Source organism: Loxodonta africana, chromosome 2, assembly GCF_030014295.1.
Source record: "Loxodonta africana isolate mLoxAfr1 chromosome 2, mLoxAfr1.hap2, whole genome shotgun sequence".
Taxonomy (NCBI): domain Eukaryota; kingdom Metazoa; phylum Chordata; class Mammalia; order Proboscidea; family Elephantidae; genus Loxodonta; species Loxodonta africana.
The window spans coordinates 77,070,427-77,142,515 of NC_087343.1; the positions used below are offsets into that span (position 1 = coordinate 77,070,427).

The 72,089-nt window shown below is 43.3% G+C and overlaps 1 protein-coding gene across 1 annotated transcript; it reads left to right on the top strand.

The window, feature by feature from the left end:
• The first annotated feature begins 7,248 nt into the window (after positions 1-7,248).
• On the top strand, positions 7,249-9,720 carry TMEM174 (transmembrane protein 174). Its single transcript, XM_003408095.4, has 2 exons — positions 7,249-8,792; positions 8,948-9,720. The coding sequence occupies exons 1-2, from the start codon at positions 8,164-8,166 to the stop codon at positions 9,051-9,053; spliced, it is 735 nt and encodes a 244-aa protein (XP_003408143.1). The 5' UTR covers positions 7,249-8,163; the 3' UTR covers positions 9,054-9,720.
• Positions 9,721-72,089: the final 62,369 nt, after the last annotated feature.

Consider the following 72,089-nt stretch of genomic DNA (forward strand, 5'->3'; position numbering starts at 1 on the left):
GATGATGGAAAAATTCAGGAACAGTTAATGGTGATGGCTGAACAACATGGTGAATGTTGTCACTGAACCGTATGTGTAAAGAATGTAGAAATGACAAATGTTTTGTTACCTATATATTTACCACAATAAAAATAAATAGAGGAGGCAGGGCCAAGATGGCGGACCAGGTGGACGCTACCGCGGATCCCTCTTGCAACAAAGACTCGGAAAAACAAGTGAATCGATCACGTACATAACAATCTATGAACTCTGAACAACAAACACAGATTTAGAGACAGAGAACGAACAAATACGGGGAGACAGCGATTGTTTTCAGGGCCAGGAGCCAGCGCACCAGGCAGGTGACCTTCGGAGCCCGATTTGGGGAAGAGCCCAGGGGGGCAGACGGCACAGACAAGGGGCCCAGCCCTAGCCCCCGAACTCATCCCAGGAGCAAGCCCAGCCAGTTGGTGCGGGCAGCGTGGCAGCGCAGCCGGTGGGAGAAGTCCCCGGGAGGCAGTGACGGGTCTTGGCGCGGGGAAAGCAGTGTCCCAGCCGGGGAGCCATCCCGCTGGGAGTTTGGCGGGAAGCGGGTGGGGCGTGAGCCCGGGGAACAGCTACATTTCCCTGAATTGACCCTGGGGGGGGGGCAGTCGTTCCTGCGGGAGGCGCCCACCCAGTTCGCTCGAGCGGCACGGTGCGCTGGAGGGAGAAGTCCCCGGGAGGCAGTGGCTGGTCTTGGAGCGGGGAGAGCGGCGTCCCAGCCGGGACACGCAGTCGCACTCGGTTCGCGGGAGCGGTGCGCGACGCGGCTGGAGGGACGGGGAGCCCCCGGGAGGCAGCCATGGATTTTGGAGACGGGAGTGCACCGTCCCAGTAGGGGAGCCTTAACCTTGGGGGTGGGGCTGACAGCGGAGGATCTGACCGTGACGCCAGTGGGCCAGACCCCCTGGGGGGTAATTTCCACACACCCAGTACATATAGACGACGCGCCCCGCGGAAATCTCAGATATAAGAGTCATTCCAAGTAAGACAAACAACTCTGGCTATATTCTGAGGTGCTACACTCCTAGCTCTCTGACCCCTCCCCCACCCTCCCCAGGCGGCTCCATTAACATCCGAAAAGCCTGGGCCAGAGGGAGAACTCTGATAGGGATCTGACTGCATTTTTTTTTTAGTGGATTTTCTGGAAAAACTAGTTTCCCAGTGATGGCTCGGAGACAGCAGTCCATATCAAACCACATAAAGAAGGAGACCATGACAGCTTCTCCAACCCCCCAAACAAAAGAATCAAAATCTTTCCCAAATGAAGATACAATCCTGGAATTATCAGATACAGAATATAAAAAACTAATTTACAGAATGCTTAAAGATATCACAAATGAAATTAGGCTAACTGCAGAAAAAGCCAAGGAACACACTGATAAAACTGTTGAAGAACTCAAAAAGATTATTCAAGAACATAGTGGAAAAATTAATAAGTTGCAAGAATCCATAGAGAGACAGCATGTAGAAATCCAAAAGATTAACAATAAAATTACAAAATTAGACAATGCAATAGGAAGTCAGAGGAGCAGACTCGAGCAATTAGAATGTAGACTGGGACATCTGGAGGACCAGGGAATCAACACCAACACAGCTGGAAAAAAATCAGATAAAAGAATTAAAAAAAATGAAGAAACCCTAAGAATCATGTGGGACTCTATCAAGAAGGATAACTTGCGAGTGATTGGAGTCCCAGAACAGGGAGAGAGGACAGAAAACACAGAGAAAATAGTTGAAGAACTCCTGACAGAAAACTTCCCTGACATCATGAAAGACGAAAGGATATCTATCCAAGATGCTCATCGAACCCCATTTAAGATTGATCCAAAAAGAAAAACACCAAGACATATTATCATCAAACTTGCCAAAACCAAAGACAAACAGAAAATTTTAAAAGCAGCCAGGGAGAAAAGAAAGTTTTCCTTCAAGGGAGAATCAATAAGAATAAGTTCAGACTACTCAGCAGAAACCATGCAGGCAAGAAGGGAATGGGACGACGTATACAGAGCACTGAAGGAGAAAAACTGCCAACCAAGGATCATATATCCAGCAAAACTCTCTCTGAAATATGAAGGAGAAATTAAGATATTTACAGATAAACACAAGTTTAGAGAATTTGTAAAAACTAAACCAAGACTGCAAGAAATGCTAAAGGAGATTGTTTGGCCTGATGACCAATAATATCAGGTACCAGCATAATACAAGGTCACAAAACAGAACATCCTGATATCAACGCAACTCAAATAGGGAAAGCACAAAAACAAACAAATTAAGATTAATTCTAAAAAATAAATAAATAAACAAAATAATACACATAACAGGGAATCATGGAAATCAATAGATAAACGATCACAATAATCAAAAACAGGGACTAAATATAGGAGGCATTGAACTGCCAGAAGGAGAGTGATACAAGGCGATATAGAACGATACAAGTCAGGTTTTTACTTAGAAAAATAGGGGTAAATAATAAGGTAACCACAAAAAGGAATATCAACTCCATAACTCAAGAAAAAAGCCAAGAAAAACGTAACAACTCAACTAACATAAAGTTAAACATTATGAAAATGAGGATCTCACAATCTACTAAGAAAAACGTCTCAGCACAAAAAAGTATGTGGAAAAATGAAATTGTCAACAACACACACGAAAGGCATCAAAATGACAGCACTAAAAACTTATTTATCTATAATTACCCTGAATGTAAATAGACTAAATGCACCAATAAAGAGACAGAGAGTCATGGACTGGATAAAGAAACACGATCCATCTATATGCTGCCTACAAGAGACACACCTTAGACTTAGAGACACAAACAAACTAAAACTCAAAGGATGGAAAAAAATATATCAAGCAAACAATAAGCAAAAAACAAGAGGAGTAGCAATATTAATTTCTGACCAAACAGACTTTAGACTTAAATCCACCACAAAGGATAAAGAAGGACACTATATAATGATAAAAGGGACAATTGATCAGGAAGACATAACCATATTAAATATTTATGCACCCAATGACAGGGCTGCAAGATATATAAATCAAATTTTAACAGAATTGAAAAGTGAGATAGACACCTCCACATTTATAGCAGGAGACTTCAACACACCACTTTCGGAGAAGGACAGGACATCCAGAAAGAAGCTCAATAGAGACACGGAAGACCTACTTACAACAATCAACCAACTTGACCTCATTGACTTATACAGAACTCTCCACCCAGCTGCTGCAAAGTATACTTTTTTTTCTAGCGCACATGGAACATTCTCTAGAATAGACCACATATTAGGTCATAAAACAAATCTTTGCAGAATCCAAAACATCGAAATATTACAAAGCATCTTCTCAGACCACAAGGCAATGAAACTAGAGATCAATAACAGAAAAACTAGGGAAAAGAAATCAAATACTTGGAAAATGAACAATACCCTCCTGAAAAAAGACTGGGTTATAGAAGACATCAAGGAGGGAATAAGGAAATTCATAGAAAGCAACGAGAATGAAAATACTTCCTATCAAAACCTCTGGGACACAGCAAAAGCAGTGCTCAGAGGCCAATTTATATCAATAAATGCACACATACAAAAAGAAGAAAGAGCCAAAATCAGAGAACTGTCCCTACAACTTGAACAAATAGAAAGTGAGCAACAAAAGAACCCATCAGGCACCAGAAGAAAACAAATAATAAAAATTAGAGCTGAACTAAATGAATTAGAGAACAGAAAAACAATTGAAAGAATTAACAAAGCCAAAAGCTGGTTCTTTGAAAAAATTAACAAAATTGATAAACCATTGGCTAGACTGACTAAAGAAAAACAGGAAAGGAAACAAATAACCCGAATAAGAAACGAGAAGGACCACATCACAACAGAGCCAAATGAAATTAAAAGAATCATTTCAGATTACTATGAAAAATTGTACTCTAACAAATTTGAAAACCTAGAAGAAATGGGTAAATTCTTGGAAAAATACTACCTACCTAAACCAACACATTCTGAAGTAGAACAACTAAATAGACCCATAACAAAAAAAGAGATTGAAACGGTAATCAAAAAACTTCCAACAAAAAAAAGTCCTGGCCCGGACGGCTTCACTGCAGAGTTCTACCAAACCTTCAGAGAAGACTTAACACCACTACTACTGAAGGTATTTCAAAGCATAGAAAAAGACAGAATACTACCCAACTCATTCTATGAAGCTACCATCTCCCTGATACCGAAACCAGGTAAAGACATTACAAAAAAAGAAAATTTTAGACCTATATCCCTCATGAACATTGATGCAAAAATCCTCAACAAAATTCTAGCCAATAGAATCCAACAACACATCAAAAAAATAATTCACCCTGATCAAGTGGGATTTATACCAGGTATGCAAGGCTGGTTTAATATCAGAAAAACCATTAATGTAATCCATCACATAAATAAAACAAAAGATAAAAACCACACGATCTTATCAATAGATGCAGAAAAGGCATTTGACAAAGTTCAACACCCATTTATGATAAAAACTCCTACCAAAATAGGAATTGAAGGAAAATTCCTCAACATAATAAAAGGCATCTATGAAAAAAAATGCAAAGACAACAGCCAATATCACTCTAAATGGAGAGAACCTGAAAGCATTTCCCTTGAGAACGGGAACCAGACAAGGATGCCCTTTATCACCGCTCTTATTCAACATCGTACTTGAAGTCCTAGCCAGAGCAATTAAGCTAGACAAAGAAATAAAGGGTATCCAGATTGGCAAGGAGGAAGTAAAGCTATCACTATTTGCAGATGACATGATCGTATACATGGAAAACCCTAAGGAATCCTCCAGAAAACTACTGAAACTAATAGAAGGGTTTGGCAGAGTCTCAGGTTATAAAATAAACATACAAAAATCACTTGGATTCCTCTACATCAACAAAAAGAACACCGAAGAGGAAATAACCAAATCAATACCATTCACAGTAGCCCCCAAGAAGATAAAATACTTAGGAATAAATCTTACCAAGGATGTAAAAGACCTAGACAAAGAAAACTCTAAAACTCTGCTACAAGAAATTCAAAAGGACATACTTAAGTGGAAAAACATACCCTGCTCATGGATAGGAAGACTTAACATAGTAAAAATGTCTATTCTACCAAAAGCCATCTATACATATAATGCACTTCCGATCCAAATTCCAATGTCATATTTTAAGGGGATAGAGAAACAAATCACTAATTTCATATGGAAGGGAAAGAACTCCCGGATAAGCAAAGCATTACTGATAAAGAAGAAGAAAGTGGGAGGCCTCACTCTACCTGATTTCAGAAGCTATTATACAGCCACAGTAGTCAAAACAGCCTGGTACTGGTACAACAACAGGCACATAGACCAATGGAACAGAATTGAGAACCCAGATATAAATCCATCCACGTATGAGCAGCTGATATTTGACAAAGGACCAGTGTCAGTCAATTGGGGAAATGATAGTCTTTTTAACAAATGGTGCTGGCATACCTGGATATCCATTTGCAAAAGAATGAAACAGGACCCATACCTCACACCATGCACAAAAACTAACTCCAAGTGGATCAAAGACCTAAACATAAAGACTAAAACGATAAAGATCATGGAAGAAAAAATAGGGACAACCCTAGGAGCCCTAATACAGGGCATAAACAGAATACAAAACATTACCAAAAATGATGAAGAGAAACCAGATAACTGGGAGCTCCTAAAAAGCAAACACCTATGCTCATCTAAAGACTTCACCAAAAGAGTAAAAAGACCACCTACAGACTGGGAAAGAATTTTCAGCTATGACATCTCCGACCAGCGCCTGATCTCTAAAATCTACATGATTCTGTCAAAACTCAACCACAAAAAGACAAACAACCCAATCAAGAAGTGGGCAAAGGATATGAACACACATTTCACTAAAGAAGATATTCAGGCAGCCAACAGATACAAGAGAAAATGCTCCCGATCATTAGCCATTAGAGAAATGCAAATTAAAACTACGATGAGATTCCATCTCACTCCAACTAGACTGGCATTAATTCAAAAAACACAAAATAATAAATGTTGGAGAGGCTGCGGAGAGATTGGAACTCTCATACACTGCTGGTGGGAATGTAAAATGGTACAACCACTTTGGAAATCCATCTGGCGTTATCTTAAGCAGTTAGAAATAGAACTACCATACAAGCCAGAAATCCCACTCCTAGGAATATACCCTAGAGATACAAGAGCCTTCATACAAACAGATATATGCACACCCATGTTTATTGCAGCTCTGTTTACAATAGCAAAAAGCTGGAAGCAACCAAGATGTCCGTCAATGGATGAATGGGTAAATAAATTGTGGTATATTCACACAATGGAATACTACGCATCGATAAAGAACAGTGACGAATCTCTGAAACATTTCATAACATGGAGGAATCTGGAAGGTATTATGCTGAGCGAAATGAGTCAGAGGCAAAAGGACAAATATTCTATAAGACCACTATTATAAGATCTTGAGAAATAGAAAAAACGGAGAAGAACACATACTTTTGTGGTTACAAAGGGGGGAGGGAGGGAGGGAGGGAGAGGGTTTTTTATCGATCAATCAGTAGATAAGAACTGCTTTGGGTGAAGGGAAAGACAACACTCAATACAAGGAAGGTCAGCCTAATTGGACTGGACTAAAAGCAAAGAGGTATCCGGGATAAAATGAATGCTTCAAAGGTCAGCAGAGCAGGGACTGGGGTCTGGGGAACATGGTTTGAGGGGACTTCTAAGTCAATGGGCAAAATAATTCTATTATGAAAACATTCTGCATCCCACTTTGAAATGTGGCGTCTGGGGTCCTAAATGCCAACAAGCGGCCATCTAAGATACATCAATTGGTCTCAAACCACCTGGAGCAAAGGCAAAGGAAGAACACCAAGGTCACACGACAATAAGAACCCAAGAGACAGAAAGGGCCACATGAACCAGAGACCTACATTATCCTGAGACCAGAAGAACTAGTTGGTGCCCGGTCACAATCGATGTCTGCCCTGTCAGGGAGCACAACAGACAACTGCTGAGGGAGCAGGAGAACAATGGGATACAGACCCCAAATTCTCATAAAAAGACCATACTTAATGGTATGACTGCGACTAGAGGAATCCCGGAGGCAATGCTCCCCAGACCTTCTGATGGCACAGGACGGGACCCGTCCCCGAAGACAACTCATCAGACATGATAAGGACTGGTCAGCGGGGGGGAGAGAGATGCTGATGAAGAGTGAGCTAATTAAATCAGGTGGACACTAGAGAGTGTGTTGGCAACTCTCGACTGGAGGGGGGATGGGAAGATAGAGAGAGAGGGAAGACGGCAAAATTGGCACGAAACGAGAGACTGTAAGGGCTGACTCAATAGGGGGAGAGCAAGTGGGAGAAGGGAGTAAGATGTATGTAAACTTACATGTGACAGACTGATTGGAATGGTAAATGTTCACTTGAAGCTTAATAAAAATTAATTTAAAAAAATTTTTTAAATTAAATAAATAAATAAAGTGGCCCAGGTGATTTTTATCATCAGGAAAATTTGGGAAGCCCTGATTTAGGGCAAAAGAGCAGTTTTTTTCCTGGATCATTCGCTGAATGGCGAAAGGGAACTGATATACTATGCAACCACTAAAGATAAAACCTGACTAGAAAAGGAAGAGGGCTAGAGTTATGATTTTATGGAGGAGGAAATTCTTGGGGGCTGTTTTGAAGTTCTGTAGTTATGATTCACAGGGCTGGATTACCCAGTGAGCAAAGTACTTGTGCGTACATACTAAACGGCAGTGCACCATTTCATGTGTGTGCCTTGCTTATTGGGTAATCCAGCCCTCCTAGTGCTGGTAGCACAAAAGATGGGCTCAATAAATATTTGTGAATCAGAGAGATGGGCTGTCACTGAATTGTGAGACAGATACCTTCAGTTGCTGACAATAAGAAAACTTCAGGCTTCATTTCTCAGACCTTTATTCTTGTAAACAAAGTTCAGCCCTCTGCATGTTATACTCTGTTAACCACAGAAGCCCAAAGTTCTTCTATAACTAATCTGAACTCGGGCTTCCTTTCCTCCGGTGCTTAGCTGCTCTCACAATCCCTTTGCCTTCTAATAAGCAGGGTGGGCTTGTGAGAAACAATGGAGCAGGGCAGCAGCCGCGTGGAAGACTTCCCTCTCAACGTGTTTTCTGTCACCCCTTACACACACAATACTGCTGACATCCAGGTGTCAGACGATGACAAGGCAGGTGCCACCCTGCTCTTCTCAGGTGTGTTCCTGGGACTGGTGGGGATCACGTTCACCGTCATGGGTTGGATCAAATACCAAGGTGTATCTCACTTTGAATGGACCCAGCTCCTCGGGCCCATCCTGCTGTCAGTTGGGGTGACGTTCGTCCTGATTGCTGTGTGCAAGTTCAAAATGCTCTCCTGCCAATTGTGCAAAGAAAGTGAGGAAAGGATCCTGGACTCAGAACAGACACCAGGTGGACAATCATTTGTTTTTACTGGCATCAACCAACCCATCACCTTCCATGGGGCCACTGTGGTACAGTATATCCCTCCTCCTTACGGTTCTCAGGAGCCCATTGGGATGAACACCGCCTACCTGCAGCCAGTGGTGAACCCATGTGGTCTTATACCCTCTGGAGGGGCAGTGGCCGCCATGCCAAGTCCTCCTCAGTACTGCACCATCTACCCTCAGGATAATGCTGCATTTGTTGAGGAGGAGGAGGACTACTCTTCTTACGTGGATGGTGGGAATGACAGGTATGGTGTGTGTGTTGGAGGGTGCTCCCCTTCTAGTTATATCATTCATGGTCTACGGCTGTGTTTGTAAGGAAGGTGGTGGGGTGTGTAAATCTCTGCTGCCCAGGATGGCCCCCTGCGTTGTGATGCATCTGTATATTCTGTTGACATTCCAGGTCAAGTGCTTATGTGGACCAGCTTGAAGAGACACAGCTGGAAGATGAAGACTGTGCCTGCTTCTCTCCTCCCCCATATGAGGAAATATACTCTGTCCCTCGCTAGAGACTACAGTGCTAAGGGAGCAGTCATTTTAGTCATTGTTACCTGACAGCTGAGTGGCTCTATGCTGTGACCTTCAGAAGTTAGACAGCTGAGCCACCCAGGCAGACACCATTCAAGTATTGGGGGTAGGGGTACAATGGAACTGGGAGGTAATGACTCAGTTTAACAAAACTTCCACCGGGATGGGGAAATTCCCTTCCAGTACAGTGTCTAATCCCCTCATGAAACAAATCCCTTGAGTAAAGTTCAGGAGCAGGAAATGTCACCTGTTTATCCACTCACCCCCTTCTCTATAGGAAGGCACTTGTGTCTCAGTGTTAATTAACGTCAACAGCCAAGAGAAAGATCACCTTTCTGAGACCTCAGGAGTTTCCATAGTGGTGAGGGTGCGGGTTGCAGGAAGCTGGGAAGCAAAAATAGGCCCAAATGGAGATTTCCCAGTGCCTGCCCTCAGCCCCAAATGGGACTTGCATATCCCTGAAGACTTGGTTGCCATCTAGTGTCCCTTGAGGACTCTGGGTATCTAAGGGCAGCAATAAATAAATACAAAACAAATTAAATTAAACAAAATAGTATCCTCTATTCAAATAGTATTAGATAGCTGGCTAAATCACCCAAAATAAAAATACTAGGACCATGATGTGAACAAATCCATAAGTGATCCTTGGGGCACAGTGACTCTTGGCTGCTTCTGTTGTCTTCTGCAAGGTTGAAGCTTGACGTGCAATGTACATGGCTGGGCTCTTGATCCACCTCAGGCTGGTATCTGTGCTGGTCATGAATGCACAGGGCCCAGTGGTCCCCCAGCACACAGGCATTTCCCTATGCACCTCTAGATGAGTTCTGTTGAATCAGACAGAGTACAGCTGCCATGTTACCACCAAGGAAGTCAGGAATCATGGAAACAAAGTCGCCACTTCTGAGACCTTGGAGCTTTCCATAGTGGAGAGGGTAGGGATGGGAGTCAAGACTGCCTTCATTAAAAAAAAAAAACTTACTGAGACACCCAACAATGCCCTTAATCTCCCTAAATCTGGACTGTATAATAAACAACCAGAACAGACCTGTAAAACTATAGAAGACATAGTTAAAAATAACAGATTTTTAAAAGAAAATATTAAGCTAAGATGAGGCCAACTCAAGGTGGTTCTCATCCCAAAGGAAGGTAGAGTAGAACTGCCCCATAGGGTTTCCAAGGAGCGGCTGGTGGATTCGAACTGCCGACCTTTTTTTTTTTTTTAATTTTTATTGTGCTTTAAGTGAAAGTTTACAAATACAAGTTAGTCTCTCATACAAAAACTTATATACACCTTGCTATATACTCCTAGTTGTTCTCCCTCTAATGAGACAGCACACTCCTTCCCTCCACTCTCTCTTTGCGAGTCTATTCAGCTAGCTTCTGACCCCCTCTGCCCTCTCATCTCTTCTCCAGATAGGAGATGCCAATATAGTCTCATGTGTCTACTTGATCTAAGAAGCTCACCCTTCACCAGTATCATTTTCTATCCTATAGACCAGCCCAATCACTGTCTGAAGAGTTGACTTTGACAGTGGTTCCTGTCTTGGGCTAACAGAAGGTCTGGGGATCATGACCACTGGGGTCCTTCTAGTCTCAGTCAGACCATTAAGTCTGATCTTTTTACGAGCATTTGGGGTCTGCATCACACTGCTTTCCTGCTCCCCCAGGGGTTCTCTGTTGCGTTCCCTGTCAGGGCAGTCATCTGTTCTAACCAGGCACCATCTAGTTCTTCTGGTCTCAGGCTGATGTAGTCTCTGGTTTATGTGGCCCTTTCTGTCTCTTGGGCTCATAATTACCTTGTGTCCTTGGTGTTCGTCATTTTCCTTTGCTCCAGGTGGGTTTAGACCAATTGATGCATCTTAGATGGCCGCTTGCTAGTGTTTAAGACCCCAGACGCCACTCTCCTAAAGTGGGATGCAGAATGTTTTCTTAATAGATTTTATTATGCCAATTGACTTAGATGTCCCCTGAAACCATGGTCCCCAAACCCCTACTCCTGCTACGCTGGCCTTGGAAGCGTTCAGTTTATTCAGGAAACTGCTTTGCTTTTGGTTTAGTCCAGTTGTGCCGACCTCTCCTGTAGTGTGATGTTGTCTTTCCCTTCACCTAAAATAGTTCTTATCTACTATCTAATTAGTGAAAACCCCTCTCCCTCCCTCCCTCCCTGCTCTCGTAACCATCAAAGAATATTTTCTTCTCCATTTAAACTATTTTTCAAGTTCTTATAAAAGTGGTCTCATAAAATATTTGTCCTTTTGCAACTGACTGATTTCACTCAGCCTAGTGCCTTCCAGATTCCTCCATGTTATGAAATGTTTCACAGATTCATCATTCGAACTGCCGACCTTTTGGTTAGTAGCCATAGCTCTTAACCACTGCACCACCAGGGCTCCAAGAAGACAGGATTTAACAGTTCTTCAAAGTTTTGGTACCGTGTTTGTGTCTGGAATGATTTTTATTAATTTTTGTCAGAAGTTTCTAGTTTTTCAAGGATATGATTAAAAGAAGTCTCATATATTATTGTCGTGATTTGAGTTACATGTTAGGGACAAAGGTTTTTGTATGAGAATTCATTCTTATGTTTGATGATAGAAGTTGATGGGAAAATGTGACTCAGTTGACAGAAATTTATATTCAATATCTGCATGAAAATATGGATTCTGAACTGAAGGCCATCAGTTCTTGGGAGGAAGTTTGGTGACAGGACACGAATGAGCATTGCCACTGACATGCACACTGGCAAATGACACTCAGGCCTCTCAAACCTGCTTCCCACTTTTACCCACCCCCCGCAGTTTTATATTCATGGATTTGGATTCCAACGAACATCAAGGATAGCTCTAAAGGGAAAAGATGTTAGGAAAGAGCTCCCAAGTGTGTGAGCTGGGAGGGCAGGACAACCAATTTGTCTTGCTGATGCTGAGAGCTTTTAGCTCCACGTAGCTGAGTTCTATCACAACCTCTTCCTGGTGGAGGCTCTCCTCAACAGAGAAAAAGTGCTCAGGTAGAGATAATTTAGGAGTCCCTGGGTGGTTAAGGAGTCCCTGAGTAGCACAAATGGTTAAGAGCTCGGCTATGAACTGAAAGGTTGGCAGTTCAAATCCGTCCATAGGCACCTTGGAAGAAAGGCCTGGTGATCTACTTTTGAAAGGTCATAGCCATTGAAAATCCCATGGAGCACAGTTCTACAAAATACACAGGGTCACCATGAGTCAGGATGACTCAACGGCAACTGGTTTGGTTTGGGTTTGGGTTCTGGGTGGTACAAATGGTTAAGAGCTGGGCTATTAACCAAAGGGTTGGCAGTTTGAATCTATTCAGATGCAATGTTGACCTTGTTAGATAAGTTCAGATCTAAGTGTCCAGAGTATCAGGTGAAGTCCCTACCCTCATTTCCACCCCCAACCTTCTTCAGTGGTACCACATGGATGGGCAAGCTCTTGCAATCTGTATAGAATTGAAAATAAAGCCAAAGGACCTTGTTAATCAAAGCAACCAGGATTCTTGAGAACTTAACATTATCTGGAAACATCTGTGAGCTGATTTGGGCTGAGCCTTTGGCTGGAGAGAGTAATAAGAGCTGATGGTCTGGATGGGGCAGGGAAGGAACTATTGATTTGGGGCACAAACTCCAAGGGTAAAAAGCTCTCACAAAGCCCTTGTGACTTCTCCTTTCTCCCCTTGGGGCAACAGAGGGGCTGAGCTACTATGCAACCTGAGACTGCATTTCACTCCTTTCCAGGAGTTCTGGGTCCTCAACTGCCTGAGGATGCGGGGTGCTTTCCTGAGATTCCGATTCCCTTTGCCACATTTAGCCAGGCATAGGCCTGGGTTTCAAATTCACCAAGTGGCTGTCTACTACAAAACCAGTCCTTTAAATGTTCTCCTACTTTTCTTTCTTTTTTTTTTTTTTGGTGCAGTATAAAAATAAAGCCTCTTGTTTGTGAAGAACTGGGCCTTGGGTGTCTGTTTTCAGCTTCTGACCTTTAGGGCCGCTCCTGGGCCTTGTTTACCGTGAGACTGGTGGAGTAGGGTTGCGTTGAAGCTGAACCCGGCTGGGTGGCTGGTGTTTCTCCCCAAACAAGCGCCTTGCAGTGACCACGGGGAAGAGAAGCTTTTGACCAAAAACAAGAGAAGAGAGTTTCCTGCACAAACCACCGAGGCTGTTTTGGCTTAGATCTCAGAGGTGTCCTGCCTGCCACACTAAGGCGCTGCTGTGGAGATGGGCTTGTCTCCCCTCCTGCACGCTCCCCAAGTGCAGAGAACAACTCACCACCCAGCATCTGCCAAGGCACCTCGTTCAGAGCCCTGTACACAACTCGGGCTCAGTTTCTGTTTAAAACAGATGTAAAAGAAACAAACAAAACACTTTTCAAGTAAACAGTAAATGTCCATTTTAGCTCAAGTTAGATGTTTCATTTTTTACATTATGAAAAATTTCAAATAAATACGAGAGTGGTAGCGTATGTGACCCTACGTGCCCATCCTCCAACTTCAGTAATTCTCAACTCTTGAACAGTGTTGTTTCACTTATATCCCCACCCACAAATCCACAACTGGAACTTTTAAAAGCACATCAAAGCCATCAAATCATTTCATCTGGAAATACTTCATTATGTTTCTTTAAAAGATGAGGACTTAAAACTAATACAACACCATTATGACACCTAAAATGTTTACAGTAATGTCTTGATATACGCATTTAGTCAGTGTTAGAGGGCAGTGGTGGTTCAGTGGTAGACTACTCACCTTCCAGGCAGGAGACCCGGGTTAGATTCCAGGCCAACGAACCTCATGTGCTACCACCACCCACTCCTCAGTAGAGGCTTGCGTGTTGCTATGATGCTGAAAATGTTTCAGTGGAGCTTCCAGACTAAGTCAGACTAGAAAGAAAGGCCTGGCAATCTACTTCTGAAAATCAGCCAATGAAAACCCTATGAATTACAACAGTCCTTTCTGAAACCAATCATGGGTATGGCGTAGTACTGGACAATGTTTATTTGTTCCATTCATTGTCTGTGGGGTTGCCATGAGTCTGGGGCTGACTCAATGGCAGCTAACAGCAGCGGTCAGTGTTAAACTTTACCCAATTCTCTCTCTCTCTGTTTAATTTATTTTGATCTTTTCAGTTTGTTCGAATTAGGATCCAGACAAGATTAGCTTTTTGCTAAATGCACCCTAAATTTCTGCCATCTTGAACTACCACTTAGGGGGACAGGCAGTTGACAAGCTGTTCATGGTAACAGATTCATATTTATTGAATTTCACTTTCCAGACCAAAAGTGTTTTTCAAGATTTTTCACGTGATACCTGTTTCTCTGTCAGTTTCCTGAAACTCTAAGACTCCCTTGGAGTCAGAAACATATTTTTTCCTATTTTTAGTATGTTATTAGAGGTTTCTCTAAACATATACCTAGGGGAAAAATAATACATGAGAGGAGAGAGAAATCCTTCAGTGTTTAGTCGAGAATTAACTGTTGCAGAATAGTTTCAAGAGTATTTGCAATCTTTGCCAAACTTCAGCGTTTTTGGCTTGGTTGTAAAGCTTTTTAGGAAAAAAAAAAAGTTCTTTCCTTCAGGGACCATAAAAACTTCTTTGAACATTTCAAAAGTGGGAGCCAGAGTCTCCTCTTTAAAAAAACAAAGGGGCAAAACCTTTTGCTCTACATTAAAATATCACCTGGTACAATTTAACTCTTAGATGTTATTTACAGTAGGCCTCTTACTAATGAGTTCTCAATTCTGCTTGAATTAAAAATGTATATGTATTTCTGGACTTGTCTACAACTCGTCCCTTGAATGTGGATACGTATAAATGTGTGTGTGTATTCGCCTACACTCTCTTAAAGAATGTGATTTACAGATTTCTTGTCTACTTACTACTTGTAAATCATCATGAGTTTTATGTCCCAAGCAGTCTGCAGTCGGTTATAAAATCAACAGAGAGCTGTACTAAATAAGCCTTACTGGATTACTGATACGTTTGCTCCCAAAGAATTGAGGACAAATCAGAAAGTGCGGACAGCTCCACGGGACTGATTTTCACCTGCCCCTGGGATACCACAAAGGTCTCAGATACAGGAATTTTGTCTTGAGCTTTAAAAAAGATTAATAATCAGATGAAATAGTAATACAGTCAGCTTTCTAGGTTCCAGAAGTTTTCTTACAACAAAGAATTTGCCCCCTTCACCAAAACTACACGTGTGAAGCACACACACAAATATGTGTCCTGGGGTTTGCACGTGCACACCAAGGGGGAGAAACGAAGCTCATGCCTGAAGGCAGAGATTAGCATGTCCTAAACTTCCCACTCATTAGTTTAAAAGAATAAACGTGGTGTAAGGCAGACACAGTGTGTATGCCCGTTTATTTTTTTATATATGGACTACCTCCTGAGGAATATATGGAAGTGGTAATAATCATCATTGGGGGAGGAAGATGGATAACTTAGCTTTCACTTTTGCGTTGTTGTTATTAGTCGCCGTGGAGTCGGCTCCAACTCATGGTGCCCTTATGCGTAACAACGAAATATTGCTGGGTCCTCCACCATCCTCATGATCATTGGTAATTAATGAATTTTTTTTTAATATACCAAGTTCATTCATTACCTGTTCATAAAATTATTTCCAGAATAAGGGAGGAAGAGAAGGAAATTCTCTGTCTCCGTGTACTTCCGTTGTTAATATCATCTTTTTGCGTCCTAGAGTAAAATGATTTTCATTGCCGCTGCTTACATAGTAACAGATACACACGAGACTTTAGATAAACATGTAGTATGCATACAAAGGAGCCCTGGTGGTGCAAAGGTTAAGAGTTCAGGTGCTAACCAAAAAGCTGGAGGTGCTAACCCACCCAGCAGCTCTGCGGGGGAAGACAGCCATCTGCCCCTGCAAAGATTAACCCATAAAACCCATTGCCATTGAATTGATTCCAGCTCATAGCGACCTTATAGGACAAAGCAGAACTGCCCCATAGGCAGGACTTCAAACTGCTTCAGTCATGGCCGACAAAGTGAAATTGGGACAGGCTCAAATTTTTTTAATTTGGATGAAGCAGAACGATAACTGAAACACGAAAAATTGCAGGTGGAAGCCCTGGAATGGGAGACTCAAAAGAGGTGTAGTGAGGGCTCGCAGGAGGCTGATGTGGGAGATTGGATTATTGCCAGGACTGTGGAGAGCGACATACACTCAAAGCAGTGCGGTCAGCCTCCATCTTTGAGCGGGATACCGCTGTTTCTGACTCTGCCTGTCAAAAGATTAATTTGGTTGCTATGCAATGTGCATACTGCCGTTGTTTTCTAAGAGGGAGATTAAGGTTCTAGCAGGGTGTTGTTCTGTAATTTTTCCCCTTCTGGTTATCATTCTGATTCACCACATTTTACAAATTCCAGTCTGTTCCAGTGTCCTATCCTGAGTCATAATTGAACCAGGAAAAACCGGTTTGAAGCCCTGCATGTAGGATTTCAAAGGCTGCAATCTTTACGGAAGCAGACTGCCTGCCATATCTTTCTCCCTTGGAGTGGCTGGTGGGTTCAAACTGCAGACCTTCCAGTTAGTAGCCCAGCACTTAACCACTGCACCACCAGGCCTCCTTTAGGAAACCCTGTTGGGCAGCTCTACTCTATCCTATAGGGTCACCATGAGTCAGAATCAACTAGATGGCACACAACAACAACATGCGTACATACATCTATGCGGACACAAATACACTGTAATATGAATAAAACTCTTCCATGGACAAAAAAAAAAAATTTTTTTTTTTTTTATGGACAAACACACATCAAGTCTCTGGGGAGGGAGCACAGCTTTCATTACACATATGAAAGAATATTTTCATAACATATTCATGTGAGTTGTTCCTAAAGTCCTCTGCTGGCTAATGCCAGATGAACAGCAACCAATGTCTAGAGTAAAAGAAGCACACCCAGAAATTAGATTACCACACTGTTCTTTCTTTGATTGTTTCCCCAGCCCAGCCCCACAGCCACACCTGGGAAAACTATTCATGGTAGACAGCAATCCACCTGCCAAAGATCTACCACCTTTGTACCTTCAAAGGAGAGACAGAGAGTAACCTAAGTCACCTAACTCCTCATCAGAAGAAGGAATCACCGATAATAACTTTGCCCTGTTTCCCACTCTGCATGAGTGAGAGGGTCCTGTCCCCTGAGAGGGAGTCTGTGCCCCTTCCCTCCTAGTTCTATCTGGTTTGGGCTTCTCCTCTCCAGCCTCTGGGGCTGGTTTAATCCCACCATAGCCTGAAGGACACCCTGATCCCTCAAAAGCCTCAACAAGATCTGCAAAAACACGTTTGGAATTTGTTAGAAGGAAAATAGATTGTGAAGGGAAAACAAAGAGCGCTGTCCACAAAGCTGCCAAATGGACAGGATTTGACTAGAGTGCATCTGCGCCTCCCTGGAGCCACTAGGGGCCATAGCCTGGCCTGGGGTTCACCTTTTTGGTCTCTGTCATGTGACACCCTGCCTCTCCCAGCATAGCTCTGTGGGTTCTTCTAAGTCCTGTGGCAACAGTTGCTAGCTGCTCTCGTTAGCCAAGGCCCAGAGAGAGTGGTGGAAGGAGCCCTAGGAGGGAGTCAAGAGGCCTGGGTTCCCAGTCTGGCCCTGGCCCTTTTAAACTCAGTGACCTTGGTCAAGTCTTTTTCTCTCCCTAAGTCCTTCTCACACTATGTTGCTGGCTTCCCATCCCCAACCCAAATCTGCTCTCTTGGGTTCTGTGAGGCCCCAGTCTTCCTCCCCACACGGGTGGTGCTTTCTCCCTGGAGGGACCCAAGCTCTTAAAGAATCTGATGAGAATTCTGTTCCCTTCCCCAAACACTGCACATCCACGTAATTTCAGGGGGCTTTGTGGATCCCAGGGCATGCCTAGGGGTGCAAATGGTTAAGCATTTGGCTTTTAACTGAAAAGTTGGTGGCTTGAATTCACACAGAGTTGTCTCGGAAGAAAGGCCTCGTAATCAACTTCTGAAAAAAATCACCATTGAAAATCCTATGGAGCACAGTCTACTGTAACACACACGTGGTTGCCATGAGTTAGAATTGACTGGACGGCAACTGGTTTTACTTTTCTGTGGCTCTCGGTGACAGAGCTCTTGCAGAAGCCTCTTCTCCAAAGGGTGAAGCTTTATTCTTCATTCGAGACTGATGAGGCTTAAACCTCATTCTCCAGTCCCCAAAAAGTGAACCCATTATGGGAATTTAAAAGACTAGCTTCCCACCTTGGCTTTGTGGCAGGGACTTTTTCCTATATAATCAACACTTGTTCCCTTGTATCCGCAGTTATCAGAGTGTAGTCCACAGATCCCTCAGTCCGTTTTGGGGGCCTGCAAGGTTAAAACTAAACAGTAAGTCTAAAGCATTATTTACTTTTTTATTATATTGACATTTGCACTGATGATGCAAAAGCAGCAGTGGATCAAATTGCTGGCGCTGTAGCATAAATCAAGGAAAGACCTCTGTGGTAGACTGATAAATGGTTCCTCCTAAAATATCAGATCCTAATTCCTGGAACCTGTAAATGTTCCCTCATTTGGAAAAAAGGGTCTTTGCAGGAGTGATTAAGTTAAGGCTCTGGAAATGGGAGATTATTCTGGATTATCCAGGTGATCTGTAAATGCAACCACAGGTATGTTCACAACAGGGAGGCAGAGGAAGATTTTACAGACAGAAGAGGATAAGGTGACATGGAGATGGAGGTAGAGATTGGAGTGATGTGGCCACAAGTCAAGGAATGCTGGCAGCCACCGAAGCTGTAAGAGGCAAGGGACAGATTCTCCCCTAGAGCTCAGAAGAGAGCATGGCCCTGCCAACATCTGGATTCAGTCCACTGAAACTGATTTTGGACATCTGGCTTGCAAAACTATGAAAGAATCAATTTCTGTTGTTTTAAGCCACCAGATTTGTGGTAATTTTTTACAGCAGCCAAAGGAAATGAATAGAAGTATCAAAGTGTTCTAGCAATTATCATAGTCTTTGCCATATGTCTTAGTCATCTAGTGCTGCTATAACAGAAATACTGCAAGTGGATGGCTTTAACAAAGAGAAATTTATTCTTTCACAGTCTAGTAGGCTACAAGTCCAAATTCATGGCGTCAGCTCCAGGGGAAGGCTTTCTCTGTCGCCTCTGGAGGAAGGTCCTTATCATCAGCCTTCCCTTGGTCTGGGATCATCTCAGTGCAGGAACCTCACGTCCAAAGGGCGCACTCTGCTCCTGGCACTACTTTCTTGGTGGTATGAGGTCCCTCACTCTCAGCCTGCTTCCCTTCCTTTTATCTCTTGTAAGATAAAAATGGTACAGGCCACGCCCCAGGGAAATTCCCCTTTACATTGGATTGGGGATGTGACCTGAGCAAGGTGTTATAGCCCACCCTAACCCTCTTTAACCACAGGCAGAGATTATGATTTATAACCCGTAGGAAAATCACAAAATGAAGGACAATCACACAACACTGGGAATCATGGCCTAACCAAGTTGACACTATTTTTGAGGGACACAATTCTATCCGTGACACTGTATGAGTCAGAATCGACTCAATGGCAACAGTCCACTTAAAGATATCCTCAGGAAAATAGTAAAAAATATTAATTTTTATTAAATCTTACCCCTTCAGTGCATGTTGTCTCAGGGAAAAGCTCTTCTGTGATTGCGTGGTAAGCTGAACTAGCCATATTTTTCATGGAACATTATTTTTACTTGAAATAATGACTGACTAATACACTGTGTTTATTCAGACTCCTGTATTGGGCAGACATTTTCTCAAAACAGAACAAAGCGAGCCTGTCACTTCAAGGAAAACAACTGGCAATATTTGTTGTCAATGGTAACATTCAACCTTTCAAGTGAAAATTAGAATTTTTGAGAACGTGTATCTGTTACTGTGAACTCGACAACTTCCTGAGAAGTGGACTTTTCTTATGATATCAATGGTAGCATGAAAACACGTGATTTAAAAAAATATTATATAATGAAATGTGTCAACGTTTGAAAGAGCAGAATAACTCAGTGAATTAAATATTTTCTATGTGATGATTACATAATATTACACAATCAAACACGAGTAAAAAATTCATTCAATTTATAAGATAGATCAATGGATTTTAATGTAACAGAATACAAAGCGTTCATTGTTGTGGATTAGATTCCACATTGTAAGTAACCCTTAAGAAACTATAGCTTGTTGAGTTTTGGTGTTGTATCAAATAATAATGTCCATGATTATTTGAAAAAGCTTTTAAAAACACTCCTATCTTTTCCAACTACATATATATGTGAGAACAGAATTTCTTCATATACTTCAATCAAAGCAACATATTGCAACAGATTAAATGCAGAAGCAGTTATGAGAATCTGGCTGTCCTCTGTTAAGTCAGACTTAAAAGAAATTTGAAAAATATAAAACAATGTTACCCTCCTTGCTATTGTTTTTTTTTTCCCCTTTGGAAAATATGTTATTTAAGACCCAAAACCCAGTGCCGTCGAGTTGATTCCAACTCATAGCGACCCTATTGGGTTTATAATTGTAATTTTAAAATAAATAAATACCTTATAATTTTTCTGCTTCTAATTTCTAATATGATAAATATCAATAGATATTACTCACACCATCAAAGCCTCTTTGGGCCCTCAATAATTTTTTAGAGTAAAAGGGTTTCCAAGACCAAACAGGTTGAGAGCTGATGGCCTGTATTATTGGGATGGGAATGAAGTGGGGACTGACAATATTCTCAGTTAAAAAACTACATTTTCCAACCTCCTTTGCAGCTAAGTTTGGCCATGTGGTTAAGTTCTTTGCTGAAAGCCATCCTTCAAGGAGAACAGATTGCTGGGGAAATTCCTATTTTGACTTTCTTTTTTTCCTCATTTTTGAAGAATACAACTTGGATGTAATCACAGAAGCTCCAGCAGCCACCTTGAAGCATGAGGTGACCTTGAGGATGGAGGCCACTCATTGCAAAGATGGAGCAGAAAGATAGAACAAGGCTGAATCCCCAGTGACTGTGATGCTGACTGCCTGCTCTAGACTTCTTTTCAATGAGAGAGAAATAAACTTTTAAATCTTGTTTACCCATACCAAAAACCCATTGCCAGTGAGTTGATTCCAACTCATAGTGACCCTATAGGACAGAGTAGAGCTGCCCCCATAGGGTTTCCAAGGTTGTAATCTTTATGGAAGCAGACTGTCACACTTTTCTCCCATCGAGTGGTGGATGGGCTCAAACTGCCAACTTTTCAGTTAGCAGCCAAGTGAAATCACTATTATTTTTTTTTCTAATAATTTTTATTGTGCTTTAAGTGAAAGTTTACAAATCAAGTCAGTCTGTCACATATAAGCTTATATACACCTTACTCCATACTCCCACTTACTCTACCCCTAATGAGTCAGCCCGCTCCCTCCTTCCAGTCTCTCCTTTCGTGACGATTTTGCCAGTTTCTAACCCTCTCTACCTTCCCATCTCCCCTCCAGACAGGAGATGCCAACACAGTCTCAAGTGTCCACCTTCTACAAGTAGCTCACTCTTCGTCAGCATCTCTCTCCAACCCATTGTCCAGGCCCTTCCATGTCTGATGGGTTGTCTTCGGGAATGGTTCCTGTCCTGGGCCAACAGAAGGTTTGGGGACCATGACTGCTGGGATTCCTCTAGTCTCAGTCAGACCATTAAGTCTGGTCTTTCTGTGAGAATTTGGGGTCTGCATCCCACTGATCTCCTGCTCCCTCAGGGGTTCTCTGTTATGTTCCCTGTCAGGCAGTCATCGGTTGTGGCCGGGCACCATCTAGTTCTTCTGGTCTCAGGATGATGTAAGTCTCTGGTTCATGTGGCCCTTTCTATCTCTTGGGCTCATAGTTACCGTGTGACCTTGGTGTTCTTCATTCTCCTTTGATCCACGTGGGCTGATACCAATTGATGCATCTTAGATGGCCGCTTGTTAGCAATTAAGACCCCAGACACCACATTTCAAAGTGAAATCACTATTATTTTGATTTTTTTCTGTCACATGTAGCAGAAAGGAATTCTACTCTTTCCTTTAAATGTGACACTTTGCTAAGACCAACGACAAAGGACCCAGTTTTATGGATTATATAACTATTTATTACATGTTTTAAAGATTAGGTTTTTATTCCCATGTCAACCACAGTTGTATGATGTTGGACAAACATTACTCTTCAGGGTTAGCAAAATAGGCACTCAGAAATTGGTTCAACTCGTTGGGCAACAAACATTTGTGAAGTCCATCTTACTGGCAGGCACTGAGCCAGGCCCTGGCATATATAGCCTCAGAGCCCTTACAGCTGATGGAGGAAATCACCTCAGCCCTAAGGCAGCTCACTCCAGTGCTTCGCAAAGTCTTCACAGTTCTGTGCAGGCCCACTACAGGATACGATAACAGACTATTCTGGGTATGGAGAGAGAAGCAAACAACTTGTCACTTAACTCGTGTTTCTGGGGCAGAAAATAAAATTCTGAGTAAATTTCATTGTCGCCCACACTTATGGAACCAGAATGAGCCAAATAAACAATCTCCTTAATGTTGGTAAGTTGACATATCTAATTTCTCTGATTAGTCATGCCAGTCATTGTCTCTGATTAGTCATGCCAGTCATTGAGTGTTTCCTCAGGTTACCATTACCAGTACAGTAACTGGCTGATTTAAAAGTATATTTATAGAGAGTTAACAAAGCAAGTTCACGGAACCACCTGTCACTACAATCCTTTAAGCAAAGATAACTTTCTATGGATTGTGAGACAGTCTCCTCCCTCCTATTACACGGTCCTATTATCATTTACTTGCGAGGTCCCAAGTAGCCACTAGATGAAGGAAAGATACACAAAGGCCTTATTTACAAAGACTCAGCAGATTCCGTAAGGGGCAGGGTCTTTGAGGTAAGCAAATATCTATGAGGCTCCTCAGGTTTGGGATGGATCCAGGAATTAGAATGGAATCAGGCCTGACTGTTACATAGCTGGTGAGGATTAAATGTGATGATATGTGTTGATAAAGAACTGTGCAAACTCTACAGAGCTGGATGACTGTCAGCTATAGTTATTAATTCATGCTTGCCAGAGAGGGAAAGCAGGGTCAAGTAAAAACATAGGCCAAGTTAGAATATTGGCTCTGCCACTTATTAGCTGGGTACTTTAAGGCAAGCTGCTTAACCTTGCTGAGCTACAATTAGGTATTTTGTCACATGGCCATACTAGATGCAAAGGAGGCTGAAAAAGGTAGCCTTTTTGCTGTTGTTCCGCTACAAAGGAAAAAAGGCAAGAATGGATATTGGGTAGGCAACTAACAGCTTCTCCTAGTAGTTCCAGTAGCTACAAGAAGTAGTTACATAACTACACCTTCTCCTCACTTATCATCTATCTCTTTATCTGACATTTCGTATTTACAACAATAGTAAAAAGATCTACTGACAATTTGCATATTAATGATGTGTGTCTGGCAATAACAAATGCTGAGGTGTGAGGTGAAACTAGCCATGGCTGTGACGATTAAGGTTACGTGTCAGCTTGGCTGGGCCAAGATTCTTAGAGGGTTGGCAGTTACGTAATGATGTAATTTGGTGCTTATATAATGATGTAGTCATCCTCCATTTTGTGATTTGACGTGGTCATCCTCAGTTTTCATATAACACAGATTTTGCATGATGACCTGATCTTTGGAAACTAATCACGTCAATAAATGAAGGCAGGGTATACTTAGTATTAGTGAACTAATGATCTTGACTCTAGTAAATGGACTAACGTGAGCAAAAATGTGCTAATGTAGTTTAAGAAATGGCTTTTCTATCAATATTACCTTAGCATAATGTGTCATTTAAGATTAGGTTTAGTTTTGTATAACTTAAAATCCCAACTAACATTAGCTTAAGTAAGGGAAGTTAATTCCTCACACACGAAAAATCCAAAAGTAGGCAGCTTAGGGCTGGTGCCTTTGTCATTAGTGGCCCAGACTATCTTTCTACTTTCCTCTTTATTCACCATGTGGCTTTCCTTTTCTAAGTTACCTCATGGTCCAGGATGGCTGCTGGAGTGCCAGCATTATGTTCATATTCTAGGTAGAATAGAGGAGGAAACAGATAAGAAAAAAAGACACATTTCACAGCTGACTCAACTCTCTTAAAGAAAGCCTTCCTGGAAGTTCTCTACACTTGCACCTATACCTCATTGAATACAATTTGGTCACATGGCATACCTGTCTGCAAAGGAAACTGGGAAAGATAGTCTTTTTGTTGTTGTTGCTGTGTTACAAAGGAAAAAGGGTAGAATAGATATTGCGTAGGCAACTAACAGCCCCTTCCATACTTGGTGCTGTCTCTCTCCTTTTAATTTCAGTCTGGAGTCAATGTCTGCTCAATAATTTGGAACTGTTCAGAAAATATTTGTTTTGACTCCCTCTGCTGAACCAAAAATATTAACTTGAAATGCCAAGTGTAAATACTCATGCCAGAAGCAATATTTTGGCCAAAGATGCTTTACTTAGAATTTTAGAATGACAGCTGCACTCATCAGCAGGGCCATCAATGAGTTACAGAGCATCCAAGTTGTAAAATAGGCAAGCTTTTGACTGTACCATGACACTGAGGACTTGTTTGTATCACATATTCGTCTCATTTTACTGGGTTTTTGTGGGATTTTTGGTCTTCCTCATCTCCCCATTTGAGGGCATTTGTTGTTATGGAAACAGTGACATTAAATTCACATGGCAGAATTTGATGATATCAACATATGCAAAATAAAGTATGTTCATTCTAGAGGCTATAATTTAGTAAGCTCAAATTTTCCACAGCTTAGCTTGCTTCCTGGGTCGGAGGGGGTGATGGGGAGTGGGGAGTGAGGTAGGGACAAGCCAGACACCTTTGGGAGCTGCCATAACTTCTTTGGGGCATTAGAACTATATTTGATGCAATTAAGTTGCTAATTCAGTAAAAACTAAACAGTTCCCTTGTGGCCTGTGAAAGTAAAATGCAGCTGCTAAAGGTAGCTGATTTACAAGCAGAAGATGACCTAGGCACTCAGGGAAACCAGCCAGATTCTTCCGAGGGCCTAAATCACTCTCTCAGTCAGGCTATCAAAACAGCGTGCTCACCCGGGGCACAGCGCGAGAGTTGGGCTGCCTCCCAAACTGCGCTCAAAAAATTTCCCAATTTTCAGCAGGATTAGGCCCCGGCCTGCCTCTCCCTCGCCCTCAGCAGGATGCAGGAAGTGTAGCAGATCCTTCAGCTCTGGGTTCAGTCCCTACATTCTCCTCAACCCCAATCCCAACCCAAGGGAAAGTATGAACAAAAAGCAGAGAAGTACATATTTAGTCTGTAATTCCTCCTACTAGCAATTTCAGGTCACTGGGATCATGCATGCAGGCACACAGGGCCAATTTGTAGGGCTCTGCAGGTTGTATGCCACTCATCCCCTGTGGGTGTCTTTCACAGCATGTAGTCTAACTCGTTGTTGTTAGCTGCCATCGAGTTGGCTCTGACTCATAGTGACTTATGTATAACAGTATGAAACATTGCCTGGTCCTGCGCCATCCTCACAATCATTGGTATGTTTAAGCACACTGTCTAATTATTATTAGGCTAAGTAGTACAATTTAGTGGTTCTCAAACATGGCTGCATATTATAATGACCTGGGAAGCTTAAAAAAATCCCATGCCCAGTTGGTACCTCAGACCAATTAAATCAGACTCTCTGGAGAAGAGACCAAGGTGTCAATGATTTCTAAAGTTCCCCAAGGGATTGCAATGTGCAGCCAGGTTGAGGAACCAATGGTCTGATTCACATAGGCCTGACGTGAATGGTGTCCCTGCAGGTGTGCTGGATACAACCCACACAGTCATATGTCACAGCCCTGGGTTGGGGGTGGAGAAGCAATGAGTTGGCAGAGGACAGCAGGGAGAGGGAGTGTCTTACAGAAAGAAAATAAATCCAAAAAGAATCTAGAAATTGGAGCTCAAACAGGCAACCTGTGACTAGGGTTGCCCCTTAACCTGGGTTAAAAAACAAGGGCGCTGTGTGATTTGGGGTTCCTGAAAGGTTTACATGATTCCAAGTTTTACCCCTCTTAATCAACCCCAGTTCTTGAACTTAGAGTTGAAGGTCGAAATCAGCATTTGTGATGACGCCTCATCCTTGCCAAACTTTGCCCTCAAGCTGGGGTCTCAGGTCAAATGATCAGTCAACCCCCTACCAAAGGCCTTGTGTATAGCACAAGGGAGACACTCAAGAATACTGGAACAATTGCCTGGTGAGTGATGTGGTGGCAGACCAGAACACTGGGAGGTCACAGATCAGAACAAAGGTACTGGGTGCTGAGAGGGAGACTGGGGCCATGGAGAAGACTGGAGCATGCTGTGCTTAAATGCTTTTAACTCGGACTGAGGGTTATTCTGGTCTTAGTCCACTCTTAGCCTAGTCAAAAGCAACAGCCAAAATGGCTTCTCTAAGCTATCCTGGTGCGCCAGAGTGCAGACCTAGGTCACAGTCCTGGTTCTCAGGTGGCTCTCACCATCACCTGCAGTCACAGGTTTCTGGCCCATGCATAGGACTAAGGGTAGACACCTTGTAGCCAAAGGACTCAGCCAGTTACCAGCTGACTTTGAGTACTTCCCTGAAAGTCACAGTAACCTTTGTCTCCTTTATCTAATGGGGCTATCTTAGTTTCTGAGGGCTGCCATAAAAAAATCCCACAAACTGAACGGATTACAAGAACAGAAATTACTGTGTCACTGTTCTGGAGGCTAGAAGTCCAAATCAATGTCTTGGCTTGGCCATGTTCCTTCTGAAGTTTCTGGAGGAAGACCTTTTCTTGTTTTTCCCAGCTTATGGTAGCCCCAGGCATTCCTAGCTTTATAGACACACCTTCACATGGAGTCTTTCTTCTGCGTCTTCTCTTTTATAAGGATATCACTGAGATTGGATCAGGACCCACTCTATTCCAGTTTGAGCTCATGTTAACTTGACTGATAACATCTTCAGAGACACTATTCCCAAACAAGTTCACATTCACAGGTACCAGGGGTCAGGACTTCAATATATGTTTTTGGAGGACACAATTCGATCCATTACAAAGCTTAAAAGTCCAGCCTCTTAACGTTTCTGTGAGGTTTAGCTTGCACTTACCACAGGCCTGCAGCCCCAGTGGCACAGTGATTAAGATCTGGGCTGCTAACCAAAAGGTCAGCAATTCAAACCCATTGGCCGCTCCTTGGAAACCCTATGGGGCAGTACTCCTCTATCCTATAGGGTCGCTATGAGTCTCTCTGAGTCAGAATCAACGGCAACAGGTCTGGTTTGATTTGCAGCTCTGGTAGGAGCCACAGAAATGGAGGCAGCGGTATTGCATAGATAGGATTCTACCACCTTCACCAGTGAAAACCAGCAGAGGGAGCCTGGCCACTCTCCTGTTTTCCCCAGCCCTAATCAGGTGGGCCCTCTGCTCACCTGGTCTCGATTTGTGCTTCATGGGTCTCGTGATAATAAACACTTTTAGTGAGTGCATTCAGACCGTGAGGTTCTGGTTCAGTCTTTTTCTTTGTTTAAGGACACGGATTGGTGGTTAAGAAAGTAAGTTTTGGAGTCAGAATGGGCTCAAATTCCCACTCTTCCACTCTGTTATGACTTTTGGCAAGGTTCTTGTCCTCTCTAAATCTCAGTTTCCACATCTGTGAAATAGAAGTAGAGGGCATTGGTGGTTCTGTGGTAGAATATCTCCCCTTCCATGCAGGAGACCTGAGTTCGATTCTGGGCCAAACACCTCATACACAGCCACCACCCATCTGTCAGTGGAGGCTTGTGTACTGCTATGGTGTTGAACAGGTTTCAGCAGAGCTTCCAAAGATGGACGAGGAAGAAAGGCCTGGTGATCTACTTCTGAAAATCAGCCAGTGAAAACCCTATGGATCACAACAGTCTGATCTGCAGCCAATCATGGGGATGGCACAGGACTGGGCAGCATTTTGTTCCATTGTGTATGGGGTCACCATGAGTTGGGATCTGACCCGATGGCAGCTAACAACAACAACAAGATGGAAGTAACAATGCTGTTTATCGGGAGAATCAAAGGAGATAATGTCGCAGACATTATTGTTGTTATCTTTGTTGTTAGTTCCTGTCAATTTTCAACTCATAGCAACCTCATGTGACAGAGTAAAACTACCCCATAGGGTTTCCTATGGAAGCAGATTGTCAGGTCTTTCTCCCGTGGAGCTGTTGGGTGGGTTTGAACTGCCAACCTTTCAGTAGCAGCCAAGCACTTAACCATTGTGCCACCAGGGCTCATTGGAACATAATTAGCACCCGATTTAAAAAAATAGCTGCTATTATTGGGCAGCCCCGTTTACATCCTATGAGCCAAACCTAAAGCCTGTCTCTTGGCCCCATGGCTGACTCGGCCCACCTCAGCTCTGCTCAACTCTGAGGACTTTCAGAGAATACCATTTTCCAGGAGTCCCCACTCCAAAGTGTCCCCACTTGATAGAAATTCTTTACCTCCAAAAAGAGTGTTTGTTCCTCAGGACAGTAACAATTCAAGAAATTCTTCTAACATTTGACCATTTATCTTAATGTCACTTTAAGTCACCTCTCTCCATCCTCCATCGTTCCTGCAGGCAGACAAATCCTGTTTCATCAGGGCTGATATGTCTATACAAGATGCTTGTTAGCTGTCATTGAGTCGATTTCAACTCATAGTGACCCCATGTGACACAGTAGAACTGCCCCATAGGGGTTTTCTTAGATGTAATCTTTATAGAAGCAGATTGCCAAGTCTTTCTCCTGCAGAGCCACTGGGTGGGTTCAAACGGCTAACTTTTCGATTAACACCAAGTGCTTCACTGTTGTGTCGCCAAATGGGCACTTCCTCCCAAGCATGCCACCCCACAGTCTACCAGACCACTCCATCCAAAACACAGGGCTTGGGAGGGATGAGCCACTCCTAAACTTAATAATAACGCAGTCCCTGTGGGATGAACTATTTTGTGTTTATTCATTGCCCCAAGCCTCACCCACATCAATTTCACATCACTGTTTCCATAGCAAACAATAATCTTCAAATGGAATAAAGCAGGAGCTGAAAGCCCCACAAAAAATGCAGGAAAATGAGACAAACATGTTCCTTAAACAATGGATACAATGGTGAGGTGCAGCAGCGAGTTTGTGTATTTATACTCCAGACGACATCCATATCTCAACCCCAGGCTCTTCCACTACTGAGTAATGAGTGAACTTGCAGCAACAAAAACTTGACAATACATAGCAATATCTCATAGCCCATGGGAGTATATATTTATACATATGTACATGACTCTTACATTAAAAGTTAAGACTTATTAATGCAATCCTGCATCTGGAGCATGTGTTAATCCTCAACATTTTGAAGTAAGGATTTGGACTTTTGTTCTTTATAGAATTTAAAATATATCCTGGAGTCTTGCTCACATTGTCTGCAGCCCTAATTTAGCACCCAGCAAAGCCCCCTTCATGTGGCTGCCTATATTTTATTTTAGGTGTTGAATATAATACCTTAAGAGCAGGAACCCTGTCTTAGAACAAATACTTTGATTTCCCAGGATCCAGCACAGAGTCATACACATGGAAGTAAGTGTTTACGAAAGGTTACTGATGAACAGGACGATGTAAGACTGCCCAAGAGTGACAGGAATCCATATGACAGGTTATATCTACACATATTTCAGGGCATTTTATTCCTGGACATCCTAAAAGGATGTTAGCTCATCCTCACTTCTCAAACTGTGGTCTATGGACCAACAGCCTGACATCACCTGAAGCTTGTTAGACATGCTGAATCTCAGGCTCCAGCCCAGACCTTCTGAATCAGAATCTGCATTTTAGCAAGGTTCCCAATCATTCTTATGGGTATTAAAGTATGAGGAACTCTGGTCTATATCAGCATCACATGGTGCCTGGAGTGTGTATGAGTGAGACACAGAGAGAGAGAGCCAAAGAGAGAGAAAGGAGCCAGTAATAACAGCTAACATTTCCTGAGTGCCACCACGTAACAGTGCTGCATGCGTGCTACTTCACTGAATCCTTATAAAGATCCTAGGAGGTAGATACTATCATTATTTCCATCTTGCTATCCCTGGGTGGTGCAAACAATTAATGTGCTCTGCTGCTAACCAAAAGGTTGGAGGTTCAAATCCACCCAGAGGCACCTTGGAAGACAAGCCTGGTGATCTACTTCTGAAAACTCAGCCTTTGAAAATGCTGTGGAGCACAGTTCTGCTCTGACACACACGGGGTCACGATAAGTTGGAGGTGACTAGACAGCAACTGGTGATCTAGTAAGTAGTAGAAAACACACTCTCTTATATGTTACATATACTAGGATCTAGGAAAAAGCTAGTGGAGTTCATTATTTCAGTAATACGTTGAAAGAATTCTAACTTACAGTCAGGTAGTAGATTAATACACGGAACATCTTACACAGATAGGACTTAAACCAAACCCAGTACCTTTGAGCTGATTCCGACTCATAGCAGCCCTGTAGGACAGAGGAGAGCTGGTCCACAGGGTCCCAAGGCTGTAATCTTTACAGGAGCAGATCGCCACATCTTTCTCCTGCAGACCAGCTGGTAGGTTCAAATCGCTGACCTTTTGGTTAGCAGCTGAGTGCTTTAACCACTGTGTAACCAGGATGCCTTTACTCTTTACCCTTAAAAAAAATAAGTTACACAAGTAATACACACATGTTGTTGTTGCTGTCGAGTCAATTCTGACTCATAATAACCTAATAGGACAGAGTAGAACTGCCCTATAGGGTTTCCTAGCCTGTAATCTTTACAAAAGCAGATTGCCAGGTCTTTTCTCCTGCAGAGTGGCTGGAGAATTTGAACCCCCGACGTTTTGGCTAGCAGCCAAGTGCTTAACCTTTGTGCCACCAGGGCTCCTTAATACATACATACTGCAGAACAATTAGGAGTTACAGATAAGTAGAAAGTAAAAACCACCCATTTACTTCCAAAAAGAGGCATTGAAAACCCTATCGAGTACAGTTCTACTCTGCCACACACAAGGTCACCATGAGTCAGAGTCAACTCCATGGCAACTGGGGGTGGTGTGGGTAACAAAATAGAGGTGATTGTTTTTATGTTAATTACAGAGAAAGAAAACTGCAGCTCAGGGAGGGCAAGTGAGTGAGGGCGTAGAAGCGTCCATGTCAGAGGAAAGCTGCTCCCCAGTCCTGGCCCCCTGTCAGACCATACGCACCAAGCCCACCTGCCCAGGGGCATTTCCTACCAGCGCCCGCAGTACACTCAGGCACCTGCCGTACCTCTGGAGGCCTCAGGCTGGAGCAGCATGGTTTCAGTAACTTCAGTAACAAAAATGTCCTCACTCCACGCTGTTGTTGGGGGCTGTCGAGTTGACTTTGGCTCATAGCAACCCAGGTGACAGTGTAGAGCTGCCCCACAGGGTTTTCTAGGATGTACTCTTTAGAGAAGCAGATCACCAAGCCTTTCTCCCACAGAGCCACTGGGTGGGTTTGAACTGCCAACCTTTCGGTTAGCAGCTGGGCGCTTAACCGTTGTGCCCCCACGGCTCCTTCCTCACTACATCGTCTTTTAAGCCCCAAGAACCTGGCATCAGAGTGCAGACACATCACACACATCAGGCTATGACAGCTTCGAAAGCAAATAATTCAGTTCCAAATATAGAGTCCAGGTTGATTCATAACTCCTGCAGATGGGTACAAACTAAAAGCAAAGGAGAACACTCCAAACTGTCAGTGCTAGGCAGGTGCTCATCCCTCGGAGGAGGCTGGGGGTGCTGGTGACACATGTTACTGTTCATGTGTTACTTTCGAACCCTCTCCCTTGAAGCCTACCAAAAATGGCCCCCCCAAGCAGCTTCGCTTTCGTCCCAGCTACCCCTTCTGTGTACCACCATGGTTTTCATACTCAGTTTTATAATAACATATATTAAGTTTATTTTAGCTCTATTTTTGTGTAAAGGATGTGTGTAACAGACCCCTCTCGGGAACAAGTACCGTAAAGCAAATGAGGTGGTTACAGTGCATGTAGCGATGCAGTGGGCTGGCCCCTGGCTCACGGTCTCACTAATTGTCCCAGGGAAGATCTCCGATACAGACATAGGACTCTTGAAACTTCGGCCAGGTGGAGATGCAGCAGGCATGCATTTTTGCAGGATTGGCTATACAATTGGCACCTAAGTACAAAATGAAAACGTGAGGCCCCTTGCTCAAAAATTATTAAGAGCTGAAAGACGGCCGCAGCAGAATGTTAACCCAAGCGCGGGGCTCTTCTAGGTGCAGGCCCCATGCAGATACCCAGGTCACATGCCTGTGATGTCACCCTGCATTTTAGGCCACCATATCGAATTCAAGAAATGCCACGTTCCTTTATTTCTCCAAAACAATATTTAGCCTTTAATGAAGTAGGGGGCTCCCTCTTTCAGTCCTGGAAACCTGAAAAATCCTGGGCAATGCAGGGGTGGTGTCTTAGGCATCTAGCGCTGCTGTAACAGAAATACCACAAGTGCATGGCTTTAACAAAGAGAAATTTATTTCCTCACAGTAAAGTAGGCTAAAAGCCCAAATTCAGGGCACTGGCTCCAGGGGGAAGGCTTTCTCTCTCTGTCAGTTCTGGAGGAAGGTCCTTGTCCTCAGTCTTCCCCTGGCTGAGGAGCTTCTCACACGCAGGGACCCCAGGTCCAAAGGACGCACACTGCTCCTGGTGCTGCTTTCTTGGTGGTATGAGGTCTCCACTGTCTGCTAGCTTCCCTTTCATTTCCTGTGAGATAAAACGTGGTACAGGCCACACCCCAGAGAAACTCCCTTTACCTTGGATCAGGGATGTGACCTGAACAAAAGTGTGTTTGTTACATCCTACCCTAATCCTTTTTAACCACAGGCAGAGATTATGATTTATAACACGTAGGAAATCACAAATGGACCATAATCACACATGGCCTAACCAAGTTGACACCTATTTTGGGGGGACATAGTTCAATCCATTACAGGTGGGGAATGGAGGCCATGTTCTTGGTCCTTGGTGGTTCCCCCTTTATTTTTGCTGCTTGGGCTACACAAAGCTGCAGCTGCTCCCTGGCCCTCGACATCCGTCTTTTGGGCTCTCCCAAGAGACTCAGAGAGGCCCTCACAGCTCTCCTCCTCACTGACCATAGGCTTGGCACCCACCAGCCACCAGATCTCTGCCTCCCATATTCCCTGACCTTCTCTCCTCCTCCCCAAGTCTTGGAGATGTAAGAACTCTCTCAGTGGCTTTTTCCCCTCACTCAAGGCATGGCCCTTCACCCACCCTTCTAAGATTTTTCCATACCTACCCCCCTCACAGGACCTTCCAGAAGACACTGCTGCCCTCTTTTTCCTGAGGCGGAAGAGAGGATAGAAAATGCCCACCTTAGTTGGGCAGATTTTTTATATACTCATCTGTTGGCTTCACCAAGGGTGTGATGAGCTCCAAGACTCACATCTTCTTGGTCTTCAAATCCCCTTCACACTTTGCATCCTGTGAGAGATGGACAGTGGGGGGTGTAATCGAGGCAGATAGTGAGTAGAAGACCTACTGAAAGCTGACTCCACTGCTTTCTGTTGCTGTGGCTTTTGTTTCCTTGTCTGTGGAACAAGCAGCAACACCTGCCTCCCAGGATGGTTAGGCTGAGGAAATCAGACCCAGCATGCATCAAGCACTTTGCCACTGTTCTCTTTCCTCCCTCTCATCTTCCATCTTGGAAGCAACTCCAAGCCAAAGGAAATCAGAAGGGCTTTACATATTTGGAAAAGGATCTCAAGGTGTTCATAACATACTGTTGAGTAAAACGGGAGTCAGTAGAAAAGCCTAGCCTGATTCCATTTATATAAAGTCTTACACATCCATTTTCATCAGAAATGTTTGGAAAGGTATTCACGAAAACATCAACGGTGGTTTTCTCTGGATGACGGGATTTCGAGTGATTATTACCAAAATCTTAAAATATAATTCTGAGTCAAAATATTAAGTCTTGTGTTTTGGTTTGTGTTTGGTACCTTTCTGAGTTATTTTAATTTTTTACAATGAATGTGTCCTTTTTTTAAACAAAAACTTAAAGCTTTCAAAATGTAAAACACAACCATCTAGGACAAGAGTGATTTGCTTAGAAGATTCTCTAAAGGTGAAATGCATAACTTTGTGCTGGCCACAGGACAAAGATGTGAATGAGAAATACAAGCTTCAGAAATAGCTGTCTTCAGTGTAAACTGGCCCAGCCTCTTAGAGGATCATTTGGCAATATCAACTAAAATTGAAAGTGCATATTCCCTGTGACCCAATAATTCTGTACTTGTTATATTCCCTAGAGAAATTCTCACGCGTGAGCTCAAGGTTATGTGAAAGCGTGTCAACTGCAACATTATAAACAATAGTGAAAAACCAGAAACAATCCAAATGTCCATCAATAAAGAAATGGATATTAAAGGTGTATTCACATTAAAAAAAAAAATAGAACCATTGCCCTTGAGTTGATTCCAACTCATAGCAACCCTACAGGACAGAGTAGAACTGCCCCATCGGGTTCCAAGGCTGTAATCTTCATGTATGTAGACTGCCACATCTTTCTCCTGTGGAGTGGCTGGTAAGTTTGTACCACAGGCCTTTTGGTTAGCAGCTGAATGCTTTAACCACTGAGCCAGCAGGGCCCTATAGTCACATGATAGACTATTAAAATCTCAAACTATAATTTTGAGTCAAAATATTAAGTTTAGATGTCCTTTATGTATATTAAAAACATGAAATATATATTCATATACATATGTAAAAGTACAAAAAAGAAACATCCCATATTCATATGAGCCAATACCCCAGGACATGAGGAGAGGGCCTTGTATGTGAGGCAAAAAAGACTGACAAGGGTGGCTAGAGCTCAAGGCTAAGTACTCTGTGGCTGTAACGTTTCATTTCCTTTATAAAAAGAAGACCTGAAGCAAATGTGAAAATTTTTTAATAATTATGAATCCTGGGTGGTGGGCACTGGGGCATTTTTGTTATCTTTTTTTTTTTTTTTTTCTTGTCCTGTCGTGTATCTTAAATTATTTCTCAAAAAGGAGAGGGGAGAAAGAAGATCAGTTCTGGTAAAAATGCATATGCTCTCACATACAATCATATAACCACATACCTCTTAACTCCAAAAGCAAAGAAAAAATTCATGCATGACAGGGGCATGAGGAAAATGGTATTTTTTTAGTTCCAATTTATCCTTTCTATTGAAAAATGTTGTTTTTTACCCATTGGTGCTGAGTTGATTCAGACTCATGGATTACAGAGTAGAATTGGTCTATAGGGTTTTCTTGGCTGTAATCTTTATGAAAGCAGGTCAACAGGCCTTTCTTCCACCGCTCCGCTGGGTAGGTTTGGACAGCCAACCTTTAGGTTAGTAGTCGAGAGCAAACCTAAGAATGTAAGGGGTTGGTAATTATCTGTACACAACAAGGAAAACTAAGAGACAACGAACCAGTATGTTAGTCGGGGTAGGCTAGATTTTGCTGCATAGCAAACAACCCCTGAATCGCAATGGCTTAATACACCCAAAGTTTATTTTTTGCTTATGCAGAGACTACTGGGCAACCAGGTGATTCTAGGCAGCTGTCCTCCAAGTGGTGATTCAGGGTACGTTCATCCTGTGGCTCCACCATCTCAACCTGAGGCCTCTTCATTAGCTGCAGCAGAGAAAGAAAGAAACTGGAGAGCCATGCAGGGGTTTTGACTGTCTCAGCCCAGAAGTAATGCACAGCATTTCCACTCACATTTTATTGGCCAGAACTAGTCACATGTCTCTGCCAAGCTGCAAGGGATGCGGGAAGTGGAAGCTATTGCATGCCTGGGAAGGAGAGGAAGTGAGGATATTGGTGAGCCCTATGAGTCGGATTGGACTCACGGCAATGGATTTTTAGGCAAGCCTCCTGCAGGGAGGAACCTAAGGCCACCTAATAAATAAATTGCTCCCAATAGCCTAGGCTGCCAGATTTAAGGTGCTCTCCCCATTTTCAATTCTTAGTAGTTCCACCTTGACTTCCTTGCTCCTAGCTAGTTTTTCTTGCTCCTAAGATGAACAACTGTCCCTACGTATGATACAGGGTAGAACACTCAAGGAAATTCAACAGATAAATAATAGCTGAGCCCTTTCTGAGCAACACAATTGAGACATGCTGGAGAGCCCTGGTGGTGCAGTGGTTAAGTAGTTGTTTAAGCACTTGGCTATTAACCAAAAGGTTGGCAGTTTGAACCTACCAGCTGCTCCACAGGAGAAAGATGTGGCAGTCTGTTTCTGTAAGGATTTACTCATTGACATTGAGTCGATTCTGACTCATAGTGACCCTAAAGGACACAGCAGAGCTGCCCCATAGGGCTTCCAAGGCCGTAAATCTTTACAGAAGTAGACTGCCACATCCTTCTCCTGAGGAGCAGCTGATGGGTTTGAACGGCTGCCCTTTTGATTATCAGCTGAGTGCTTAACCACTGTACCACCAGGGCTCCTTCCCATAAAGATTACAGCTTTGGAAACCCCATGGGGCAGTTCTACTCTGTCCTACAGGGCCCTGTGAGTCGGAATTGACTCCACAGCAACAGGTTTTTTGGTTTAGGAAAGTTACATATGCCTGATGTGATTGTCCCTTATACCTCAGGTAATGGTTTTATCTGCTTCAAAACTCCCAAAACTAGAAAGAAAATGTGCTGACATTTGAGCCTAGGTTGAGATTTAATCAGCTTAACCCCATTCTCCACCAAACAAAGAGCATTTCTTGGGTTCTGAAAATGATAGACACTATTTCAGCAGTATGGCAAAGAGGTTAAGAACGTGGGCTTGAGAGTCAGACTGCCTGGATTCCAATCTTAGTTCTGTCATTTACATATCCAGTGACTTTAGACACTCCACTCAGTTTCCCCATCTCTAAATGGTATAATAATACACCTGTCTCCAAGTGTTGTTTTGAGGATTAAACAAGCTAATATATATACAGTTTAGATCAGTGTGTGACATACCAGAAGAGCTCAGCATTAGCTATTAAGATGATTACAGCATGGTCTCAACTCACCTGGAACAAAAGAGAATGAAGACCACCAAAGACACAAGGTAATTATGAGCCCATGAGACAGAAAGGGCCACATAAAACAGAGACTATGTCAGCCGGAGCCCAGAAGAACTAGATGGTGTCTGGCTACAACTGATGACTGCCCTGACAGGGAACACAACAAAGAATCCCTGAAGGAGCAGGAGAACAGTGGGATGCAGACCTCAAATTCTCGTAAAAAGACCAGACTTAATGGTCTGACTGAGATTAGAAGGACACCTGAGGTAATGGTCCCCAGACCTTCTGTTAGCCCAAGACAGGAACCATTCCCAAAGCCAAATCTTCCAGACAGGGATTGGACTGGAGTACAAGATGGAAAATGATACCGGTGAGGAGTGAGCCTCTTGGATCAAGTAGACACATGAGAGTATGTGGGCAGTTCCTGTCTGGAGGGGAGATGTGAACACCAAGGGGGACAGAAGCTGGCTAAATGGACACGGAAGTACAGGGTGGAGAGAAGGAATGTGTTGTCTCGTTAGCGGGAGAGCAACTAGGAGTATATAGCAAGGTGTATATAAGTTTTTGTATGAAAGATTGGCTTGATTTGTAAACTTTCACTTAAAGAACAATAAGAATTAAAAAAAAAAGAAAAAAGATGATTTTTGTTTTTTTTTATAGCAGACTCCAACACATTTCTGAGCAAAACTTACAGCAGAAGAGAATTCAAAATGATGGCATCATTTTTTTGAGTTGGTCTAGAGGAGACAGGAGTTTTTTTTTTTTTTTTTCCACCAGTGAATACAAAAGCATATAATTAAAATGCCATCATTCTGAGTTTAAGGGAGTCCCACTCCCAAAAAGGATAATGAAATCCAGCAATGAAGTTTCATTAAGTAAAATACCAGAGTCCTTTTAAATGAGAATAAAGTAAAATGTATCTTTATGTTGTATTGTTCTTTAAAAGTAGTCATATGTAGCTTCGTTTAAATATGGGAAATTAGATTCACAGCACATATTTTTAATTGTTTTAAAAATGGGTTTAGGGTCCTGTAATAATTTCTGGGTCTGTTTAGTATGCTTATTGTTATGCCAAGAAATTAGTTTTGGAAACAGGAGACCACCTTATTTGCTTGAGAAATCATTTCACTAGCCCAGGAAGTGGCAACGTGGGTTTCTGAAACTGGTATCAAACTGGACCACTGTGGGAAATAGGTACCTGATTTCACACTTTTTTCTACTCACACATAAGTGTATTTCTATGTTACTATCCATTATTCTCAAAAGGGAATTGAAAAATAAAAGTCCGTCCCAGCTAGCACACTTCCCTATTCCTGCCCACACCTACTATTACAGATTCACTCTTGACCTTGCTTTTTATTATTTACTTTCTAAAGTTTAAACCAAAAACCTATTGCTGTCAAGTCAATTCCAACTCATGGCGACCCCATGTGCTACAGAGTAGAACTTCTCCATAGGGTTTCCTTTGCTGAAATCTTCACAGAAGCAGTTCACCGTACCTTTTTTCCGTAGAGCTGCTGTGTGGGTCTGAACCGTCAATCTTTAGGTTTGCTGCCGATTGCAAACCACTTGTGCCACCAGGGAGCCCTGGTAGCACAAGTAGTTGTGTGCTTGGCTGCTAACCAAAAGGTGGGCAGTTTGATCCACCAGCTGCTCCTTGGAAACCCTATGGGGTAGCTCTACTCTGTCCTATAGGGTCGCTATGAGTTGGAAGTGACTCAATGGCGACAGGTTTACCGGTGTGCCATTAGGCTTCCTTTTCTAAAGTTGAGCTGTTATTAAAACATTCTCCGTATATCTACAAGGCATCTTGTCCTGAGTTGCTAAAATCCTTGGTCTATTTAAAGAATTCAAGTCTCATGTTATGATGCCATGTCCTGGGCAGAGGAAACTCCCTAACTGAAAAAAAAAAGTGGGCTCTCCATACTCTGAACACCCTTGGGAATATAGAGTTAGGCCAGCGGCAGGCCCTGACTGCACTTTGTCTTCTGTGGAACCACCAGGACACTCTTGCTGGAAGGAAGCACAGCTAAGATGGAATTGTGTCCTGGCCTGTGGATTCCTTTCTCTATCTCTCACCAGAGGAGTGTGCTGAGCTTGTTGTCTTCCCCCATGCGACCCAGTGAATCCTTCTGGTTGCACCCATGAAGCCACCATTTCCCAGTCACCTTCTAGCCAAACCAGGTGGTCCTCTTTGCCTCAACTCTCTCTCCCAGGCCACTAGGGCTGGATAATCCTCCCTTCTCTGGAATCTGCCTTTCCTGGCCCTTGTCCAGGCTCTTTTCACATCTGCCCCTCTGCAATCATTTCCTGGCCAATCTCCCAGCCTCTAGTTTCTCCCACACCCACAGTGCTCTCCCCTTGGTTCTTCCCTAAAAACTGTAGGGGCTCCCCCTACAGGACAAAGGATGAAACTCCTAGCCAGGCTTTAGAGTCTTTTTCAATCTGATCCAAACTGACAGGTCTGTTATCCACTTTTCCCTGCACAGGCCTTCAGCCAGCTAAGGCAGGGTTTGTCACAGGGTGGAGGGCAGGGAGCAGGAGAGCTGATTGGCTCAAACCCCATCTGAACAAAGAACTTCACATTCAGATTTCTGATGTAATCTGCAAACGAGATTACAGCTACCATCTCAGAGATAAACTGGCAGAGGTTCCCGTGCAACTTCATCCTAAACCCCATTACTGGGCCACCTTGCCTATATGGGAATTATACATTAATATTTTTTTATAAATTCTGTAATTTTTTGTGAATAGCACAATTATATAGCATTATGTTTTGTGTTAAAATAACTGCAATGTAAACATATTTTTTAATGATCACAAAGTTTATCACCCTGTTTGAGCATCTCATTTTGCTTTTTAAAAAATCTTCCTTTCTTTTCTTCTTTCCATTTCTTAGTACATAGAGTCCTTTTTTAAAACAAATGGCCTGGCTTTCCTTGTCTCTGCCCTGGGTGTGGCTTTCTCTTCCCCTCCACCCCTACCAAAAGAGCCTTGGTGGCACAACCTTTACGTGCTTGGCTGCTAAGCAAAAGGTTGGTGGTTCAAACCCACGCAGCACCTCAAACTCACCCAGTGGCTCCGTGGGAGAAAGACATGGTGATCTGCTCCTGTAAGGCTAGCCAATCAACTTGACAGCACCTAACAGCAACAATCCCAGAGGTATCACCTCCTTAGAAATGTTGCTCACCAAGCTCTCCCTGCCCAGAGGCCTGCTGAGCTCAGGCTAAACTCCTCCAAGACTCAGTCCTCCCCGCAGACCTTTGGGCCCTCCCACAAGCCCCGCAGCCCATGAGGCCTCACCACACTGAACCGCACCTATTGTCAGTCCTTGTTTGGGCTTGGAGTAAACTACCTCGTACTTCATATTATCTTTTTTTGCAGTCTTGTCTTCCCAACTAAACTGGAAGTCAGGGACTGAGTCTCAGCCTCCCTTCTCTGCAAGGTGCTCTGCACACAGTAGGTGCTCAGCAAGCCCTTCCTCAGGCTGCTGAGGAGGAACCTCAGCCAGCCTGTTTGTGGGCTCCCCTAAGGATGGGCCTCCCTAAGGATGGACATTCTTAACCACGGCTCTCTGGATGGGCTCCAGAAGACTCCGTGAACCCTCCGAAATTGTGCAAAATCTTTTGTGCATGTGCACTTTTATGGTGAGAGGAGGTGTAGCTTTCATCAGAGTCTTAAAAGAACCTGCAACCTCCAGAACATTGTGAACTCTTGCCCTAAGGTGCTCTGGAATACGGTAGAGAAATGAATTAAAGAAACTTAGTAGTCTCATCTGTAAAATGAGTGTCTGTGTGTGAGGATGCTCAGTAAATGACAATTTTGAGCATGCTGACCTCCTCCCAGAAATGGAGGAAGGAGTGCCACCCGCCCCCCACTCCAAGGTCAGGGGTTCCCAAGCTTGGGTAATCATTAAATCACCTGGGAGGGCTTTAAATTCAGGTTCCTGGGCTCTGTTCAAAGACCAAAGGAATGGCAATCCTTAGGACATGCCCTTGCCCTCCTGTTGGTGGTTCTGATGATGAGCAAGGACTGGGGCTCACTCTCCTGTGCCCCCAGCCTCGCGCCCTCCACTCCGAGAAGTTTTATCACCCCCTGCCTTTACCCATTCTGGGAGGTACACATGTTTAAGAAACTACCCAAGCCTCTGAGGGCACAGTGGTTTGCAAAATCTTTCAGAACAAAGAATTAAGTATCTTTATAATTATATCCAGGCCTATATTTAGGCCATAGCTCATATGACCTCTTGAACTTCAAATAAATACCTATTCTGTTCCTTGTTTAAACAGGTGTAACAATATCGGTGGAGGCTGGATTTATCCGGGCAGGAAGGCAGCTCCCACAGCTGCCAGAAAAGCATACTGCCCTTTCATTCCTCGCAAGAGGAAAAGCTAATTATACTGTCATAGAGCAAAATAAATTTACAGTTTTACCCTGAGCTCACTGAACCTCAGGGTAAATTTTCCTCTGCGCTGCTGTCGGGCACAATTCAGGGCCAGCTCGGGGGGTATGTGTCCTCAGATGGTTTAGAGTCCACCTGCAGTGGGATAGACAAGGCCCACTGCCCCCAGAATGACTACACTCACACACACACACAAACACACATCCACGCACTCACATACACTCACTCATTCACACGCACAAACATTGACACACTCATGCACACACATCCACACACACATTCACACGTTCACACACATTCACACATTCACAGAAACTAAAAAAAAAAAGCCAAACCCATTACCATCAAGTTGAGTCCGACTCATAATGACCCTGTTGGACAGATTAGAACTGTCCCACAGGGTTTCCAAGGAGTGGCTGGTGGATTCAAACTGCTGATCTTTTGGTTAGCAGTTGAGCTCTTAACCACTGTGCCACCAACGCTCACATAATCATGTACACACTCTCAAACACAACCAGGGCTCTGGAATTAGCTGAAGTAGGATTTATACCCTTTCTCTCTACCTGTTGTTAGGTGCCATCAAGTCGATTCCGACTCATAGCGACCCCATGTGACAGACTAGAACTGCTCCACAAGGTTTCCTATGGCTGTAATCTTTACGGGAGCGGATTGCTGGGTACGTTCCAACTGCCAACCTTTTGGTTCACAGCTGAGTGCTAACGGCTGTGCTACCAGCGCTCCTTTTCTCTCCACCTATCGGAAATCCTGGTGGTGTAGTGGCTAAGAGTTATGGCTGCTAACCAGAAGGTTAGCAGTTTGAATCCACCAGGTGCTTCTTGGAAACTCTATGGGGCAGTTCTGTTCTGTCCTAAAGGGTCGCTAGACTTGATGGCAATGGGCTTTTTTTTTTTTAAATCAGCAACTAACTTAGGACCTTGGGAAAGTCACTTAACTTTTCTGAGTCTCAGTTTCCTCCTCTGTAAAAAAAGTGAGTAACAACACCTCCCTCAAAAGGTTCTCATGAGCACATTAGTGAGAAGCACAGTTCCTAGCTTAGTGTGGGTGCTAAGTAAATGAAAAAAATGACAGATTTTTTTTAAAATGAAGGGGAATTTTTTTATTCTTCCTGTTGTACTAAAGCGTTCCCATCAAATTCAAAAGAAAGTATTCTTTCCTCAAGTCACATAAACAAGTTAGTGGAGTATGTCAGTTTCATGGCTGCTGTAATAAATTACCACAAACTTGGTGGCATAAAGCAACACAAATTTATTATCTTACAGTTCTGGATGTCAGAAGTCCAAAATGGGTTTTGCTGAACTAAAATCAAGGTATCAGCAGGGCTGCATTGCTTCTGGAAGCTCTGAGGGAGAATCTGTTTTCTTGCCTTTTTCAGCTCCTAATTTTTTTTTTTTAAAGGCCACCTGCATTCCTTGGCTTATGGCCCCTTCCTGCATTTTCAAAGCCTGTAGTGTAGCATTTTCAAATCTTTCACTCTAACTCTCCTCCTTCCCTTTTTCACTTATAAAGACCCTTGTAATTACACTGGGCCCACCCAGATAATACAGGATAATCTCCCTGTTTAAGTTGTCTAGTTCTGTAATACCACAGGTGGGTGGCTTTAACAAACAAACTTATTTTCTTATGGGCCAGAAGGAAGGCTCTCTCTCTCTCTCTCTCTCGGCTCTAGAGGAAGGTCCTTGTCTCTTCAGCTTGTAGTCCAGGGTCGTTGGTGATCATGTGGCACGTTTCTTCCCCGCCGTCTGTGCTTTTTTGCTTGCTTGCTTGCTTAATCTGCTGTTTTGTATCTTAAGAGACTGACTTAAGACACACCCTACTCTAATACTACCTCTTTAACATTTCCAAATGGGATTATAACCACAGGTATAAGGGTTAGGATTTACAACACATATTTTGGGGGGACAAATACAATTCATAACATTCCCCATTTCAAGATCCTTAAATCACATCTGCAAAGTCCCTTCGGCCATGTAAGGCAACAGTCACAGGTTCCAGGGATGAGGGTATGGACATCTTGGGGTGGCGGAGGGGCGTTGTTCTGCCAACCACATGGAGAAAGTTTTGTCAACTTTAAACTTTTTATCTTCTAAAATTTTTCTCCAATCTTTGACACCTGTTCCCACCTGCTTGGTAGCAAACACTGGCAGAAGGCTGAAAACTGAACTGGTAGCGAATGAGTATTACCAGAAAATTCGGAAAGAGCCAGTCAGGGAATTCAGTAGTTTCTTTGTGTGAGTACGAACCTGTTCACTTACGGCTGTGATTTTACAGCCGATGACATAACAGGGTCATAGTTTTTACTAGTAAAACTGTTCCTAGCACGTTTGAGGGGCTTAGTGGGTTACACGGCACCCTGCAGAGACGGCGGAGACTTTGCAGATACTCAGACCGGCTGACAAGTCTGAGGGCCCCCCCTGGGGGCTGCCATGCTTAGAATTTTACAAGACCACTCCCCCCCTGAGACAGAGACCCTTGGTAACCCAAGCTGGGAAGAAAAGGCTTGAATATGCAGTGGCTTCAAGATATGTGACATTCTTAATGTTCTTCAAATGAGTCAAGAACTCAAATCTGGAGTTTGGACAGGAAACTGGAACTCCGTGGGAGGTCTGTGAGGGTGGAGGATGGGGGTGCTTCCAGGCTTTCAAAACACAAAACAGGTGGTTTTCAGTGGGGCTGGCTGGGGCGAGAGGTGGGGTGGGGAGGGGTGAATACAAAGTAGGCAGGCTTCTGGGAGGAGGGGGCCGGTGCCCACAGCCTGGCTGGTTGCCTGAGAGTAGAGTGACAGGTGAGGGCTCTGAACTGCCCCTGTGTTGCTCAGACAAAGCCTGGGACTGCCAAGAGACTCAGCTGGGAAGTGCTTTTCTCCCCCCAGAAGACCACTGCTCAGGCTCAGAGGGGCCATGGGGGGCACTAAAGGGGAAGTTCTGCCCAGCCAGAGGCCCCAGAAGGAGGAAAACCAGGGAGCGGGAAGGCATTCCTCCACTGAAGCAGCAGTAATGAGGGGAACGAGGAATCCGAAGCCATGAGCTCAGCCAGAGGCAGGATCAGCCAAGCCTGTGACAGGCTTTAATTATTTTAGGGTAAGAAATCTGTGAGTGGTAAACATGCCAGATGTCTGTGCTTTTGTATATTTTAATTTCTTGTTTGTTTAACTTTTTGTTGTTGTCGATGTCTTGGGTTTTTGTTTTTTTTTTTTTAGTAAAACTCTAAATAAGAAAAGGGTAACAGGGTGCTTGTCCTGGCCTGGGAAGGCCTGGCTAGACAATCCAGGAATCCTCGTCAACTGAGGCTCCTAGTGAGGTCAATCATGAAAATATGACACGTGAAGATCCAGAAGTGGCTGCTCTCCTCTTCTGGGGAGTCTTTAATTACCTTTTCAACATACTGCGTGAACAAGAAAGATGGTGACTGTAGTGGCATTTTAGGCACTGGAGACAGGAAGAGAAGCATCCTCCTGGCAGGCACCAAGTGGACAACGTTACCATGCCCCACCCTGCTCACATAAGGAAGTCTAGATGGTAATGTAACGATGTTTTTCAGCAGCTCGGCAGATAAGGCAAAACGCCTTCTGGCTCACCACCGACATATTAGCTGCGCATTCTCCCTTTCCCCTCTCTGACCCTTATACAAGCAACAAAACAAACAAACATCTACAGTCTCTGCAACAGACCTGCCTGACATCAATTAACACTAACCCCTGGCAAGTGGCAATCCTCAAGGATGCTCCAAGATGTTTTCAACACAAGGACTTCAATGTGTTCTAGAAGTGAGTATCTGAATGGCCATTTGCCTGACAAGGCAACCAGGCCCAAGATAGTGAAAGGTGCACCAGTCATGTGATCCTGTGAGCCAGGGATAAATCTATGAATAGATGGGTGGCCAAGGGCCCCAGTTCCCTGCATATTCCATTAGACATTGCAATCTCTCCATCAAGCACGTAGCAAATGGGTGTCCCAGGACTAGTAATTGACTGATATGAGCCCTAATTCCAAGCTATTGTCCAGAGAACATCTCCACTGTTCACACTTGGGGGTGGGAGGAGAAGAGTGGCAGCAGAGAGAAGGGATGTGTAATTTATTCACGAGCCAGAAGCTGAGAGACACATTTGGTAAGCAAATACTTCAAAGTCCCCTGGAGAACACCCATAAAACATAGGCCCTCTGCAGCAACCAAAGAGTGATTTAAATCCAGTTGGAATTTCTAGGAGGAAGAGTTAAGACTTATCAACTCTGTTCAGTGCCTCATGAATAATTTCATCTGACACGCGATATTGAACCAGAAGAAATCTGGGATGTACTAAGGAAAATAAGTTTCTAACTAATTTTTGTTACTCAAGTCTTATTCCTAAGCTGGGAGCCAGGGTGGTGAAGGGCGCTCAGACAGGAAGTTCACCACTTTTAGACACATTTTGTCCATGTGCAAGAAGTGTTGGATGGGAAACATATTTTCTGGCATCTGAAGCCTGGTTGGCTTGGTTGGCTAAGGGAAAGGCCACGCACCCACGACTACCGCATGTGGAAGTCATTTGTAACTCCCTCTAGGCTTATTCAGACAATGGAATGGGGAACTTGAAATAAACGCTTAAGTCTGGAGCTGCAAAGGTGGTCGGCTCGGTTAGTGCTGCCTTAAACCTCAGGCTGCGGCTACCGCTGCTAACCAAAAGGTCGGCAGTTGAAGTCCACCAGGCACCCCTTGGAATCTATGGGGCAGTTCCGCTCTGTCCTGTAGGGTCGTTATGAGTCCGAATCGACTCGATGGCAACGAGTTTGCCTTTTTTGGCGAGCTCCCACGTCCTACCTCCACTCTGTAGACCCACAGCCCTCCCTCAAATAAATAGCCAAGTTACTGTCAACGAAGCGGCCAGCTTTGGCGCTGGGGACAATGTTTCTGACTTGTCCTTACTGTTCAGGCTAAACAGCCTCAGCTGAGCAGATAGGATGGCAGTGCTGAATTGTCCAAGGTTTCTCGAAGATTCCAGAGGGTCTCGCCTCCTAAGGAATTATCACTGTCTCCCTCGGAGCGCAGCCCTTCCTGCCCTGGCCAAACGCGGCCGAGGGCGCGGCGCACTCGCGCGCGACTCAGCTGTCCACTATCGAGGTGGCAAGGGGCGGAGGCAGTGCCGGACCTCAAGGACAACACGGCCAGGGCGGAGGAGCAGCCGCGCTGTTTCACCCCCGATGGCCGCAAGGGGGCAGGAAAGACGGACCGAGGACAACCGCCAGCCGAGGAGCCGGTCGGGCGCGGAGGGCGCTAGGGGTTGCGGGGCGCGGGAGCCCGGGCGGGGCTGGCAGGCGTGAGGCCGCGGGGGTCCCCGGCGGAAGGAGGGCCTGCGAGCCGGCTGGAGCGAGGGGCTTCGGCGGGAGAACGCCCCGCTTCCCGGGACCAGTCCCGCTGTTGGCCACCTCGGCGTCCCGGCTCCGATGCCCGCAGCGACTCGGGGTTGGGCATCCTGGAAGTGGCCACCCAGTCCGGCCCCTGCCCCTGGCCCTGCCCCTGGCCCTGCCCCTGCCCCTGCCCCTGCCCCTGCTTCCCGAGAGGGACCCTCGCAAGCGCAGAAGACTGAGCTGGCCGCAGAGGCCTCACTGCCCGTAAGAGACGGGAGGAAAATTCCTCCACCCCTCAGAGAGGAATTCCGCCCTGGGAAGAAATGTGGCGAGCTTCTCCCTGCGTTCCCTTCTGTCTCATCTTCCTACGGTCCTCCTCCTTGCATCTGGGGACCTCCCTGCATTTTGCAGATACTGAGGCCCGGAGATGCTGTGAGTCTTAAAGGCACAATTTAAAACATAAATTAATTATGCTAATACTGAGCTCTATGGTTCAGAAAGTTTAAATTCAAGAGCCAGCTTTTCATATCTAATTAGATGAACAGCTGACCTTTTTCGACCTTCTCCCACCGTCGCTCCTCCACGCCCACTCTTTTGTCTCTTAGTATGGACCTCATACGTTTCCGTCCTTCCACCCCAAAAAGTAATGGTTTACCCAGATCTCTTACCTTCAGCATGTCTGTTCTCTTTGTCTTCTCCCTGGTCCCAAACTTAATTCTGCACCCATGTGAACGAAAACAAGCCCAAAGTCCTGATCCAGACGGGTCCAACGTAAACAAAAATGGCCCGGGAAAAGGAGGAGGCAGAGAAATTTGTCTGTCACACGTTTGTGGGTTGATACAGACCAGTAAACATTAAATTGTTTAATAAAATATTCTCAAGGAGGCCACCTTATCAGACTGTAGTCTTTTGAAAAATAAAATGACTTGCATTGTTTCACTGATGATATTTAATTTATTTTGAAATTTCAAATAATCTTAAAGACAATACCAATTTTTCATGTTTATCAAAACTAGACATGGGTTCAAAAGGATTGTGAAGCATCACTGCTTTGGCTGTTCATCAGGTCGGAAAAAATAAAAAGCCCCAAGAGGGGGGAAACACTAGAGGGAAAGCCAGTGGGATTTACAAAGTATTCCTAAAAATAAAGCCCTTGTCTTCCTTTCCTTATCCTTTTATAAATGGTGTTCATTCATTTGAGGAGAGCACTTGGACTTCTGGAGGCCTGTCTACCCCCACTCCTTACCCAGTGCTGTGAGCCAGCAGGGTGGCATCAGATCACCAGCACGTGTGGTGCCCACTTCCGGTGAGTGCATAACCTGGTCACACTGGACAGAAAGCAGTGATCTAAGTGCACCAGCATGGCAAGCCAGGACAGCATTGTAGCTTCTTGAAACTTACAGCCCAGGGTGCCTAAGGCTATGTGGTTTTCGCCTCTAAACTAGGACTCTGGTGATAGCGCCTTCCATTTTCTCAGGGTCTGCTTTTATAGCTCAGCAGTGGCCAGTTACCATAGATTCTGACTCATAGTGTCCCCCATGTGTTACAGGAATAGAACAGAGTGCTCCATAGGGTTTTCAAGGCTGTGACCTTTCAGATGCAGACTGCCAGATCTTTCTTCTGAGGTGCCTCTGGTGGGTTTGAACTGCCATCCTTTTGGCTAGTAGTCAAATACTTAACCATTTGCACCAGGGACTTCTAGCAGTGGCCCAGGCCTCTGATTTTGCACTTTACTTTCTGTTAGCTCTTTTTCTGGCAGCTTGGCCAATTCGTTGACGTCTCCACCAGAGGGTGGGCAGGAGAAAGGAAATTGTGGAACTCAAATCAGTCTTGCATTTCGCAGTAATACTTCTAGTGCCGAGCTTGGTGGGAAAGGGGCCTGCTTTTGGCTCAAATGAGATTTTGGGATTATCTGTGGACTTAATCTGGTCTTCTCACATCTACCATTTCCACAAATAATTAGAGGCTACTAGGCACATTCAGAAGTTGCACTAGCCTCAAAGAATTTACAGAAAATCTAAATAGGCTTAAATACCATGTTGGGATCCAGTATGTTAAGCTGTGTGCTCCAAATAATTAACATTTCTAGGGCCCTTTTTTCCCTACTCCTAGATAATAAGTTATTGAACATTTTTTAAATAACATATTTTTGGGGAAGCAGTGAATGTACTGTTGCTGCAGTAAGGGGGAATGGGTTATGAAGCTTTGGAGATTTGAAACTTCTCTGTTCTCCAAAGCACATTCTGATTCTGAAGGTGTTGGGCGCAGGTGGAGGGCCATGCCTAGAGTAACACCCCCTCTGTGAACATGAGCACACTGACCTCTCCTCCTGGGGAGCACTCTGGACACTGAGCAGTTGGTGATGCTTAGAGAGAACACAGGGCCCTTCCTCAAAGCCCAGTGGGAGCCTTGCATTAGCACTGACAAGATAATGGTACCCGATTATTGCATGGTGGTAGAGAATATGATAATAATGGTATCTTGTACTTCTGTTGTATTTGACAGTTTCCTAGGCCATTTTGTATTTGTCTTCTTATTTGATCTTCACAATAACTATGAGGTAGGCAGGCCAGATATTATTTCTCTTTCTGATGAGGCCCAGCTACAGTCAGAAAGGTAGTAAAAAGCAAAGCTGAACTTGAACCCAGGCCTTCTGACCCCTCTCTTCTACACACCATTAAGGGTTTGTAATAAAACAACATAGTTTCTTATTTGACTATGTTATCATGTATGCTATATATTCTTTAGATGGCCACTACACTCAAGCATGCAAATTTTACACTGGCTTAATTTCTCAATTTTTACTCGTGAAAATATTTAAAGTGCCATTTGTTTAAACACTAGCTCTCCTTTGAAATTCCAGTGCTGCAATTCTTTCCAATAGTTGTTTTTCCCCTCCCTAATAGTCAGCAAGATTTTAATCTAACCGTGTTGGACAATTCCCCAAGTCATTTAAATTTACTTATAAAATATCTCCCAATATTCACTGTATCCCACAGATTTTTTCCCATTGCTAGAATCCAAGTAGATATTGGGATATTCCCCAAAGAAATCATGCAGAGTCACAACTGACCAGAAACCTCAAGCCCAGATAGCATGTTTAGTATGTGTAATAACCAAAAGTTATTACACCCAAAGGCATTTTTTCAGAAATATCATTAAAAAATATTCTCATTTTTTTTTTTTTTTACACCATATGCTGATAGTCCAGCCCACGCTTGAAAAAGCATTTTAGCTTTTTCTATCAGCACCATTGATATTTTAGAAGGCTGACTTTGCAGGGGCCTCACCAAAGTATTTTCTTAAACCCCTGCCAACCTGAGTCAGGGGGAGAGTTTGAAGATGTTACATAAATATCTGCATTGAGTTCTTGGATAGGATTGCACCACGGCCATATATGGTGAAAGGTAGATTTCCCCCTGTGACTATATTCTTGGAATATGTTAAAATGCATATGTCTCCCTTTCTGTTCCCAAGAAGCTGGCGTACAGATGTTAGGTACCGGGGTGGTAGAAACGCTGCTGTCTGCAGTTTACACAATGTCTAATAGGCCTCTAGGATGTGCTTAAAAGCCAACATGCAGAATTAGGCCCCTAACCTTCTTGACGTAATTGTCTGTCTTTGGAGCCACATCTTGAAGGAAAGGATGGAGACTTGGAAAGGGAATTAATTTTCTCAACCAGACTTACTGTTTCCCTGCTGCACTTTATAGTAATCCTTTAAACTCAAAAAATTCAGCTAATTATGGATTTGTACCTGAATAATGCTGCCATTTGAATGGCTGCATGTCACTGTTTCTGGTGTCTGACCCCTTGTCAGTCCAATTCTTTCTGATTTCACTCATGTGCTGCTGCTTTTTCTAATCTGAACATTATTTCCACTCAAATGTTTCCAGCTTGGCAGAAAACCTAAGACTTTGAGAGAATTGGTGGGGGGGGGGGGGGGGGCGGGGGAGGGAGATCCTCATAACTATTATTTGAGTAATTATCACTGTGAATTATTCAGATTTTTGCTACAAAAAGAATACTCTGAGAACAACCTTTGCACAAAGCTAAAAGTTTTTGTTTGAGAGCAAATTTCCTAATTTATATTTTAAAAATAAAGCCTGGGTAAACTCTCTTGTAATTAAAATATAATTTCCCCTCTATTTTCTATGCTCAATAAACTGTAACTATTACAATGTATTTTGAAATGTAGAACATTGCATCTAGGACATTAAACAAAGAAGTTAAAAGCCCTTGAGGAAGATTTTTGAAGACACAGTTTTCCAATGTGCAAAATGGAACCAGGACAGATTTCATGGTGTTTAGTGTTTTCTCCCCATCTCTTAAAATGCAATAATTTCTAGCCATCACTTGATCATTGAAGATTTATATTCACTAAAATTTATGTCAACTTATATCTGGGACTTTTTTTTTTACAATGTTTGGCAGCCAACTGCTGGTGGAAACTAGAATGTTTCACATTAGTCAACAGCCCTCTTAAATTATTTCTGTGAAATAATTTACTGTGGATTACAAATTCTTATATGGCATTTAAAGTTAATGATTAGGCAGAGAGATATATAAAAAATATGATTAGTTGCGTATGTATCTGACTTGTATGGTTCTAACTCTATGCATGTTTTATAAGAATTGTTTTTAAAAAGATATTTTGGGGCTTATCTTTTTTTTTAATAAAAGGCAGTACATTTTTAAAGGGAAAGAAAATGGATGTACACATTCTTATAAACTCTCTAAGTAAATGTCCATAAAGTTATTTTCTATTTCATGATGACCGTTTACAGCATAGGTACTGATGTGGTCTGAAGCAATAAGAAATGACAGTGGTAAAGATCTCCTGCAGCAGAATTTGAAGTTAAGATGTAGAAATCCTAACAAAATATGAGCTTGTAATGTCCCTTTTCACTGATAGAAATTAGTAAGGAAGTGACATGCCCCAGCAGAGCCAGAAATGAAATGAAACCCAGGTTCCTCCTTCAAATCTCAAAAGAGTTACTTCCTAACTAATTTTCATTTCTCTACAGAGTTACCCTTAAGGCTTTTAGATATTTCTTTGCTTAATTTCTTTTATCACCCAGGAAAGGACAATCATAAAAGCTGGGTTAAGATCTGATTGCATCGAAGGGGTTCCCAGAGCACCTCTTTTAGATCCCAGACAGATATTTTTTTTCTCTTCTTTTCGTCTGTCTTCCTATTTAACAGTGGTTTTCTTAACTATTTATGATTCATTTCATGAAAGGTTAGGTTTTCTCTGAGGGTACTAAAAAGTCTTATAGCAGTTAGAGACTAGCAGGGACAAGGAGCTATTTTTCTTCATGCTGTAAAGTCAAGTCATTGTCAGTAGTCTACAACCTGCAATAAACTATTAAAAAAGGAATTTATGATGGCTGGTTATCATCCTCCTGAAATAATGTTGTTTCAAGTCTGCCCTTGTCAGTTATTGGCAGGAATCATGTGCCTGACCTCAAACAAAGGGAGGGTCTGGATCCACATAGGGGCTCATGGCAAATCACCCAGGGACAGCCTGGCTTAATAGTCTCCTATGCCCCTGGTCATGTTTTCAAACAACACAGTAATAGCCACACATGCGTTTTACCCTGATTGCACTAAAAGGCACCTGTTTGGGAGGCGGAGTTTTCATTGTGAATTAGAAAAATATTTGCCATGGCTGGTAACAGCAAATCACGTGGGAGTTCCTGGAGGGGATTTGGAGAGTAGCAGTCAGGCCACTTGAGGAAGACAACTAGAAGCATCCTGCACACACTTAAAGCTGCATGTCCACCCTTCTTGTTGTTTTTAAGGTAAATCTAAATCCTGATAATCCCCTCCAATTCCTCACCTTCCCTGTGAACACTTTTTTTTCTTTTTTTTGCTGAAACTGGGTCTAGCTAGGGAGTCCTCTTGGGGTCAGCAAGGAAGAGAGTGCATGAGCAGTGCTGCTTGAGTGTGGCGTGAGTGCGGGGTGATGGGAAGGGAGTGGAGGAAGGGATGGAATTATTCATGAGTGGCTGGGTTAGCCCAAGGCTCAGGAACCAGAACAGCTCTGCTGATGTGGGAGGTCACCAAAGGTGGAGGGGTCCACCTAGGAGAGAGAGCTATAGCAAGGGACTTTCAGGGAAGAATATGGCGAGTGTGTGTGGCTGGGGAAGTATGTAAGCTGGAGGAGGAGGAAAGGGGAAACAAAAGCCTGGCAATGGCTTGATTGGATTCTAAGAGCTGAGGATTTAAAATCCCACGTTCCAAACCTTTATAATAAGAATCATCATTTCTTGAGGAAGGTAATAGAATTTCATTGGTAAAACAGTGACTTTCTTCATTAAAAGAAAAAAACTGTTGTGCTTTGCAAATATTAAAAAAAAAAAAGGCTCTCCAAGATTTGGTGAATATTACTTAATATTGAAAGCTAAGGCAAAGAAAACTAAAACGAAAATAAAAATTGGAAATCAAGAACTATCACTTCTTGGACATTAATTTAAATAAGTCTGGTCCAATGTACTGTGCCATTCATTACTTGTTTCGGGAAGTTATCAGAAGCATATGTTGAGTACGTTTTTGGGGGCCAAGATGCTTAGTTACATGAAGCAGTGTCTGTAGTTAGTGCCTATGGAAAACAGAAGAGTATGCACGCTACTTTAACTCCATTGTTTTGAAAACACGGAAAATCTTTGGCATCATCTGAAATGCTTATCATATTTGCTGTACTTATACAAACACTAATGATTTATTTAGGGAAAAAGGATGTTGATTTAGAAATTTGAAAAACAAAATCAAGAATTAAAATTATCACATAATACAAAGGTCTGATTTGTAATTGTTGTCTCAATTGTTAAGTGACATAGTTTTACCATTCCCTCATAGGATTACCTCTATAGCTTTTTTTTGTTTATTGTGCTTTAGATGATAGTTTACAGCTCAAGTTAATTTCTTATACAAAAATTTATACACATGTTGTTATGTGACAATAGTTGCAATCCCTATAAAGTGACAGCACACTCCCACTTTCTACCTTGGGTTTCCCATATCCATCCAATCAGCTATGGTCCCTTTCTACCTTTTCATCCTGACTCCAGACAGGAGCCACCCATGTGGTCTCCTTTATCTGCTTGAACTAAGAAGCACGATCTTCCCAAGTATTATTTTATATTTTATAGTTCAGTCTAATCTTTGTCTGACAAGTGGGCTTCAGGAATGGTTTTAGTTCTGGGTTAACAAAGTGTCTGGGGACTATGGCTTCGAGGGTTCCTATAGTCTAAGTTAGGTCATTAAGTTTGTTCTTTTTACATGAGTTTGAGTTCTGCACCACACTTTTCTGCTGCTCTATCAGGGACTCTCTGTTGTGTTCCTGTCAGAGCAGTCATTGGTTTTGGCCAGGTACCATCTAGTTTTTCTGGTCTCAGGCTGATGGAGTCTCTGGTTTATGTGGCCCTTTTGTCTCTTGGGCTAATGTTTTCCTTGTGTCTTTGGTGTTCTTCATTCTCCTTTGCTCCAAGTGGGTTCGAACCAACTGATGCATCTTAGATGGCTGCTCACAAGCTTTTAAGACCCCAGATACCACTCACCAAAGTGGGATGCAGAACATTTTCTTAATAAATTTTGTTATGCCAATTGACCTAGATGTCCCGAAGAACCATGATCCCCAGGCCCAGCCTATAGCTTTCTAAAATTAATCTTTAACAGGAAACTTAAAATCTGTTAAAGTATTGTTATAATGGTTTGACAATTAAAAATCAAATAGGAGTGAATATGATGAAATAATAAATGCCATTCTCACCAAAATAATGCTAATTTATATTAACAATCTGTTATGTTTTATTGCATAAATTTCAGAGAAACCGTTATCCACTAACATTTACAAAATGATGGCCTGTGTAGCAGTACCCACCTCTGCTAAATTACCCAATAAATGCAAAATTGAAATGTTTTTAGCAACACTTATCAATAGTCCTTTTTAAGTGTTTGAAACCGTTAATGACAGACTTTTAGTAGACTATCCACTTTTTTTTTAGATGTAATTTTGTGGTTGTTGTTGTTATAAGATTGTACTGTGACCAAACCAAACTTCTAGATTTAGGTATTTAGTATTCCATTACTGCTACTACTATGAAGAATATCTTTTTGTACAGAGCCTTCTCTCCTCACACATTTTGAATGATTTAAGATAGATTTTTCGGCACTTGAATTTCTGAGTAAGGTTTGTGCGTATTATCTTAATAATTTTATTATGATAAAATATATATAACAAACTTGCCAATTTAGCCATTTTTAGGTGTACAATTCAGGACATTAAATTATATTCACTGTGTGGTGCAACCAATACCACTATTTCCAAAAGTTTTTCAACACCAAAAACAGAAATTCAGTACCCCTTAATCAATTACTCCCCCTCCCCCAAGCCCCATAGTAACCACTAATAAACCTGTGACTCTATGCATTTGCCTATTCTTGATATTTTGAGCGGGATCATATAATGTTTGTCCTTTTCTTAGACTATCTACTTTTGGTCAAAATATTATAGATAAAGCAGCATAAAACTACACACGCCTGCACAACTGTGTGTAAAACGTGAACTCTGAGTATGCTCCATGGATTATACCAACGTCAATTTCCTGCTTCCATATTGTGCTGTAGTTATCAAGATGTTACCACTGATGGAGGAGGGTGAAGGGTGCTGTGAATGTCTCTGTATATGGTTTTTGCAACTTCCTGTGAATCTGTAATTATTTTATAATAAAAAGTTAAGAAAAATTACTATAGAAGTCATTCCCCTGTAAAGTGGCATGTGGTACATCTGCAATCATGTTGTCAAAATAAAAAGCGTTTAAGACATGCAAGGGAGAGACAACACACAACAACAGCAAGGGAGAGATTATAGTGTGTTTCTTAATTAAATTCAGGAAGAAAGACATTTTTGTAGCATAGTCCTAACCCACGATTACCTGTAAATAACCAAATTAAAGGAAATTCAAATCAGCAGCTTTCTGGTCAAAGGATGGAAACTCTGATATTTTTAGCCAGTGAAAGCTTATGAGAACTTGTCACTGAACTAGAAGAATAAAATCCAATAGAAAACATGGTTTTCTAAAATATTTTTCTAATTATCACCTTGGCTCTCTGTGGTTCTGCAAATACAAATAAATAGAAAGCTAAGCCCCTTCATTGCTTCCCAACTTCAAACTTTGCGACAAAAACTCCTAAATGAAAACACAGTTTTCTGGTGTTCTGAAAAATCAGGGGTGGTGGAAAACAGAGATTCGAAAACTTTCAGGGGTGTCCGTGAAGAGTTGCAGAGGATTTAGGGAGCGATTAAGGTTGGGCTAGAGAATGCCTGTTGGTCTCAGGCTGTCCACTTCTCACCCCGACTCACCCACCACTCTTTGCTAAAAGACCATTTTGGAGAAGGGGAGCTGCTAATGCTGGGTTCGTTCTTAAAAGAAATATGAACCAGCTATTGCCAATGCCGTAATCACTCCTCAGAAGCAAGTAAATACTGAACCAAGCAGTTGTTGACTCATAAAATGTTAGCTGGCAGGGACATTAAAAGTGGTCATTCTGAGTACAGTTTTAGCTAACTAGGGGCTAAACTGGGAATAGAGTAACTCTTACTCTCAATCCACAGATGTTTAATATGTTAAATATCAGAAATTGGTTTTGCCAAGGAATTTTCAATCTTCACAAATTTTATTAGATTTGTACCTAAGTATTTCATAGTTGTTATGAGGCCCACATGCTGTCCAAAAGAAATACATTGTAAGCCACACATGTAATTTAAAATTTTCTAGTAGCCACATTAAAAAAAAAAGTTAAAAAGAAATGAATTAACTGTAATATATTGTATTAGTTATCTATTGCTGTAAAACAAACTAGCCCCAAACTTAGCAGCTTAAAACACACATTTGTTATCTCATAGGTGAGTCAGGAATCCCTGAGCACCTTAGCTGGATAGTTCTGGCTCAGAATCTTTCAAGAGGTTGCAGTCAAACTGTGCCTTCACTGGGGCAGGAGGGTCTGCTCCCAGAAGTCTCACTGGCATGGCTGGCAGTTGGTGCTTGCTGTTGGCTGAGGTGCCTCTGCTCTCCTCTACATGGCTTCTCATCCTCCGGGGCTCACTTCTCCATGTGGTCTCTTCAGCATGATAGCCTGGTTGCCTTTACCAGTGGCACAGCTCTGAGATGGAGAGGGAGGTAGACAGGGAGCCAGCTAATGAACGAGACAGGGGGCACGCAAGATAGACACTGCTGTCTCCTTACAATCTAATTTTGGAAGTTACATGCCATCGAAAAACCAAAACCAAAACTGTTGACTGTGATGCAGTCAAAATATTTGTTTAACACAGTACATTGTACTTTCCACTATTCTCCACAAGCAGGGCCTGTAGGAGAAGGGAGATGCAGTGGGGTACCTTAACCCTTTTGTCTTCTTGAGCGCTTGGGTAGGGGGAGAGGCTCTACATGTGTTACAGGGAAGACCTGCTCCGTAGGCTTTTCTTTGCCTTAAACTTTAAGGATTTGGTGTAGTGGTTAAGAGCTATGGCTACTAACCAAAAGTTTGGCAGTTTGAATCCCCCAGGTGCTCCTTAGAAACCCTGTGGGGCAGTTCTACTCTGAGTCGGAATTGACTCCATACTAGTGGGTTTGGTTTTTTGTTTAAGGAAGCAGATAACCAGGCCTTTCTTCTGCATTGCACATGGGTGGGTTTGAACTGCCAACCTTTAGGTTAGTAGTCTAGCACAAACCATTTGCATCACCCAGGGACCTCCTTACATCCCATCACTTCTGCCATACCCTGTTCATTAGAATTCAGTCAGTAAATACAGCCTAAATTCTAGGGGAGGGAATTACACATGGACATGCATTCCAGGAGCTTGAGGTCATTGGGGGCTGCCTAACTTAGAGGCTACCTATCACAAATACATTTTATTAAACCCAATATATCCAAAATATAATTCAACATATAATTATCAAAATTATTGAGATTTTTACATTCATTTTTTCATACTAAGTTCAAGATCCAATATGCACTTTATACTTACTGTGCATATCTATTTGGACTAGCCACATTCTAAGAGTCAATAGCCACATGTGGTTAGTGCAGATCTAGACAAGTTTGCAGCCGTCTGAAGGCCCAAAGACCCTAACTAAAGGGATCTTCTTCACCATAAGCTTAAAAGATTTAGGTGATTTATCAGGCATGTATCAAGTACTTACCACATACCAGGTGGGAGGAACACCACTACAATAAATCACAGGGCCTGCCCTAAAGGAACTCAGACAGACAAAGAAGAAGTTAAATTCTGAATCCAGACCAACCACTCTAGACCCAGCTCAGAGAGCGCTAACCTGTGAAGGGCTCTGGAATAAAGCAGAACTCACTCTCTCCACGGTCCTTGGGAAGGCAGGTGATCCTGAGTCTGTCTGGTCCAGCCAGAGCCTCCGACAATGACCATCTATATCATTCGCTTCCAGGCCTAACCTGAAGCCATGTGCTCTGGCCCTGAACTGAAGCCCATACGTTGACCTGAAATCTGATTTGCCTTGGACATGGAGCAAGTTAAATGTTTAACTTAGTACACTGTACTTTCCACTATTCTCCACAAGCAGGGCCTGTGGGCGAATGGAGATGCAAGAGGTACCTTAACTATTTTGGTCTGGGTGCTTGGGTGGGGTGGGAGTGCCCTGCAGAAGTGTTGGTACATGTTATGGTTGCACCAAGCTTCAAACATATGTAACTAAATTTATGTGGGGTAGGGGGGTTGGGGCAATGCCCTTAATTATCTTACTAGCTACGAATGGTTTAGCACCAGGGAGAATTATTCCGAGCTTATTCTCTTCTTAACTTAGATAATGCAAAAAAATTTTTTTTCCAAAATGTAAATACAATGAAACCTGTGAGAGCTAGAACTCAATGGGACTGCCTTGCTTTTCCAGGTCTCGCAAGTTTTCTGCCTTTGACAGGGTACAGTCTTAACCACTTTTCTATGGTTTGTTTTAGTGGAAAATATTTTAGTTTTCCTTCTCTGACAGGTTTCCACCTTATACTCGTTCTGGCTTTCTCAGGTTTTTACTGTATTTATTTGACTTGCATATTTTCTCTCAATGTGTGCTCTGAATTGTAATTATTTTAAGTTATAAGCACCTTGGGGATAAACTCCATGTAGTCAGCATGACCAGGGCTTAGCAGAGGAACCCCTTCTCCCTCACAAAACACTTAAATACTATTAATGGAGATCCACCTGGCAGTCCAGTTAAAGGATTCTGGGTTTCACTTGGGGGAAACGCAACACACTTTTCATTAGGAGTAGAGGATTTTAATGTTAGAGCGAAGTCCATGACTGTCTCAGTGGGAAGAAGTTTCATCCAGATAGTTCCTGGAAAAATGTTCTCAAATACCTTCTTTATTTTTTGTCTTCATAAAAATACCATTTAGATGAAAACAAAACAAAACAAAAATAAACATGTCAAGACATTTTCAAGGAATGGATTATAAATACAACAATATATCTGATGTGTAACCCATCTTTTTTATGTTATCAAATTTTTATTTTATCATATATTCATATACTGTTTTTTCAATGTTATAGTAGTTTCATCTTTAAAATAAACTGTATCTGTGTCACAACGCGGACACAATTTAAAAAAAAGACACAGATTTCATTTTTTATGTTTACTAATAACATGATTTTGGGTGAGCTGTCATAGGCTGGGATTCAGCCATACAACTTGGAAAAACACTCAGAGGGTTTAGAACATAGAAATGTCCCCCAAGCTGCTTGGCTGGAATTACAAAGGGTGAAATTAAAACTTCTGTGTCAGTCTGTCCAGATTTGGTGTTCTACAGCATCACCAATGCTGTCAGTGCCAGGGACTGGCTCTGTCTAAAGGCCTCTCCAAGAATGGAAACCTTCACATCCTGAAGTCAGGTTAGGTTAAAGAAAGATAGGAATTTTAAACATTCAGTTGTAAATGCAATTTATGCATGCCATCTTTTCACATGCATAGTGGTTTCATTCTAAAAGCAAAATTTGCTTTGTTTATGGGGTTCTGAATAAAGACTGGAGTCCCTGGATGGCACAAATAGTGAAGAGCTCCACTGGTTTGAACCCACCCAGAGGTGCCTCAGGAGACAGGCCTGATGATCTGCTTCTGAAAGGTCATAGCCTTGAAAACCCTATGGAGCAACTCTACTCTGCACACATGGGGTTGCCATCAATCTGAACCGACTCAAAGGCAACTAACAACAACAAATAAAAACATAAAAAAAATAGTGTTTTAGTTGGCCATTTAGAAGACAATGCATGCTCACGCTTGGCATACTTGGTAGGATACAAAATTGTATTTTTGAAATTTTTAGAATGTAGTTTTAGAAAATTTTTAAGTCCACAGTGGGTGTGTGTATGTGTGTGTATCTCACAGGGACACTGGTTAAAAAATCTGTATTTGTTTTATTATTATCACTACTATAGCCTTTACCGTCATCTGTTTTAACATATTCCACAACACAAACGTTTCATTGCCGTAGTAGTCCAGACAGCTTTGGGACTAGAGGGTGGGACTGTCCATGTGCAGTTCTTTGGAGAAGGGTGGTGACTCAAGGGTGGATAATATCTTTTAGGCTTTTCCATTCAAACTTTGATTTGCTTCTTAAAAGTAGAAGCTGAGGCCAGGAGGTAAACCGCAAAACTTGAAATTTGCTTTGCAACTCAACTTCACGCTATTTGGCCGGTGCAGGCGATTGCCAACAATCTCCCCGGGCGTCCAGTTCCCGGGAGGGTTTGCATGGCCTGTTTACCTGGCCTGGGTGGGCGGAGAGGAGGACTCCCATACCTGGGAAGGCCTAGCGTGCGGACCTCTCTCCTGACACCCCTTTCCCCCCAGTCAGGCTCTGTAGCCGCCACCCCGGGCCGAACCTGTGCAGTGAACGCGGGGGCACGCGCCCTTGGCGCTCGCCGCCTCTTGGGCGGGAGGCGGGAGCAGGCCCACCTTTGCTTGCTCGCTGAAAGGGCGATCTGGAAGATGCACTGTTTTTGCCGGGCCTTGCGAGGGCGCAAGAGCAACTGCTGCAGGTCCCAACCCACACTAGGAGCCGGGGGCCGCCGGGCGCTGCCTCCCGGCCGCTCACGGAGCCCCTCGGGCGCCGACGAAGGCAGTAGGCCGGCGCCTCCGTTCGGGCGGTGGCTGGGCGTGCAGCTTCCGGCGGGAAGGGGAGGGGTGCCGGGGGCCGGGCTCCTGGTTGGAGGCGCCCAATTCCGGGCCTTCCCACTCAGACCCCCAAGGGAGACCTCCTTGGGAGACCTCCTTAAAAAGTTCTCAATTCCTCAGAGGCAGTCGGGGTCCGTGTAAGTAAGCGGAGTGCTACTCAACATCCAAGTGCCTGCGCCCACGCGGACTCCACGCCGGAGCGGTGTGGTTGTCTCCCGAGCAGGGATTTGTGGTGCAAAATACATATATTTTTTAAATCCGAAAACGAATTTATCGTGAAACTGAGGAAGCCCCGGGAGAGGCGTTAGCCATTTAGGTTTCCCAATTTGTGTGTGTTTTCCTCTTAAAGCCACTCCTCCGCCCCCCTCCCGGCCCCCCGCCCCAATTGTCTAAGTTTAAGCCGGCAACCCTGGCCCGCCCTCCGCCCCGCGGTGGCCCACCCGCCCCGCCACCGACGGCCAGCCGGGGTATCGCCCTCCTCCTGCGTCGCTTTTTGGTTACCGGTCTGTTTAAGGTGCGGCCTGAAGACGTAACTATGGAGTAACCTCCAGACGCCAAACTGACTTTTGTGGGGCAAGGATTCAGACTCATTACGTCATTTTCACACCTCCTTTTTAGGCTGTCTGGCCTATTTTGAGAACAGGCCCACACAGCAGTTTAAGCAAAAATGTTGTAATTCTAATGATGTAAAGATTCAGTGGAAGTTCTCACTTTCCTAAGCATCTCCCCCCCCCCCTTGGAATTATAACTTCATCTCTTGGCCAAGGCTCTGAAATTGAATGCTAAATTTCATGGCTTTTACATATTGCTGAAACCACTGTGGTGTGATAAAATATATGCAGTATTAAACTCAAAAACAAAACAAAAACCTAACCAAAGTCTTTTCTTCAAGGCAGCCTGATTAAGCAGCTGGAGAAAGAAGAGGGAGAGAAGGTTGTGTAATCACCAGGAAGGGGCAGGAAGGTTTCCTTTGCTGTTCTCAAAATATTCTTCTCCTCACCCCCGTCTTCCAGAACAAATAAAGCACTGAGTGCCTCTAAACTTGGGCCCTAACCCCCCAAAATATGATGCAGTCTGCAGATTCATGGAGCATCACCCGTATCTGCGCAAGGAAAGCTCAGCACTTCTCAAATCCACACTTTTTAATTTCCAGAATTTTATACTCACAAGCGGGAGATGCGATAGGTCATCCTCATATGACAGAAACATAATTCCTTTCCGCATTTAGAATCTTCCCAAGAAATTAGGGGACTACAGCTACAAAAAACAAACAAAAAAAACCTATAAGTAAACACATTATTTTGTATTTTAATCCTCAACAAGCTGGGGTATTTTAGTAAACACTGGTGATAAAAATAAAAATAAAGAGTTATTCAGTAAATAGCATTATTTTTCTACTTGGTGGCAGCAATGTTGCTGTCGTGGGTTTTTCCAAAAGCCATAGGAGTGGGATGAAGGATATAAATGTGGGAACGTGTGCGTTTTGCCTGGATCTGAACCTTTCGACCTAAAATCTTTAAGTCTCCACCACAGTCGTGTCTTTCTGGCCAATCCAAGCTGGCTTTACTTTCTTTACCAACTCGGATTTCTGCTGTCAACACTCAGAAACCCAGGTGAAGTAGGCGACAGGGCCGGTGCTACCTCTAACTCCCTGCACGCTGCAGTCGGGCTGACCGAGGAGGCATCAGGCAGCCCTGGCAGCGCCCCAGCCACCTCCCAGCCTATTTACAGGCTGAAACCAGAAAACTCTCAACCTTTAGCTTTATTTAAAGTACACAGGTTTCGGAACCAGCCCCTTTCCCCTCGACTAGGCGAGCAAGCCACAGAGCACGTCCTTGCTGCGTGGGGAGGGTTCGGCAGCTGGCGGATCCGTCTGGGCCGCAGCTGCAGAGTCGGGGACTCTTCTCTGACTCTGCTCCTTTCAGAAAACTTTTTTCTTGTCGGATGTGGTTTCCCTTTAATTAATCACTCATGCCCGCGTGTCCGCCGAGCCGCTTCCCGCTTTTCCTCCCAACCCTGCATAGGATCCGTATTTGTAAGCGGGAGCGCTGGCTAAGGCGGCGGTGGGCCGGTGCGGCGCCCTCGGGATTGGCGGCAGCACCCATGCTGCGGGGGCACTTGGGGGTGGTGCTGGCGTGAACTCTGCCGGCCACAGGGCTACCGGCAGCCAAGGGGAGAACCCGGGTTGGTGAGACCTTGTAAGATCGGCCTTCTGGAAGATTCCCTCCCCCCTCTGGGCTTTCTGACTGGTTGGTTGGCCACGCAGGTCTCTGTAGTTCCAGGCCTCGGCCTGGGTGGTCTAGGTGTTCCGGGAGGTCTCACAGACCATATTTTCTTAACGTTCTCTCTCTTCTCCGCCCCTTCCCCTCCCTTAGGAGCTGGCATCCCGCTGGCACGACCCACCTTTTGCTGCCCCCCACCCCTTTCTTCTTCAGGCCCCTCCCTGAAGGATCCCCTCCAGGCCTGGCTTGGCCTTCTCCCTGACCGTGGCTTCTGTACTCAGAGTAAGGTACTCAGAAAGTTCAAGTCCCCCAGAGGTTGGAGGCTGAGGGCCATGCAGTCTCCTCTCTGGAAAGTCCTGGCGCCAAACCCTAATTTAGAGCTAGTTTTAGGGTTGCAGATCATGTTGGCGAGACCTGATCCAGAGCCAGTTCATTAAGCCCATTCTCCTTGTTGTTGTGGGCCCACAAGTCGATTCATGACAGAGTGGAACTGCTCCATAGGGTTTCCCAGCTGTAATCTTTACCGAACCAGATCGTCAGGTCTTTTCTCCCACTGAGCAGCTGGTGGGTTCCAACCGACCCGGGACATTTGGGTTAGCTGCCAGCGATTAACCATTGCGTTGAATTTAATTCTTGCCACTTCCAATCTAGGAAGGGAGGCCTCCTACGCGGGCCTCAGCTCCGATGGCGTAGCCGGATGTGGCTGGGACCACCCTGGGATTTCGGGGTCTCCAAATGTGGTGGAGGCCGCGCCTGTGCACCCAGTACGCCCGATGCCAAGCGACATGGGGCCAGATAATCTTGTTTGTGAACACAGGGGCTCGGCGTGTAAACTTGAGTATGCAACGTCCGGGTCTTTGTGGCACCCGAGGCCGTGGGTTGTTCAAAGGGGGCGCCAGCGCTTGCGCCGCCTCCCGCCATCGGGCCGCGGCATGCTGAGCGCTGGTCTAGGCTCCCCAAACTTCTTACCAAGACTCCGGGACTGCAGGAGGCCTCCTGGGCCTCAAGCGCGGGGCCGGGAACAACCGCACTTCCTGGAGCGCGGGGACCGCTGCGCGCGAAAGCGGGGCCCGGCAAGTGGACGCTGCGCTCGGCTGCCCGGCCCCCCGCCCCAGCGCGCCCGGCTCGGCCGCGTTCCCAGCAGCTGGGAGCGCTTCCTCCCTCGGTCACGGATCCAGGCCGCTGGTCCAGCTGTCAAAACAGGGGGTGTCTCTTTCATTCTGGCTCACAAAGTCCCAAAGGGGAACAGGGGGCCTTAATGCTTGTGTTTGGACACAAGCAATTATCCCTAATTATTCTTTTTCTTTTGAGCCTGCCTGTCCCGCCGACGAGCCCGCCGCGGAACAGGCCCCGTAATCCTCCCCGGTCGGCGGAGCTCAGTGGGTTCTGTGCGGCCCGAGGCTCGGACGCTTTCATGTCAGTGCGGGTTTAAAGCTGATTCAAACTCATTGCGATGGGGGAATTAACCCCGGGGCCCCGGCTTTCAGGGGCCTCTGATAAGAGATTATACGTGTTGATGGCAAGCTTTTCTAGGCAAAATGTTTTCAAAGGACTTGGAGTTGTTAAATCAAAGCGCCATAGAATTGCTCGCGATCACCCCCTTCCCCCTCCTCCTACCCTCCCCCCCATCTCTTTTCCCTTCATCCCTCCGCCCCCCATCACCTCCAAGGACTGCCCACAGTGAGTGGCCCAGCCTTCCTGGAGCTGTGAGTCACTTTCCTTAGTAAGATTTTCCCTCGGTGCCTCACCCGGTGAGGATTGTTTTTGTAGGTGCTCCTGCTGCTGGGCACTTTGGTACTCCTCCCTGGCTCTTCCCACACACACTTGCTCTGGTAAAAGAAAACACGTCCCAGATGAAAGACTCCCCCCGCCCGCCAAAAAGTACGTGTATTTTATAGAAAGCCGAGGTGACTCGGTGGGATAAGGGGAGTAAAGGAAGGATAGTTTTCTTGCCTTCCCCCTCAAAGGTCAGTGGAGTCAAAGGGATAGCCATAGGGTTAAAAAGTGTTCTTGACAGAGTTCAGATGTCCCGCAAATCTCACGGTTTTGCTCTGGGGGCTATCTGGGGGTCTGCTCAAAGGACAGAAAGCAAGTGTTCCAAGGAGCATGTGGCTGCAGATCCTGCACTGTGGAATTTCTCTATTAAGGGAACGGGGCCCAATTATAAATTACAAAGTCTTACTGGGTACTCTTGCTGGGCCCTACTAGGTCAATGGGAAATGCAATGCAAAAAAAAATTTGACAGCGTCTCTGTCTTACAGGGATTAGATAGGCATCTCCCCATGGGGGGAGGGGGAGATGTATTAATAAAATAAGTGCCAAATATGTGAAACTCACAACGATTGTGTCTTCTGTCATCTCCACCACCACACCCCCCACCCCCACTACGGTAATGCTGGTCAGTTTTCCACAGATGCTTTTCTTGGCCAGCTGGTCCTTCACCTCCTTTACCCACTTCCAACCCCCTGGACTGGAGCCCTGTCCTCTCCATATTTGGCTGGTCTGACACCCTGAATATTTCCTGCCATCCCCCGGGGGGTGGGAGCAAGCTACTGCAGTATCCTGTTCTTTGTACCTTGGGCAGTGCCTGTGGCCCTGCTAGGAATGGACTGGTTGTTAGGAGAGCTGACTGCCTGACTTAGTACCCACAGCCCATCCCCTGATTAGACTCCCTCACATACATCTGCTGCCTACCTTCACTAGACTCCTGCAATTGCATCAAGCCTCTAGGCTATCAGTCCCACTCCCCAACCCCCCACTTCCCCTTCCTATTTGCTTTTTCCTCCCCACTCTCTTGCCTTGCCTAGAGGCACACTCTCTTGTGTGCCTGCCCTGAGCCTCTCAAAGTTATAACAACCCTTGTTGCCAAGTTGGCACTCATTTTACCTGCTGGCTTCCTGAAAGATAAACTGGCTTCTTGATTTATTTTTCTGCCTCTTCCTTAGTTAATGAGCTACAGGCCCTGTAGGGAGCAAAATTTAGTTATGACTTTTTATTTTATAATCACCTGGAATCTTTGGCCCCAGTCCCCCCAGTAGTTGGCTAATATGTAGTCTTGTCTTTTTAAAAATTTACTTTCTACGGTACACATGGAGTCCAGGTGGCACAGTTGTTAAGAGGTCGGCTGCTAATCAAAAGATCAGTTTGAATCCACCAGCCACTCCTTGGAAACCCTATGGAGCGGTTCCACTCTGTCCTATAGGGTTGCCGTGAGTCAGAGTTGACTTGAAAGTACCAGGCTTGGTTTTTTTGTTTTTTTTTAAAGGTACACATAATTTTTGTAATATTAATCCATTCCACGGTAAATTTTTTTTTTATTGTGCTTTAAGTGCAAGTTTACAAATCAAGTCGTTTCTCATACAAAAACTTACATACACCTTGCTTGCTATGTACTTCTAGTTGCTCTCCCTCTAACAGACAGCACACTCCTTCCCTCCACTCTCTATTTTCCTGTCCCTTCGGCCAGCTTCTGACCCCCTCTGCCCTCTCATCTCTTCTTCAAACAGGAGAAGCCCAAATAGTCTCATGTGTCTCCTTGATCCAAGAAGCTCATTCTTCACCAGTATCATTTTTTATTCCATAGTCTAGTCCAATCCCTGTCTGAAGAGTTGACTTTGGGAATGGTTCCTGTCTTGGACTAACAGAAGGTCTGCGGACCATGGTCACCGGGGTCCTTCTAGTCTCAGTCAGATCATTAAGTCTGGTCTTTTTTTGAGAATTTGAGGTCTGCATCCCACTGCTCTCCTGCTCCCCCAGGGATTCTCTGTTGTGTTCCCTGTCAGGGCAGTCATCAGTTGTAGCGGAGCACCATCGAGTTCTTCTGGTCTCAGGCTGATGTAGTCTCTGTTTTATGTGGCCCTTTCTGTCTCTTGGGCTCATAATTATCTTGTGTCTTTGGTGTTCTTCATTCTCCTTTGGTCCAGGTGGGTTAAGACCAATTGATGCATCTTAGATGGCCGCTTGCTAGTGTTTAAGACCCCAGATGCCACTCTCCACACTGGGCTGCATAATAGATTTTATTATGTCAGTTGACTTAGATGTCCCCTGAAAACATGGTCCCCAAACCCCCTACCCTGCTATGCTGGCCTTTGAAGCATTCGGTTTATTCAGGAAACTTCTTTGCTTTTGGTTTAGTCCAGTTGTGCTGACCTGTCCTGTACTGTGTGTTGGCTTTCCCTTCACCTAAAATAGTTCTTATATACTATCTAATTAGTGAAAACCCCTCTCCCTCCCTCCCCACTCCCCATCAAAGAATATTTTCTTCTCTGTTTAAACTATTTTTTGAGTTCTTATAATAGTGGTCTCGTACAACATTTGTCCCTTGCAACTAATTTCACTCAGCGTAATGCCTTTCAGATTCCTCCATGTTATGAAATGTTTCACAGATTCATCATTATTCTTTATCCATGTGTAATATTATATTGTGCGAATATGCTATAATTTATTTATCCATTCATCCGTCGATGGGCACCTTGGTTGCTTTCATTGTTTTCCTATTGTAAACAGTGCTGCAATGAACATGGGTGTGCATGTATCTGTTCATGTAAAGGCTCCTATTTCTCTAGGATGTATTCCAAGGAGTGGGGTTGCTGGATCGTATGGTAGTTCTATTTCTAGCTTTTGAGGGAAGCGCTGAACTGATTTCCAAAGTGGTTGTACCATTTTACATTCCCATCAGAAGTGTATAAGTGTTGCAGTCTCTCCACAATCTCTCCAGCATTTATTGTTTTGTGTTTTTTGGATTAATGCTGGCCTTGTTGGAGGGAGATGGAATCTCATTGTAGTTTTGATTTGCATTTCTCTAACGGCTAATGATCATGAACATTTCCTCCTGTATCTGTTAGCTACCTGAATGCCTTCTTTAGTGAAGTGTCTGTTCATATCTTTTGCCCATTTTTTAATTGGGTTTTTTGTCTTTTTGTAGTTAAGTTTTTGCAGTATCATGTAGATTTTAGAGATCAGACACTGATCAGAAATATCATAGCTAAAAACTTTTTCCCAGTCTGTAGGTTATGTTTTTACTGTTTTGGTGAAGTCTTTGGATGAGCATAGGTGTTTGATTTTTCGGAGCTCCCAGTTATCTAGTTTCTTTTCCGCATTGTTAGTAATCTTTTATATACTGTTTATACCATGTATTATGGCTCCTAACATTGTCCCTATTTTTTCCTCCATGATCTTTATTATTTTATATTTAGGTCTTTGATCCATTTCGAGCTCATTTTTGTGCATGGTGTGAGGTATGGGTCTTGTTTCATTTTTTTTCAGATGGATATCCAGTTATGCCAGCACGATTTGTTAAAGAGACTGTCTTTTCCCCCATTTAACTGCCCTCGGGCCTTTGTCAAATATCCGCTGCTCATATGTGGATGAATTTATGCCTGGATTCTCAGTTCTGTTCCATTGGTCTATGTATCTGTCGTTGTACCAATACCAGGCTGTTTTGACTACTGTGGTGGCGGTATAATAGGTTCTAAAATCAGGTAGAGTGAGGCCTCCCACTTTGTTCTTCTTTTTCAGTAATGTTTTACTTATCCGGGGCCTCTTTCCCTTCCATATGAAGTTGGTGATTTGTTTCTCCATCTCATTAAAAAATATCATTGGAATTTGGATCGGAATTGCATTGTATCTATAGATGGCTTTTGGTAGAATAGACATTTTTACAATGTTAAAACTTCCTATCCATGAGCAAGGTATATTTTTCCACTTATGTAGGTCTCTTTTGGTTTCTTGCAGTAGTGTCTTATACTTTCTTTGTATATGTCTGTTACATATCTGGTAAGATTTATTCCTAAGTATGTTATCTTCTTGGGGGCTACTGTAAATGATATTGATTTGGTGATTTCTTCTTTGATGTTCTTTTTGTTGGAGAAGAGGAATCCAACTGATTGTTATATGTTTATCTTGTATCCTGACACTCTGCTGAACTCTTCTATTAGTTTCAGTAGTTTTCTTGAGGATTCTTCAGGGTTTCCTGTGTATAAGATAATGTCATCTGCACATAGAGATACTTTTACTTCCTAACCAATTTGGATGCCCTTTATTTCTTTATCTAGTCTAATTGCTCTGGCTAAGACCTCATGAATGAGTGTTGAACTTTGTCAGATGCCTTTTCTGCATCAATTGATAAACTCATGTGGTTCTTGTCTTTTGTTTTGTTTATATGATAGATTACATTAATCGTTTTTCTAATGTTGAACCATCCCTGCATCCCTGGTATGAATCCCACTTGGTCATGGTGAATTATTTTTTTGATATGTTGTTGAATTCTATTGGCTAGAATTTTGTTAAGGATTTTTGCTTCTATGTTCATGAGGGATATAGGTCTGTAATTTTCTTTTTTTGTGATGTCTTTACCTGGTTTTGGTATCAGGGGTATGCTGGCTTCATAGAATGAGTTTGGGAGTATTCCATCCTTTTCTATGCTCTGAAATACCTTTAGTAGTAGTGGTATTAACTCTTCTCTAAAAGTTTGGTAGAACTCTGCACTGAAGCCAGCTGGGCCAGGACTTTTTTTTTTTGATGGGAGTTTTTGATTACCTTTTCAATCTTTTCTTTTGTTATGGGTCTATTTAGTTGTATTACCTCTGTTTGTGTTAGTTTAGGTAGGTAGCATGTTTCTAGAAATTCATCCATTTCTTCTAGGCTTTTAAATTTGTTAGAGTACAATTTTTCATAGTAATCTGATACGATTCTTTTAATTTCAGTTGGGTCTATTGTAATATCGCCTATCTCATTTCTTATTTGGGTTATTTGCTTCCTGTCCTGTTTTTGTTTTGTCAGTTTGGCCAATGATTTATCAATTTTGTTAATTTTTTCAAAGAACCAAGCTTTTGGTCTTGTTAACTCTTTCAAATGTTTTTCTGTTCTCTATTTCATTTAATTCTGCTCTGATTTTTATTATTTGCTTTCTTCTGGTGCCTGAGGTTTTCTTTTGTTGCTCTCTTTCTGTTTATTCAAGTCGTAGGGATAATTTTTTGATTTTGGCCCTTTCTTCTTTTTGTATGTGTGCATTTATTGATATAAATTGATCTCGGAGCACTGCTTTAGCTGTGTCCCAAAGGTTCTAATAGGAAGTGATTTCATTCTCATTGGATTCTATGAATTTCTTTATTCCATCCTTGATGTCTTCTATAACCCAGTTGCTTTTGAGCAGGGTATTATTGAGTTTCCAAGTGTTTGGTTTCTTTCCCCTGCTTTTTCTGTCATTGATTTCTACTTTTATGGCCTTATGGTCAGAGAAGATGCTTTGTAACATTTCAACTTTTTGGATTCTGCTAAGACTTGCTTTATGACCTAATACGTGGCCTAATCTAGAGAATGTTCCATGTGCACTAGAAAAGAAAGTATATTTAGCTGCTGTTGGGGGGAGTGTTCTATTTATATCTATGAGGTCAATTTGGTTGATTGTGGCTTTAGATCTTCCATGTCTTTATTGATCTTCTTTATGGATGTTCTGTCCTTCACCGAAAGTGGTGTGTTGAGGTCTTCTGCTATACTTGTGGAACTATCTCACTTTTCAATGCAGTTAGAGTTTGTTTTATGTATCTTGCAGCCCTGTCATTGGGTGCATATTTAATATGGTTATATCCTCCTGGTATAATGTCCCTTTAATCATTATATAGTGTCTGTCCTTATCCTTTGTGGTGGATTTAACTTTAAAATCTATTTCGTCAGAAATTAATATTGCCGCTCCTGCTTTGTTTTGGTTGTTGTTCGCTTGATATATTTTTTTTCGATCCTTTGAGTTTCAGTTTGTGTGCTTCTCCAAGTCTAAGGTGTGTCTCTTATAGGCAGCATACGGATGGATCATGTTTTTTTAATCCATCCTGCCACTCTGTCCCTCTTTATTGGTGCATTTAGTCCATTTACATTCAGTGTAATTATGGATAGGTTTTTTTTTTTTTTTTATGAGTTTAGTGCTGTCATTTTGATGTCTTTTTTTTGTGTGTTATTGACATTTCTTTTTCCCATTTAATTTTTTGTGCTGAGTAGTTTATACATTGTCTTTTCCTCTTATTTGTTGTTGTTGATTTTGTTCCTGCTGAATCTGTATTTTTTTCTTGTATTTTATTTTGATGAGTAGGGTTGTCATTCTCCTTTGTGGTTATCTTAATATTTACCCCTATTTTTCTATGTTTGAACATAACTTTTATTTCTTTATATCGCCTTGTCTTCCTCTCTATATGAAAGGATCTGTGACTACATTTCTTAGTCCCTCTTTATTGTTTTAATGTTGTCTTCTTTTACATAATGATATCGCCATTTCCCTGTTTTGAGCATTTTTTAAATCTCGATTTATTTTTGTGATTTCACTATCTGGGTTGACATTTGATTGCTCTGTCCAGTGTTCTAGTCTTGGGTTGATATCTGATATTAGTGATTTTCTAGGCAGAGAACTCCCTTTAGTATTTCTTCTAGTTTTGGTTTGGTTTTTACGAATTCCCTAACTTCTGTTTATCTGGATATGTCCTAATTTTACCTTCTTATTTTAGAGACAGTTTTACTGGATATATGATTCTTGGCTGGCAATTTTTGTCCTTCAATGCTTTGTATAAGTCATCCCATTGCCTCCTTGCCTGCATGGTCTCTGCTGAGTAGCCTGAGCTTATTATTATTGACTCTCCTTTGTAGGCAACTTTTTGTTTATCCCTAGTTGCTCTTGAAATTCTCTATCTTTGGTTTTGGCAAGTTTGATTATGTCTTGCTGACTTTCTTTTACAATCTACCTTATGTGGAGTTTGATGAGCATCTTGGATAGGTATGTTCTCATGTTTCACG

Excerpts from the sequence above, each read along its gene's own strand:
- TMEM174 (XM_003408095.4), top strand. The coding sequence starts at position 8,164 with ATGGAGCAGGGCAGCAGCCGCGTGGAAGACTTCCCTCTCAACGTGTTT. Across the intron at positions 8,793-8,947 it reads GTGGATGGTGGGAATGACAG|GTCAAGTGCTTATGTGGACC; the intron begins GTATGGTGTGTG and ends TTGACATTCCAG.